Here is a 53268-nt window from a genome sequence, read left to right as displayed (position 1 = left end):
TTGGTATTTTGAGCAAAACACTTCATAGACATGTTTTTTATATGTTTGTATATATCTGAGACCTATGTTATTGCCTAAAAATAGCATGATAGGTGACCTTTAAGTACATTTCGAAGCGCATACTTCTTTACTTCTACTTGAGTAAAGAAGTTTAGCCAGTACTTCTACTTTAACCATAGCATTTTCAAACATCTGTACTTCTGCTTGAGTAAAGGAGGTGTGTACTTTTGCCAGACACAGGTGGTTTGAGGGCCGACCATGACGTGTTTAAGAATTTTGCATTCATTCTTTTTAATATGGCTACACTCTCTGTGTTCCCAGAAAATAAATCATGTGATTAATTAGAAACAGGTTGTTTTCATATTTTTAAACACGAGTATCTGTACTCCTACTTGAGTAAAGGATGTGTGTACTTTTGCCTATTTCCATTTTTAGGTCCTGGGAATTGTCTTCTTCCTATTCCTCATCATGTGGTGTCCCTTCTTCATCACCAACGTCACCTTCGTGCTGTGCCGGGGGTCCTGCAACGAGTCGCTGCTCAACGACCTCCTCAACGTCTTCGTGTGGGTGGGCTACATCTCCTCGGGGGTGAACCCTCTGGTCTACACCCTCTTCAATAAGACCTACAGGAGGGCCTTCTCCAGCTACATCAGGTGTCGCTACAAAGCGGGGGCCAACGCAGCGGGACAGAGCTGTAAAACCTTCCTGGTCGCCCCTCAGTGCCCCTCGCACTCTGTGACCCCCCTCCTGATGGGGAGGGACGGTAAAAAAAGCATAGACCGCAATAGTAACTGTCGAAACGGTCGGGGGGACAACGGGAGGCTGACGGTGGACCCGGAGGACTTTACAGACGACGAGACACAAATCGGAATAGTGTCGCAGAGCCTCTCCGAATGCCAGAACATCGGGATGCTCTCGGAAACTGAGGTGGAGCCGGAAACCGAAACAGAGGTGGAGCAGGAGCTGTCAGTCATCAGCTATAGTCCCGCCTCCAGAGAAGACACCAGCAGCGTGTGAATGCGTGTTTTCTTTTGTCGTTTTTAAAGTATTCTTTTGTAAACCTGCCGAGCAACGTTTCAGACGAAGCGGACATCGTTGTGATTGGCTGTAAACCTGAGGACTTTTATTGTGAAAGGACTAGATTAATAGAGCCTTATCCTCAAACTGAAGTGCAATACATTCAACAAAGTCAGATTACGAGAGAAACTTTAAGATGAAAGCCAACATTTTCGACGTGTTTCTTTTTCTATCAAGTGACAAAATGTTGGTTTTCATAGCATAAAGGGGAGGATTGAAGCAGTCACTTCTGGTGGAGACTAAGGTAGCCATTGGAGAGAAGTTTGACAAGAAAGCAGTCAGTGAAGAGCTTTTTCTCACAGTTAACCTGGCATGAAGTCAAGAGGCCCTCGATGGAGTCCCACTGACAGAGGTTACAGAGTCAAACCACGACCCAAAGCCTTCACACAGTCCTGATGCAGTCCAAGCAAACTAAACCAAAATCTATTTTTGTGCCGGTCAAGCTTTGACTACAACAGTCATAAAATAAAATATATCTGAATGAACCTTTCAAGCATGTATAATCAAACTGTTCAGCCGACAGAAACGCTGATTTCTCTCCGAAGAAGGAACCAATCTCCAGGCTGCCGGTCGGAGTCAGTGACAGAGGACGGAGAAGAAGGAATGTAGTGGAGTCACAGCGCCATCTGGTGGTCAAACCTTGGATTGAACAAGGGGTCTTAAAGAGCTATAAAAAAAAACATGGCGCAGGCCTTCGGTCCAACACAGCTGTTGGGCTCTTTGCTTCTGTTTACCACGGAGAATAAATTAGAGTCCCAACATCTAAAAGTTTCTACTGACAACAATCAATACAATAAAAGGGAGCAATCTAAAATGGAAAATGTGATCGTTTGAAATGTAAGGGTGCAAAAACGCTCCTCAGATGTCATTCTTAAAAGGAATAAAATATATATAGATTTAGATTTTCAGCCACTTGTCATTGCTTTCATTCATTAGCAACCATCATAAGTCACTTTCCAAGATCTTCCTTACTTTCATTTCCCCCAAAACTATGACATTTAATGATGCAAATTCAGCATATTGAGATTATCCTGCAATTCTATCCAACAATTGGCCACTTATAAATGTCCTACTAATCAGATCACCTAGCCAAAGAACAAGAACAAGCAGTTACGGGCTATTTACTTTTTTTTTGAAAATTAGGGTTTTCTATTGAAGGTCAAGCAGTAGACTTGCACTTTTCTCACCAATAAAAACAGGCAGGCAGAATTTTCTCGAACAGTCGAAGTCAAAGAGGATAAACAGAAGCTTTGGGCAATGAGCTCTGGTGTATGATGATGGGTTTTAAGGATAAAAAGCTTGCCAATATCTCCAAGAATTGCAGCTTTGACCAGGGGCGGACTGGGACTAAAAATCAGCCCGGGACTCTAGACCGACCCACTTCGGTACCGCTAGTAAATTGTCAATTGGGGGGGGGGGGGGGGGGGTTGCTAGGGTTGCTAGATTATGGCAAAAATCATAATCTCGATTATTTGGGCCATTTACATTGAAAATATCAATTTAATTTTTTTTGAACAGTATGTTTTTAACAGTTGATTACCCTGAACTTTAAGTATAATTCAACTGAAAAACCAATACAAAAAAAAGTTAATAAAAAAAAAAAGTTATAGGCTATTAATACAAAAATAATCGTTTTATTTTGATTATGTTGTTTTCGTAATCGTTGCAAGCCATAATCGTAATTGCGATTAAAATACGATTAATTGAGCAGCCCTAGTTGCTAGTGACTGATCCGACCGGCCCACATCGTCCGACCGGCCCACTTCAGTACCGGCCCATCGGGTCCGCCACTGGCTTTGACCCCTGATTCAATAGTCGCCAACCTCTCTGATCTCTGTCCACTTTACAGTCCGTTCAGAGTGACTCAAAGACCAAATAGCTTTAGATTTCATCTGTGGCATGAAACGGACAGAAAGTCAATACGCTAAGAACAGACCCTGACTCCATAAAGACGCTCTTCAACCGATTTTCTCGCCCTCCCTCCTCTCCCACATTTTATTGGCATCTGACACGCCGAGTGATTTCTCCGCATCTCCGTCGGCTGAAATATCTGCGAATACACTGCCTTTAGAAGAGGATTTCATATCGTGTGGATTTAGCATCAAAACAGATAATAAAGAAGATATAACTTGTGTAAAGTGATTGGCTTTGTAGGTTTAGTTTTATAGAGCTAACTGGTTCGTGTTGTAAAGGACATCCATTCAGAAAAGTAACGTCTTAAAGGGCCACTCCACCAATTTTACACTGCATTTTAATGTAAAGCGTTTTGAGATACAAATAAATGACCCAGATGATGTCATAGTGATGTCAACTAGGTTACCTCGTGTTACAATAATTTATCATTTCAAATTAGAAGATGTTGGGAGCAGCAGAGGGGTTAAATTAAAGATTCTGATGAGTTGCATTGTGGGAATTGTAGTGTTTTTTTACAGATTGACACTAACAATCTTGATTTCTCCGCCTCTGCTGCTTCGATTTTGTCCAATCTTTTCCTAATGTGTTTCTTTTTAGTCTCTTAACATTATGGAAGAGAAGTGCTACATTGCTGGAGTTCTCCTTTAAATGAAAAAACAAATAAAAAAAGTGAGTTTTCCTTCAAGTCTAGCTGTCATTTTACCAAAGTAGATTTCTCACAGTGATCAATATTTCATTTTGGTCAATCTCCCTTCAGCCATAGGACAGCCAAAAGTACAAACATCTGAATGTAAACCCCCCCCCCCCCCCTTTTTTTTACTCTTTCAAGGTCAAAAAGCAAAGCCGGCAGTGGACCAATCACATCCAGCGCCTGAGGTCTGCATACAGTCAGAATGAGTCTCAATTCATTCTGATTCTGTGCATCTCTGTGTCATTCCTCCACCATTTGTATTACTCAGTGGTCCTTGGCACCACTTTTCTCTCCACAGGGGGAGGTCTACATGAGCTAAAGCCGCCATGGTTTGCCTACAAATATTCTGCATGTTTGAAGTAATGTTCAAAAGGTCCTCTCTGCCTCATTCGTTTTATATTTTTGGTTCTCTTTTTTAATACTTGTACGGAAGGAAACTGAGCAAAAAGAGAAACCAACAAAATGCACATTGCAAAGCAGGCATCTTTGTCAAAATACCAACAACAAGAAGAGAAGAAGAGCGGACTATCCGAACCACGGGTCGTCGTGGTTACATCCAGGTGTGAGCAAACGTCAGTATGTCGCTTTGTAATAACTGTGTGTTTCCCGTGTACCCATGTTTGTGCCAGGCCTGGCTCAGACGGCTACCTGAAAATCATGCAGTAAATGTGTTTATCGATTGTGTCTGGCAGGATGGATTGGATCCGTGTGTCCCTGCGGACGCCAACCTGTCCGGCTCACGTCCAACAGATGAAAGCAATCAATGGGACAAAGTGTCTGGAGGGATTTCAACGTGTGATTTGATCCAGGACTGGTGTGTATGGAGGCGATTATTGACAGAGTTCCACTTTGATACATTTCAGGAGGGCTGATTTTTGGGTCTTGTTCCCTCTCTCTAACTATTTCTTGTTTTTCAGGCAGCAATGTGTTGTGCAAGAACTGCTTCAGTGTGATGATACCGCTCAAACGAGCAGAGCATATGCACACGCTTCAGAGAAAGAAAATCCACAGAGAAAATTTTTTTTATTGAAAAAGGTTGAGGAAAGTTAGTCTAGCTTAGCATAATCACTTGAAGCAGAGGGGACAGTTAGCATGGTTCTGTCCAAAGTTAAACTAAAAGATACAATAAAATATATTAGATAATTAATATATATATATATATATACTGTGTATGTTGTTTCCTATTTGACTAGTCCGCATACATTTTTTTAAAGTTATGGTTGTATTGAGAGTCTTTCACTGGAAACATGTTTATGTTCTATAAAACTGCATTTTGTTAGTTTTTAAACAAATAAGATGTTTATTATGGCGCATTTCCACTGCAGCGGGTAGCCCCGTTTAAGCGTCCTTAATCGTCCTCAAGCGGCCAGGCCAGTTTTTGGTGGACTTTCCGTATAGCGTAGCACCGGCTAGCGGGTACTTTTTCCCCTCTTTTTCCGGCCCCATAAAATCGTGGTTCTATCAGGCCAAGGCTGAACTAGTGACGTCAACACTCTCGACTGCTGATTGGTCAGAGAGAATCGTCAACAGATCAGCTTCTTCTGCATCTCGTCTTGCTATACGCAGCCTACTTTGAAACATCACTTTCCTGCTTGCTGCGATCACTTTCCTTCGTGCTACGATAACAAGCCACACACCAAGAAACAAGTAAACGATCGCTTCCACATCCTCCATTGTTGTGTGTGTTTTGTGAGTTGTGTCGCATTGAAGATGGCGCTACTGCAGTTTTACCCAGCGTCGCCCAAAAATCCCGCCAAAAAGCCGATTGCCCCGCCTACACTGAGTTGCTACCCCAGGTCCTAAACTGTAATGGAAATGCGCCACGGCCTCGGACGGCCAGCAAGGCAGCCCGAGGCCTGAGCGAGGACGCTTATGGCGCATTTACACTGCAGGCCTCGCTCGCTTTGGTTAGGCCTTATTAGGCCCGGCTCACTTTAATGCTGCGCTCACATTACAGTTTAGGAACTGGGGTAGTATCTATAGTAATGCAGTGTAGGCAGAGCCGTGACGTCATCTTCAATGAGCGCCCCAGAAAAACAACATCAGCCGTTAGCTCTTAGCACTCAGAGCTCACAGCTCTTCATATCAGTTCAGAAACTAGACAAAAGTTAAACAAGTACAAACCACATACTCTCTGTGTCATGGAGAATACAGTCGCTGGTTTATTTATGTCTGTGTAGGCCGTTGTTGTGAGTGTGGACGGTGGGAGCATATATAACGTTAGCCTAGCCAAGCTCCATTTAGAAAACACGCACTTTAAAAGGTGTTTCGCCTGCCGTCTGTCTGCAGACTTGTCAAAGCCTTAATTCATGATTTTTACTATCCGGTATCAGTATGTTGTTACTTCGGCATCATTTTGAAACGTGTATTACAATTAAATCACGGTCAAATATGTTCATCTGGTTGTAGTTGTAGCCCCCTTGACAGCGATTCTCTCTCTAGTTTAGCAAGCTCAGCCCGACTCAGCCCTGTTTGTTGGCCTCGATAGAACCACGATTTAGTCGGGCCAGAAAAAAGGTGAAAAAGTAGCCCCGGGCCGGAACCAGGCCAAGTGTAAGCGCAACCAAAAACAGGCCCCGCACGGCTCGGCACGCTTAAAGCGAGCTCCGCGCTGTAGCGTGAATGCGCCATTAGGGACGCTTAAACGGGGCTACCCCGCTGCAGTGGAAATGTGCCATTAGTGGGCTGTGGAGGAGCTTGGGGGAATATCTCTTTTTTGTTGGACAGAACCAAGCTAACTGATTACCCTTGTTCCCTTGCTTAATGCTAAGCTAGGCTAATTAACTGCTCTTGTTTACTGTACAGACATGAGAGTGGTATCAATCTGTTCATCAAACTCAGTCAATTTGGAAGGTAATACAATTGGAAGTAGCAGCAAATTGCGAAACTCAACCACAACATATGCCTCCTGGCAATGTCAAAGAATGTAAGAGAATCAAATGAGGAACTTTTGATGAGGCCAACTTTTTCTACCAATTGTGAGAAATGTTCAGATACTACCGTCCAAACCATCTGTTCTCCCAGCAGCTGTCTCTCCAATCCTCCCGAGCACGAAACTCTGTCAGTAACCGTCTCCGAGAAAAGCCAGAGCTGCAGGTTGTTCAAGAGTTTGGCAAACCCAACATCTCTAAAGCACCGTTCTGCATCAAGCACACAAGCACACACACACACACACACACACACACACACACACACACACACACACACACACACACACACACACACACACACACACACACACACACACACACACACACACACACACACACACACACACACACACACACACACACACACACACACACACACACACACACGCACGCACACACACACACCCCCCGGTTCTCTGGTTTGTCTCGCTCTTGTTTGAACGGCCGCTCGTGGGTTATGTGGGTACATGTTGAACCTTCTTCTGTTATGCAGTGGCTGTTTTTTTTATACCATTTTAATTGTGAATGTTTGTCCACGACACGTTTTGAGTTTATACGATGCCATCATACACACAATGTATATTTCCTTTTTTCTGTGTGATGCTGCTATTTATTTATTAAAATATTATTCTAATGTGTGGACAATTGTCTTATTTGCACACTAACCACATGGCTAATGTTTTAAATGTTGCTTTAAGCCGCGTCTTGAAGTCTCCAGTCGACTAGACTCTCCTTAATATATCTAAAATAAATTAATAATATAAGTTTGGAGCTTAGATTTTTTTTTAAAAGCCAGCACAGAGAACACCAAATGGTGTTTGAAATGTTAGAAGTTGTTGAGCTGTAGTTAAAAAAACAGCATTTATATTCAGTTGAAGCTCCTGCCTGACTTTCCTTCTACCTCTGATCAATCAATCAATCAATCAATAGGATACGGCTGTAGTAGGGCCTTTTAGTCGCTCATAAATAAGTAGATCCCTGTTCTTTTATACACTATGGATGCTGGCAACAGTCAGATGATCCAAAGTGAAGGTGATGTTTGACCAGTGATAGTGGAGGCGGGACTTGAGACAATTAACAGTCTGGGATGTGACAACGCTTTCTGGCATATCATTCCACAAGTCAACCACAGTCTTGAGTAATGTTTCTTCAACTTGAGGCAGTGTCCACGAGTCCTGGTGTTATAATCCCGTTGCAGTGGGCGTGAGGTTTTGTAGACGTTGTGGAGATATTTGAAAACTTCGACCATATCTCCCCTCGCCCTTCTATAAAACATGCTCCTCGGGATCTTAAGACTTCGCAGTCGTTCTTGATAGTAGGTCCTTTAGTTCTGGAACCAGCTTCGTCTCTGTGTTTTTTCTCGATGAGCTCAGAATCCTTTTTGTACATGGGGGACCAGGCGACATTCCCATACTCGAGGAGTGGCCGTGCACGAGAGATGTATAAACTACGGACTGCGTCAGAGTCCAAATAAGTGTATGATCTGCGGGTCGTTGCTAGGATACCATTCGCTTTGATGGCTGTCCGATGGATATGATCACTAAATAATGTATTATCAACATTCACACCAAGGTCCTTTTCATTCTGAGTCTCAGATTTGATGACAAAGCTCCGAAACTGGCTGTGAAATGTGAGGGATTTAATAATAACAGTATGTTGGCGCTGTCATTCCATATTATCATGTATTATATTCAGCCAATCAGTGAGAGCTTTTACAAAGTGCTTCACAATGCAGCCGAAAGAGATGCCTTGGCTGTGTTTCAGAGCTCCACTGAGCAGAAACCCTCCTGATATATTCGCTCTCCACACGCTGGAAGAATTAGGCACCGTTTCCTGTTTCCTACGTATGAGACGCTCAGTTGGATGCAGGTCGCTGGTGTTTAATTGCACAAAATGACCATAAAATCGATCGGTGCCGAGCTGTAAATGAGCAGTGATTACTTCAGCAGGTGCTGCGAAGAAGAAATTACACCTCATTCATTGCATTTTAAAGAGGCTACAAACCCACATGCATTTCCATCTGTTCAACACTGACTGGTGGTGCTGTAAACAAGGTAAGAAGTTACATTTGTGAAACTTGTCTGCAGCTCAAAGCCTATACCATGCACACTCTAGTTTGTTTGGAATACTTGACTTGCTTCCTCAACAGGACATAGTTAACTGTAGCACAATTCGTCTGTGTTGCTGCTGTTCCAACAGGTTTCAAATGGAGGTTGATAAAGCTCATAAATCACTATTTGCACCTTTCACAAACAGAGTTCTTGTGCTGTGCAACTCACACTGCTTAAACATGAGTGCTAACCACATAGAGTGATTGTGCCACATGTTAGAAACTCACTTCGACTGTTTTTTTAATATTAAAGTTTTTTTTAGCAACCTAGATTTCAATATCAGGGCGTTTTCTTTCCATACGTCAGCTTGCAGTGGTGTCTAAATGGATTCAGCACCAGGGACAGCGATCGAGGAGCCAAACACCTGCAGGAGATCCTGTCTCAAACTCAAGGCAACAGCGACACCCAGTGGTGGAGATGGGGAATAGCAGGTTACGTCTTGAGTCTGCAACGCACTTTACACTGGTTTTAATAACTAAATGAATGTAGTTATATCTTTTCACAAACTGTTATTAGACCAACGAGGTGTCTGTTATCTAACTGGTCAGGGTTGGGTTAATAGGCGTTAAGAGGAGCCTAGATCCAAGTCCACAACAATTAATTTACTGTAAATAATAGACTAATAAATGCAACCTTAAGATGCTGTTGTGGTGATTGACATTATTCACCCACGGAACTATGGGTTGGGGTATTGTTCCGCACGGACATTAGTGAGTTGACCGGACTTCCTGTTTCCCCCGGTCTTATCTTCCCGGGCTGAAAGCTGTTTACATGTTGTTCTGATGTTTAATAAAAGTCTAGCTTGTACCTTCGATACCCCGCCTCCGACTCCCGTCTCTCGGCACTACATTGGTGACCCCGACATAAGTCTCGTAGAAGGATCCGAGACTGAACCGAGCATGGCAAATAACGCCGTTTTTTTCAAACTGCCGGAGTTTTGGGATACATCTGCATGGTTCGCACAGGCGGAGGCTCAGTTCGCCCTCCGCGGAGTAACTGATGACGCATCACGCTATTTCCACGTCGTTTCGGCACTGGGAAGCTCCACTGCGACCCGGACGGTGGGCTTTATTACATCTCCCCCTGCCCAGGATAAATATGCAGCGTTCAAGGCTTTCCTGCTAAAGACTTTCGAGCTGTCTCGGTCGGAACGGGCCCAACGCCTGCTCGCTATTCATAGCCTGGGAGACAGCAAGCCTTCTGACCACATGGAAATGATGCTCAACCTGCTAGGTACGGAAGAACCCAATTTTTTGTTCATAGAACTGTTTCTTCGGCACATGCCGCCGCATGTTCAGACAGCGCTCGCTAACACGGCTATTACTGAGCCACGCGCTTTAGCCGAAGAAGCTGACCGGTTCTTCCTGGCCACCCAGCGTTTTACCCCTGAGGTGCTGGCCCCGACACGCAGCGGCTCCTTCCCTGGTAGAGGCATGCCACCTAGCAGAAGCTCCAGGGCCGACGTCAGCGACTCCAGCCCTGGCCTGTGTCAGTACCATGCACGCTATGGGGCGAAAGCGAGGATGTGCCGTCCCCCCTGCACCTACAAGGAAACGGGAAACGCCAAGGCCTGCGCTCGGTAGTGGCCGCGAGCGTGGGCACATCCAACCGGCTCCTGTTCATCAGGGACACCCTCTCTGGTCGCAGACTCCTTTGTGACACAGGAGCCCAGCGGAGCGTCCTGCCGGCTACGGTGGAGGACACCGCCGGTGGGGGCCACGGCCCACCTTTGACGTCCGCTAACGACACCCCTATCCGCACCTATGGCACAAAGACAGTGGACCTGTGTTTCGAGGGTCAGCGGTTTAAGTGGGATTTCATCACGGCTGACATCTCCTTCGCCCTCCTTGGCGCAGACTTCCTGTGCGCTCACGGACTGCTGGTGGACGTCAAGAACAGCCGCCTGGTGGACGCACTGACGTTTGCCTCGTTCGCATGTACCCGCGGCGAGGCGTCATTCAGCGGGCTCTCCAGCTCACTCTCACAGGGTGACAAGTTCCAGCACCTTCTCAGTGAGTTTCCCGACTTGACGCAGCCCACCTTTTCCGCTGCCACTACCAAACACAGGGTAGAGCACCACATTGACACTGAAGGCCCCCCAGTCTATGCTAGGGCCCGGCGGCTCAACCCTGACATGCTGTCGGTCGCCAAGTCGGAGTTCGACAGCATGGAGCGTCTGGGCATCATCCGCCGCTCGGACAGCCCTTGGGCTTCGCCGCTCCACATGGTCCCTAAATCAGCCGGTGGCTGGCGACCGTGTGGTGACTACCGCCGCCTTAACGACGCCACTACGCCAGACCGCTACCCGGTCCCTCACATCCTGGACTTCTCTTCACACCTGGCGGGCAAGCTGGTTTTCTCCAAGGTGGATCTGGTGCGGGGCTACCATCAGGTTCCGGTGCACCCCTCAGACGTCCCCAAAACTGCGGTGATTACGCCGTTCGGGCTTTTCGAGTTCCTGCGTATGCCGTTTGGACTTAAGAACGCAGCTCAGTCCTTTCAGCGGCTGATGGATTCGGCGCTCAGAGACATGCCATTCATTTTCGTCTATTTAGACGACATCCTTGTCGCCAGCTCCTCCTCTGAAGAGCACCAGGCACATCTCCGTGTCCTTTTTGCGAGGCTCAGCCAACACGGCCTGATTATCAACCCGGCAAAGTGTCAGTTCGGGTTGTCCTCCATCCACTTCCTCGGGCATCTCATCAGCAAAGATGGAGCCGCCCCCCTCCCATCGAAAGTGGAGGCCGTGTCCGCCTTTCCACGACCGTCTACAGCTCGGGCGCTCCGAGAGTTCCTCGGGATGGTGACGTTTTATCACCGGTTCATCCGCCGGGCGGCCCACACCATGCGCCCGCTGTACGAGGCCCTCAAAGACAAGTCCCCCGGCCAGGCCATAGACTGGACGGCTGAAAGGGAAGCCGCTTTCGATGCCACCAAAGCCGCCCTGAGCGAAGCCGCCATGTTGGCTCACCCGTCACACAGGGCCCCCATCGCTATCACCACCGACGCGTCTGACTACGCTGTGGGCGCGGTGCATGAACAATGGGTCGACGGCGCCTGGCAACCGCTTGCCTTTTTCAGCCGCCAGTTGACTCCCAGGGAGCGCAAGTACAGCGCTTTCGACAGGGAACTCCTTGGTCTCTATTTGGCTGTTCGCCACTTCCGTTTCCTGCTGGAAGGCCGGGAGTTTGCGGCGTTCGTGGATCACAAGCCACTTACTTTCTGCATGTCCAAGGTGGCCGAGCCGTGGTCCGCCCGACAGCAACGCCAGCTTTCGTATATCTCCGAGTACACAACGGACATACGACACATCGCTGGCAAGGCTAACGTGGTCGCGGACTGCCTCTCCAGAGTGGTCATCGGAGCTGTGTAGCTGGGCCTTGATTACCTCCGCATGGGCGCTGACCAGGCCTCTGACCACGGGGTCCAGACCCTCAAGGCCTCGGTCACGGGATTGCGACTGGAGGAGGTCACGGTCGGTGACTCGGGCGCGAAGCTGTGGTGTGACATCTCCACGGGCCAGCCTCGACCGCTAGTCCCTACGGACTGGCGCCGACCCGTTTTTGAGGCGGTTCACAATCTTTCCCACCCCGGTAGGAAACCGTCCGTGAAGTTGGTGTCGCAGAAGTTCGTGTGGCAGGGGCTTAAGAAGGACGTGAAGTCCTGGGTCGACGCATGCGTGGCTTGTCAACGGGCTAAAGTCCACCGCCATACTAGGGCCCCTTTTGAACTGTTTGCGGTTCCTGAGAGGAGGTTTGACCATGTCAATGTCGACCTCGTAGGTCCGCTTCCCCCCTCTCACGGTTTCACCTACCTGTTTACGATGGTGGACAGGACGACCCGCTGGCCCGAGGCCGTTCCCCTCACCTCGACGTCAGCTTCCGACGTCGCCCGCGCTTTCATCGGCACGTGGGTGGCGCGCTTCGGGACCCCGTCTGACCTCTCCTCTGACCGCGGTTCTCAGTTCACCTCGGAGCTGTGGAACGCTGTTGCTGTGGGTTTGGGGGTCAAGCTGCACCGCACCACCGCATATCACCCCCAGGCTAACGGATTGTGTGAGCAGTTTCACCGATCCATGAAGGCGTCACTGCGTGCCGGATTGACAGACGGCAACTGGGTGGATAAGCTCCCGTGGGTTATGCTCGGCCTCAGGTGTGCCCCCAAGGAAGACCTGCAGTCCTCGTCGGCGGAGCTCGTCTATGGCCAGACGCTACGGGTCCCCGGGGAATTCATTCCCACCGCCACTGTGCCCTGGTCTGCAGCCGGGCAGCGCTCCTCCCTGCTGGAGACCGCCGGGACATTCACGCCCGTCCCCACGTCGCAGCACAGCAACCCAGCTTTCCGGGTGTCCCCCGGATTACGGTCGGCGGATTTCGTTTTTATTCGCCACGACGCTCACCGCGGTCCCCTGCGCCCCCCTTACGACGGTCCGTTCAGGGTCATACGTCACGGGGACAAGAGCCTGGTGGTGGACGTTGGTGGCAGGCCTGAGACTGTGTCCGTTGATCGGATTAAGCCTGCTCACGTGGACGTTTCCAGGCCGTTGGAGTTGGCTCTGCCCCCACGTCGGGGCCGCCCTCCCATGTCCCGCCCCCCACCCCCTGTGGGGATGCCCTCGCCCTCGTTGGCGCCCCTGCCCCTGCCCTCGCCTGCGGCCCCGCCCTCCTCAGCCCCTGTGGTCCGTACGCGCCGGGGTCGGGCGGTACTTCCTCCCAGGCGCGAGGGTTTTGACTATGGGTGAATTCTGGGGGGGCTTGTGTGGTGATTGACATTATTCACCCACGGAACTATGGGTTGGGGTATTGTTCCGCACGGACATTAGTGAGTTGACCGGACTTCCTGTTTCCCCCGGTCTTATCTTCCCGGGCTGAAAGCTGTTTACATGTTGTTCTGATGTTTAATAAAAGTCTAGCTTGTACCTTCGATACCCCGCCTCCGACTCCCGTCTCTCGGCACTACACTGTTTAAATTACGTGTCAAATAGATTAATATGACATTGGAGAAATCGGTCTGTTATCTACATCCATGTCAACAACTACTTAATACTGTACATTTGAGTAACAGTAGTCTACACTTAAAATGTGCCTTGAATGTTGGTAATGTAGGGTTATACGCAATAGTGACAGGTGAGAATACAAGTGAGTATTGCATACTGTATGACAATCGACCAATTGCTTTTCGACCAAGAGTGCAATATAATGTTTTTAATAATGTTCCATTACAGTTCCACACATTTTAAAATGCATACTTTTGAAAATGGATGTGTTTAATTGAAAGATTATACATCTACAGTTGAGAAAATAATGTTCTTATTCCTGTATCTTTGCATGTGCGCATACAGGTGGAATGACGCCAGTGAATAAGCTGGTGTGTATCTATGTGTGGCATTACGTCATTTTTTAAAAGAGAAACGACGCTATGGCCCCCACGTGTTTACATGGAGAGTGGTGTGTGTATTCTGTAGTCTCGCAGCAGCCTCCACAGAGTGGGCGGTGTCCTCGTGAATCTCCGGAAACACTCGCGATGCTTCGGATACGCACGCGCCTACACACCGATTTGCTGCATCTCCCAAATCCGTTAGAGCTGCGTCAAGCTAGCGCGAAGAACCACTTGAAATACGAGCAGTTAAACCTTTAAATATTCAACATAAAGTCACTCTTGAGTATTGTTGCACTAATGTACAAGTCTGCCTATGTATTAAGGTACAGAATTACTGTTATTTGCAGAGACGAAACTTGTAGTCTTAGCATTTGTTTTAGCTACCATGTGGTGGTTAGGCTAATTAGCTTCACCTGTTTACCTTCAATTCAACAACACTGCTGCGAACATACAAACATTTGCAAGCTGTAAATTACTCTTTACAAAAGCATTAATCTCTGACGTTCATGGGTTAGAATTGGCCTCAAAATACAATAAAGTGTTGTCATAGTGACCTTTTGCATATGTCAACGTTTATCCACTGCTATCAAATGTTTTCTTGTTTTTTTTGTATTAGACATCGTAGAAAAACTCAGTAATTCTATTGAATAATTCATTAAAGACCACCTAAACTGTATAGCTTAGGCATTCATATTTGTGCAACATTTAGCAGCTAGATCTTTCTTTAAAAATGTTTAATTTAATTTGAATACCCATGCTCCTGTATATGCACAAACAGTGCTGTGTAGAAATTGAGACATGCACGTCTTTTGCATTAGCCTCTGTTAACAATATTGATATGTTCTATAGTCTTGTGTTATCTTTTATTACATGTGTTAATGAACCAATACAATATACGCATTTAACGTGTAATGTATTGGCATCCAGCTGAATATAATTAACTTATTAACTCAAGCATTTTGAATTCAAGTTCAAATTATTAAATAGCTGATTTCTAAAAAGATTCAGGAATAAATTACAGGTTCCTCTTTCTTAGTATATTTTCCCCTTGTTTGGTAACTTTAATTGCGACTTTTAATTTGAAATGTAAAACCGGAAGTGGTCTGTTCTCCACTACAGGCTGCAGCTTGACGCTCGTCAGGTCGACGGACGCTGCCTTGGAAACGACATAAATCCTGTGCACGCAGCTGGGTCGCCAACAGGGACCCAGATTTACTCACTTCACAGGCTCCTCTTCTTCCTCCTCCTCCTCCTCTTCCTCCACTTCCATCCATCGAGTTGCAAACATGGGCGTACCGGAATGAGATGCAGAGCAGGAGAGAAGAATCGGATTGAACCATTTTAATAGACAAGAAGAAGAAGAAGAGACTGCAGCCAGGTAAGACTGATTGAATAAAAAAAATCCGCTTTGCATGTGACAGCTATGGTGTGGCCACATGCCTTCTTTCATGGAGGGACGTTTGTTATTGTTGTTGCGTCGCGCACACATGCAGAATTGTCCAATGCATCCTCACTAATAGAGAGCTTCATGATTACTAATTAGCGCCCATGTCTCTGCAGCTCCAATGCTCCTTCTCCATTTTTATCGTGACCGTGCTTTTCCAACGCACTGGTCAGGTGTGTCTCTGGTAATAAAATGTCACCAGCTGGTTGTATGTGTCATCGGGAACGAGCTTTTTTGGATGCATGTCGACTAGAAAAGAGAGCAGTGGGGTTTATAAGGGAGGTGTGTGGAGGATTAGTGTGTGATCCATTCTGTCTGCCGGTCAGTGCACTGCTAACATAGCATGGGGTTGGTTTAGAGATATGAGATGTGTGGACCTTATTCTATGTTAACAACACTACTGGTATCCAAATGCATCCAATCTTATGAAATCTATGTATTCTTTTTTATCTTGGATAAGTGATAGTAGGCCGTCTTTCTATCATGGCTAATTCTGCTGTTGCTGCTCTCGGTGTAGCTCCTGTTGCTCACCTCTGCTAGTTGAATCTCTGTCCTCTGCTCTAATCTGAATTCAGCTAGTGTTTGGTTTATGCTCCAATCATTATACCTACATATAGTTGATGTTTTATGCTAAAACGGCCACGTTCAAATGGTACAGAGGCCTAACATGTAGGGGGGGAAATCGAGATATCAAGCACTTGTCAGATTGAGTTTCTAATCCAATATTTCAAGACATCCTGGTATTTAATGCAGCTGTGTATTAGCAATGTAATCATTATCATTGGGGGAATTTGTCATATTTAATCAGTACATTTTGAAGTCTTTTCAAGCCTTATTTAGTTGTTTCATTTGTGAGCATTTGCCTACATTCTCTGTGTTAATAGTAACGTTAACTCAATATCTTTGGGGTTTTGACCACTGATCAGACAAAACAGGCACATTTTAGTTTGCCTAAGACTATGGGAGATTGTGGAAACCAAATAATCCATCAATTACCCCAAATGATCAGCAAAAGGGGGGTTAAATAAATTCAAAGCTGTATTAGCACAATGTATGTTGTTTCCCACTAATGATTTCCTACACATTTCTCAGTTTCCAAGCTATTTAAAGAACCGTTCCATTATTTCCGTATGTTTAAGAAATATGATATTGTCACACGTAGGACAGCTTTGAGGTTTGAAGAGTTTAGTGACGATTGGGTTCTTTCTAGATGGGTAAAATAGATTTCACAGGGTAGTCATTGTATGTATAACTTCTCAAATGTTACCACTCCACTTGGGCGTACAAGCCACTAAGTCAACACTAATATTATAACGGCATACACTGAGTAGTAAATGTGTTTTTAAACACTGAGAATGACCTTTCTGCCAATAACAAGTACTCGTGAGTCCATTTCTGCAAACAGTCCTTTCAAGTCTAGACTCAAGCTTTGGTTAGCAGTGATTAGATAATTGTGTGTGTGTGTGTGTGTGTGTGTGTGTGTGTGTGTGTGTCGTATTCATAAGAGACAGTGCTGCTCAGACAAGCTTGCGCTGATATCTTACATAAGCAACTCATCGAGGAAGGAGGGCAAAGGAGGCTGAAATAAATAAGCATAAACGTTCAAACAGAAGCAGCTCAACACACATAACAATACACACTCATATTCACACACACAGTAACTTAATGTCAGCAAGAGAAGTGAAGGCAAAACGGTACACAAAGGCACTCTGCTGAGGGCACAAAGTGGTATTTTCATTTTTTTTTTAAAGCGACTCTAAATGCACACTTCTCATTTATTCCCAAAGGAGTTTCTAGTTTTTTTTCTACCCTGCAAAGAAACTTCTACGGCTTAGCATTGATGCATTTTTAATGGCTTAAAGCCACTGAAACAGGGACGTTTTGAAAGTTGTAACAACATGGAGTTCAACGTAGCTACTTTTGCATACATCCCACTGTAGACAATTAATTTGGGAAACTTTTCTAAGGAGAAGAACGTTCATCGTGAATCTATCAGGTGGCTAAACTCTTTCCTGCCGAAAACACAGCTGAGGATTCCAGAGGTTTACGGTGTGTTTTCACAGTGATCTGTATTTCAGGAGTCATCCACACTCTGTCCCTGGGTGGAAGGCACATTATGCGTATGGGTTTTCCAGATGCATGGACGCTATTCCCATTCATCCCCCCCCCCCCCTCCCTCCCAGGAACTTGTGCTGTTACTGAGCCTCTGGTTTGTTCCTCTTTGAACCAGATCGACTGCATTCATAATGGGTTCCAGGTGAAAGGAAGTGGGATCTGATTGGAGTATGCAGACAGATCTCTGCCTCGGACACATGTTCAGCACGCCTCATGGTGGGCTAATGCTTTGAATTAACTCTGAAGACACTCGGCAGCCTCTTCACAGTGATGTGTGCACTTTAAGATCCACTCCGGGGCTGCTTTGAATAACCATCCAACAAATTGAATAGGATATCCTCATGAGTCTTTCATACAATATACTCCTCTCTGTTCCCATTACAAGTAAGTATAGCTATATATATATATATATATATATATATATATATATATATATATATATATATATATATATATATATATATATATATATATAGAAGATGGTTACAATGAAAGCTGCTAAATATAGAAAATGGCCTACTCTGCTGTGATGAATGGGCTGAAAACACACTTCCTTAGCTTCATCATGCTAGCCAGGATCCTCTTTAATCCATGTAATGCTGCAGCAAAGGATTATTTTCTCTATGAATTAATCCACCAATGCTTTCCTCGATGAATCAATTAATTGCTTGAATCATAAAAGGTCAGAAAATTACAAATGTTTTTGAAAGTGACTCCTTTGTTTACTTCCATTACATAAGGACATCACTATGTAACACTTACGCTTCTATTGGCTAGCGCTCCAACACATTCTAGCTGATAGGCTAAGGGGCGGGACATCTCTAAGCGGTTGACCAATCACAACAGAACCGGACAGCTAACCAATCAGAGCAGACTGGGCTCTGGTTTCAGACAGAGGGTGGAAAGAGGTGCCATGTCACAGTAGAGACACTACATACTGATATGAACCTGAACATCAGCAGGAGAGGACTCTTTAAAGTAGAGACACTACATACTGATATACACCTGAACATCAGCAGGAGAGGACTCTTTAAAGTAGAGACACTACATACTGATATACACCTGAACATCAGCAGGAGAGGACTCTTTAATGTAGAGACACTACATACTGATATACACCTGAACATCAGCAGGAGAGGACTCTTTAAAGTAGAGACACTACATACTGATATACACCTGAACATCAGCAGGAGAGGACTCGTTAAAGTAGAGACACTACATTCTGATATACACCTGAACATCAGCAGGAGAGGACTCTTTAAAGTAGAGACACTACATACTGATATACACCTGAACATCAGCAGGAGAGGACTCTTTAAAGTAGAGACACTACATACTGATATACACCTGAACATCAGCAGGAGAGGACTCTTCAAAGTAGAGACACTACATACTGATATACACCCGAACATCAGCAGGAGAGGACTCTTTAAAGTAGAGACACTACATACTGATATACACCTGAACATCAGCAGGAGAGGACTCTTTAAAGTAGAGACACTACATACTGATATACACCTGAACATCAGCAGGAGAGGACTCTTTAAAGTAGAGACACTACATACTGATATACACCTGAACATCAGCAGGAGAGGACTCTTTAAAGTAGAGACACTACATACTGATATACACCGGAACATCAGCTGGAGAGGACTCTTTAAAGCAGGAATGTAAGAGGAAGCATTCAATGGGCCCCCTAAACTTTTCTAAATACTTTAAGTAATTTAGAAACCGTCTCCAAAGCATATTGGATTGCATGCTTTTAACCGTTAAAGACACGGCTTTAAACGAAGCTTTCTGTGATTTGCTTCCTTATCTTTCTGTATATTCCAAGTGTTTGAACTCGATCACCATTTCCTATTCCTTCCTTGATATCTGCGTCTACCCGAGTCCATTTATCATAAAGTTACTTCCGCCTCACAGCCCTTCAGGTGCAGACAGCAAAGGGAAACGGTTCTGCATTACTGCTGTCAAGAAATATATATGTTCTGAAGCCCCGCTGGGATCGCAGCCCGGCTGAGTTCAGTATCAACGTCCTTCCTTCCGGCCGCTCGAACTGGCTTTTGTTGTTTTATTCTCACTGTGGGATGATGCAAAGTGCAAGCCAGGCCAGTCTATTGATGACACATCTGTGTGGGGGGGTCACATCGTACAATGACACTGATCAGCTGGTACCTCAATCTGCTGCTGCTGCTGTGTCTGTGTCCTTTTGTGTCTGTCTGTGTGTTGTCTAAAAGGTATTATTTATTTCTGCTGTGTGGGAGTGTTTTTTTTCTAAAAGACACAAGCATACTAAATCCTGTCGCTCAACATCCTTCATTCTTCTGTTATTTAACCGAGGAAGACAGCCTCAAGCTCCAAAAGATTGGTGGAGTGATGAAGTATTTTTTAAGGCTAACCTGAAAGATATTATTGCAAGGGCTTCCTCGACAGAAAGATTTCAGATTTAAGAAAATAAGATCTTTTGAAAACAAACTTTTGTGTTACTTAGACGTTTTTGTTCTGCAGGATAAATAGCTAACGTTAGGCCTCAAACAACTACAGCACGGTCACATGACTTCACGTCACCACCGCTAAGCTAAAGGCGGCTAATGTTGGCGTGATGACGTTTAGCCATCTTGTTTAGTCTCTTGTTAGCCACCTAGCCTTTAGGTGAGCATCAAACATCCACACATTTAGAGAAATTCTGGTCAAATGTTATCTGTTTATCATTGAGTTTGAAAAGAGTATTTTACACGGATGATGGGCACAAAAAGATAACATCATAATAAAAAAACATGCCGGTAAACATGTCAATTTACCAGAAGAATTGTAGAAATTCGAGTCCAAAATGATCTTTGTTTGTTATTGAAACTTGGAAATAATTATATTTTAACCCTGGATCATTGCAGACTTGGTCGATAATGCTGCCTCTCGGGATAAGTTGCTTTGGACAGTGATTGGCTGTTGACATGCAGGTTAGAGATGTCCCGATCCGATCACGTGATCGGGGATCGGAGCCGATCACGTGATTTTCAAAAGATCGGAATCGGGACAAAAAAAATTGGGGATCGGATTTGTTTTTATTTTTTTTATTTTTTTTATTCAATGTTACAAAACTAAAATGACCATGTTCAAGTCTTAAAGTCATCCTGAGGCCTTAGTTTTGGTTTCAAATTAAACAACATCTTATGTGTTGCTTCTTTGGGGCTTGTTTTCATAGACCTGGTTGCTTATTTCTCTCAAATCTGGCAAAAGAGTGGGCAGGGCGCAGTGTCTAATTGTATCAGTAAGCTAACGAGTACTGATAAGCTTTATTTTGTTTTGATCCAATGCTGCACAACTGAACTGATCCAATGCTGCTGTGAAAAAAATAAGCTATATCCATGTTGGATAGAATATCAAATTTAAATAAAAAAATAACCTTAAGGGACAACTTGAATGCTTTTTTTTCTCTTAATGCATTGCATAAAGATCGGATCGGGAAAAATCGGTATCGGCAAATTGTCAAAATCAAATGATCGGAATCGGATCGGGAGCAAAAAAAGGTGATCGGGACATCCCTAGTGCAGGTGTTCCCAGTGGTTTTGCGTGGAGGAAGCTATTGAGTGCTGAGTGTGTGTATGTGCTGAGTGTGTGTATGTGCTGAGTGTGTGTATGTGCTGAGTGTGTATGTGATGAGTGTGTGTGAGCTGTGTTAACCACTTTGATTAAAACAAGGGAAACGTAACGACCGCATCTTCAACACATTACCGTTATTGATTCCTGTGGTGAAAGTGTGATCTCTCTTTCCACACGGAGGTCAGAGGTAAGGGCTAGCGTCAGGGCTAATTTGCACTTCAATGGAGTGGAAGCTTGCAGACCCTCAAACCCACAGGATTCTTAAATCTTTTGGCAGAAAGATTATCCGTCCTCTGGTCAGAGCCTCCCTCGCTGCTGCTCAGCTTGGATTTCACTCAAGTCTCAATCCTCACTTCCTGTGAGCGGAGAACGGCTCCAACTCCGCAGCAGGATTTCATTCGGACAAAACGAGCAAATGTGTGGTTTCTGTTATTGGCCTTTTTTTGAGGCAGCAGTTTTTGTAACACTTCTTTGCTTCAAATTGTTTACTTGGATGTAGTTTGTCTCTAAGTCACAAGGGATTAAGCTTGTTGGACAGTTGGACGATATATACTTCAATATGTCTCATTGACATACCATTAATACAGTGGCAGCTCTCCTTCAACATCTCTAGGGGTTTGGTATTAGGCCATATTGGCTTCTTATTTGATTTCTGTGCCACTGCCATCAACAACTTTTTTTTAGTCATTGCCTTAAGCAAAAACAGACATTCCTTTTTAATTAAAAGACTGATTTAATATTGTGCTATAAAATAACAAACTATGTGAATCTCATAAGTGTTGATTGATAAATTCACCGGAGAAATTGTGGAGCATTTCACATCTCCTATTGCTATTCAAGGTTTTTTTTTTGTAATGGCATGTTAGCCTTGGTTCAAACAGTCGGTGGTCTGAAACATTCAGTGTTTTTGAAACATTTTACATTTTTTGGTGAAACAGGCAAATTATATAAGATTATTTATTTGCAGTCTTGGACAAGAACCAGTCCAACACTCTTTGCTTCTTACTGGTTTCTTTGTCAACTGGGAGCAGGGAAACTGGGACACATCAGATCACAGCTTTAATGTGAGCCGTCTCTGCATCCCATTGCCCCACCGTCGTGTGTGTGTGTGTGTGTGTGTGTGTGTGTGTGTGTGTGTGTGTGTGTGTGTGTGTGTGTGTGTGTGTGTGTGTGTGTGTGTGTGTGTGTGTGTGTGTGTGTGTGTGTGTGTGTGTGTGTGTGTGGTCACATCGTTCTGCCGGATGACTTGTTGCAATTGTGCTGAGGTCGACACATTTAATTGTGAGGGACGGGGTCGCAGAGGGGCACGGGGAGAGTTCTCATAACACACACGGACTCACACACACAGAATAGGGGCTGAAACATTGCATTCATTCTGTGCCTGACCTGTTTACTAACCACATTAGCAGAGTGGAATAAAAAAAAAAGCGATTTAGTGCGGATAATATTCAATATCTCTTGATCCGACCCATTTATGTCTCGCTTTCTGTTCAACGATACATTCCACTTGTAGACTTAGCTTCTTATCTGGCGTGACATGTGAAGGGCATCTGTCACAGCACGGTTTGTTTATTTTAGAGTTTGTGGAATGTCTTCCCCCGAACATATCAGCTCAGAAATCAGACCGTCCTTGAACGCATCAATCAAGAGGAGATTTAAAAGTGTTGCCTGCATACCAATGCTTTACTGCTGGACCATAAGAGTCAAAAAGAGATAAGCAGACGAGAGATAGTAAATGCTCTTTGATGGATAACCTAATGATTTTGTTTTGTACTCGTTTAGTCTAACCAAATGGCTCGTAAAAAAGGTGCACACTAATATGAAGTATAGTTAATGAGCTGCAAAGGAGGGCGAGGCGGGTTCAAATGGAGATTTTATTCATCGACACCTCACTAAAAGATAATCTCCTCACTATTGTAACAGCTGGGTAACATTGACTGATTGTTATTTAACATAAGACTAATACAGAAGCACACAGATGTTAAAATCACTTGAATTGGTTGAATTCCCTAATGTATTGAGGCCTAAGCTGGATAATTGGATCGTAGCTAGGGCTGCTCGATTATGACAAAAATCATAATCTCGATTATTTGGGTCAATAATTGATATCACGATTATTAAAAACGATTATCCATTTACTTTGAAAACATCCATTTATTGGAGAAAAACAAATGTGAACAGTATGTTTTTAACAGTTGATTACCCTGAACTTTAAGTATAGTTAAACTGAAAAACCAATAAAAAAAATAAAAAATAAATAAAAAGTAATACAAAAATAATCGTTTTATTTCGATTACGTTGTTTTCGTAATCGCTGCAAGCCATAATCGTAATTGCGATTAAACTACGATTAATTCGGCAGGCCTAATCGTAGGCACTTTATTTGTGGTAAACCCCACCCGTCTAACACGTAAAGTAGATCAAAACAAACGTCACTAATGAATATCCAATACCTTTTGACTATCAGGACGATGACGGAGTTACTGTGTGTTTGTCACCGTGCCTCGGGCTCTTTTTGCGTCACATGTTTTATTCACCGTTCATTAAAGTGGCTGTTTCATAACACTTAATCTGCATTCACCCTCAGTGAAGAGGTACTGTGTACACACACACACACACACACACTGGGGACAATGAAGACACTGAGACTTCCTCGCCTCAATGTAAACTCTCTTTTGTCTCTCTGTCCTCCTCCGATCGCTTAATTATCCAGCCAAAAATGAAAAATACTTCCAAAGAAACCATGACAACAACACAGCTCACTGCCGCTTCTTCCAACAACAAAAAATAAGGAGAGGAAGCGAGAGTAAAAAAGGTCTCTCGTCTCCGTTTTGCATAATGTGCTTTTAGGGTCGATTAGTGCTAAAAAAGGGGGAAGTGCCATCGTAATGGTGATCATTTTGTACAATGGCTCCTCACCCAAGAGCATCAACAAATACAGACATCAAAGAGAGAAGCTGCAGAAGGGCAAGGGGGGGGGGGGGGATATTTAGGCTTTTTTTTTTTTTAGGAGAAAGGAGGCCAGCGTGTTGGGGGTGAAGATGAAACTGAATTTGTGGCGCTTTAAATTGCAATAATGGGTCTGGTTCTCTGACATCAAACACAACAAGGCAGCTTTGTAAAATAAGAAAAAAGGGGGATTTTCATACCATTTCTTTTATATCAGCTTTGTTCATTCGCTGATGTCTTTTGTTATTCTACATTTGGCATGAGACCAAGCATAGCAAAAGAGGAGATTAATCCTGAGTCGGAATAAAACATCAGCTCTGTTTCCCCGAGTCGTCTCACTCGCATTTTCATAGCTGTTCGGTCACCGGCTGTCACTCAATGTTATATAGAGAGAGGCGAAGTCCCGCCCATCTACTTCCGCCCCATGGGACCTTATTTCTGAAAAAATATGCATTGAAGTCAATGGAGAGAGAAAACGTATCCTTCAATCCCGTTTGAATTGTTCCACAAATTACACATATGATGTTTGTCAATTAAAAAAATAATGTCCATGTAAAAAAAGTCACAGTTTGTCGTAAAACTGTTGAAATATAAGACTATGAAAAATACGCAACGAGAAAGACTACAAATCCCAGAGTCCCGGTCCCGCATGCTGGCTCTTAGGAACCGACTAACTCCCCTTGTACAGCTCTCAACATGCCCAGACTTCATTCTTCATTCTGAAAGAAAGAAGTGAAATGTGCCAACGTGACGGCCGTCTTGGTGTGTGGTGCGAGATGGGAGTTGTAGTTCCTTGAGCGGTTTCACACACAAAAATGTGTTACTTCACGGTTTTACGACACGTTTAAAAAACATTTGAGTTGCAAAATTATCTTTTTAAATTGACAAACATCATATGTGTAATTTGTGGCACAATTCAAACGGGATCAAAAGACAATCTTTCTCCATTGACTTCAATACATACTTTTTCCGAAATAATGTCCCATGGAGGTCCCCCGGAAAGGGAGGGACTTCGCCTCTCTATTACATGCATTTCAAACTGCTTGTTCTTTCATCCATAGGGTGCCAGAGCAGTGAGGTTTACTTGACCCTGAAAAGCAGCGAGTGATAGATGAGTTGAGACCTTTAAAATATTGATACTGTGGGTTTTGAAATATTCTATAGTTTTCTGGCAAATGTGAATCTAAGCGGATGAAAACAATCGTATATCTCCAAATGCTTCCAAATGTAAGGGAATGTTCAGATTTGTTTATATATGTGGAGTTGAATGAGGTATTTATCCATGGTCAGCAGCAATGGAAAAAATGCAATAAATGCAAACAAAGAAGTTTTTAACAACTACTATTGTTATATGCATATAAACCTCTGTTTTCAGTGCATTGTATCCAAGTATGTTGTCTTTTAAAACTAGCACAAATGAAAAACTGAATCCAATTTTCCTTTATGGAAAACAATAGGCCAATCTTCAGTAGGTGTTTCCTCGCACATCAGTAGGGAGCCTCCATTGTGCTGCTGCCTTTCATTCATTTACATTAACCAGTGACCCAATAACCCTCTTAATTATACGTTCTCCTTCCAGTGTTATTCTTAGCATCCATACGTGTCATTTCCTTATTCACACATGAGCTACGCTGCTTCGTCTAATTAGTATTTACACATTGCTGTACTATCAGAGAGCTGAAGAAAGAACACATTCAAGCACTTTATTATTTTATAAAGGCATATCATTCACTATGAATGAATACAGATGTGAAGAAAAAAGACAATGTTTTAAAGGTCACCTATCATGCTATTTTTAGGCAATAGCATAGGTCTCAGATATATAAAAAACATGTCTATGAAGTGTTTTGCTCAAAATACCAAACAGATCACCCATTCTAGCCATGCCTCATATCCCTCTATTTCACTTCCTGTTTCTAAAGTGCTGATTTGGGGTTTAAAGCTTTAAAATAAAAAAGGAGGGGGCTGAGCTCATGCGGGACCCGGCAGCTACTGTCTAAACTAAATACTGCCGTGATGAAACGCCATATCATGGATTATCAAGGATTATTTCTGAAACAGTATGGAGCTCAAAGGCTTTCTCTCTTGCCGGTTATACCACAAGGTGAGTTCCTTTTTATTTCCTGCTTCTTCACACACATGCTCTCCTGTACAGGTTAGCTCTGAGTGTTAGCGATGCTAATGTAAACACCGACCATATTACATCCAAAACAGTCGGGCATTGTTTCTGATAGCAACGTTTCTGATTGGGCCGTGGGTCCACATTTCAGATATTACGTCACAGTGTTTCCCCTAGGTTTACTGCCTTGGCAGGGTGCTGAAAAAATTGTTTTGGGGCACCCACATTTCTTTAATCCTCTGGAGCAGAGAGAGGAGCTGTGGATTATTCTTATCGTACAGTAACAAAGTATTTGTACATTAAAAAGTAATAAAGTACAGTGTTACACTGTATTGTATTACTTTTATTCAAACTGTATTCCCTTCTTATCATGTAGCCTACACTTCTTCCTTTCATTGATACATTTAAATCACCTGACTACAGCATATAACATACCTGCTGCAACCCTTTGCTGCTGCTGCTTCTCTCTGCCTCATCCTCTATTGCTGGAGGCAGCTCCACCTCATCTGATCTCTGATATGAAAGCAATCGTGTTATGATCATATTGAGCTATTGGTGTGAGTCTAACATTAAACAAGCAGTCTGCTTGTCATATATTGCTGACGAAACATTTGAAGTGGCAATTTGTTGAGTCACTGCCGCTAAATGCCGGTAGCATCAAGCTAGCAAATCCTGCATTAGCCTCACATCAACAGGTGTAGAAAGAACATCCAATTATCCTGAGCTAATTTACTGAATAAACCAACTCACATCTCCTGTCTTTTTTTTCACCCAACTCATTAGACTATTCTTCTGCTGGCGTTTCATTGTTGTTTTCTGTCAAATTCAATACTGTAGTTCAAAACCGCGGTACCTGCTCACCATCTGTGAGCTATCTTTAGAATGCGCACGCTACGTTCGTTGTCGCGTTCGCGCGCGTCCACCTGGGCAGAAACAGAGCGGAGGGAGAATGTGAATACGCAAAGCAGTGGACACTGAAACATGCACATACATAAATAACATAGGCGTTTAGTTTATTTAATAAAAGAGCACATGTTCAATGTGAAAAGTGACCGTAGATAGATTACTTCAGTTGCAATTTGGTGCTATATATATATTTTTTTTTAAATAAAAAATAAAAAAACACCTTGAATTTCAGGTGGGGCGCGAGGCTCCGTTGGCAGGGCGCAGCGCCCCGCCAAGACAATGGTAGGGGAAACACTGCGTCATATCGGACGCAAATCTGGATCAGCTCCGTTGTAGCCCCGTTTTTAGAGATTTGGGTACAGAGGGAAAGAGAGAGGGTTTTATTTTCTGACGCTGCGTGAGTTCCCTAACAAACATTTATGTATAGAAGACATCAAAAAGTGTATTTTGCATGATAGGTCCCCTTTAAAGGTAACTCATGTTGTACCTTCATTTTGAGCATGTGGAAGTCTTTCTTTGTTAGCCTGCTGGTGCTTCACATTGAGTTCTTTATTGAAAATTATGTTTGTAAATTATCGTTATTTGCAACCGTGGAGTCGTCTACAAAAGACCAAGACATGAATCGGATGTATTTATCTTATTTCTGACTAGGAATCTTTGTATTACATTTTTTTTAATGTGTAAATCACAGTCAGAAAGTGCAAGGTGATCATTCACATCAAAGCATCTTATTCCTTTTTCTGTAAAAACTTGAGATATCGTCAACATGATCTCTGAGTTAGGCTTTTATTCCACAAACCTCCATTCAAACCAGCTAATGTTTTCCTATAAGCTGCACATATGCATACGCTTCCTCACATTAGCTTTCATGCTAATCTACTGTATGCTGCTAGCTGTCTCATAAGCAGGAATATAAATTGGTCCTTAGTGCAGTTTCATCATCTCGTTATATCAGTGCTTGTCATTTCCATTAGTTACTGTAAGGCTAATTAGCTGTGATTATACCGGTGGGGGGGGGGGTTCTAACCTGTCTCACACTGAGGGACATTTTACTCAGCGTGGCACAGTACGAGGTGTGTGTGTGTGTGTGTGTGTGTGTGTGTGTGTGTGTGTGTGTGTGTGTGTGTGTGTGTGTGTGTGTGTGTGTGTGTGTGTGTGTGTGTGTGTGTGTGTGTGTGTGTGTGTGTGTGTGTGTGTGTGTGTGTGTGTGTGTGTGTGTGTGTGTGTGTGTGTGTGTGTGTGTGTGTGTGTGTGTGTGTGTGTGTGTGTGTGTGTGTGTGTGTGTGTGTGTGTGTGTGTGTGTGTGTGTGTGTGTACTTAAGTCTATGGCCATCAGACGGAGCAGTAATAGCATTAGCATTGGCCTGCAGCAATAATGCGTTTGGTCAGGTCTGTAGGTAAGACTGTCTCTTGTATCCATCTGTCAATCACTAACACGCAGTCCTGTATTTTTTTTTAAGTGGTGATTTTACATGACTCATTGTGGAGAAACACAGTTCTACAGGTCTGTTGATGATTTAACTATTAAGTGGACATAATGGTGTGAGAACATAGTTAATGGCTGCATGTGTTCACAGTTTCAGACCAGACTAAGTCTAGCAACATGCCCTCCCGGGGAGATGGCTGTAAATCCCAATCTGTTGGACGTTTGGCCCGACATCTTCCTTTGCTCGTCCCAGGAAGACTGCTTTGGATCAGAAGCACAGAGTCTGATCTGATTACTGTCGTTAGATACCGTCAGCCATCAAAACAGTGAGATTCAGAGGAGTGTAACACACAGCCGTGACCAAGAGCTGAACTGTGGACGGTTTCCCAGACGATGAGTGATGTCATGGCCATCTATGTGTTGTGAAGGCATCCTGCGCTCAGGAAGTGGATCCTGTAATAATCTCTAAAATGATCTCTGATGTAATGGTTGTGTCAATTTATATCTCAGCCACTGGAAGTCTTCAGCAGAACATAACCAATGTATTCAAAGGTCCTCTATTATACTGTTTTTCATCAATATATTACAGCTCTCAGATATATACAAACATGTCTCTGATTGGCTGAAACACCAAACAGATCATTGTAGCATTACCCATAATCCCCTCTGTTTCAGCCCTGTTTCCAAAGTGCTGATTCTCTGTCTGTTACTTTAGATGAAAAATAAGGAGCCCCTCCCCACGCCCCTCTGAGAGAGATTTGGTTAAAAATAAATCAATGGTGCTCTAGGAGGAGATTCAGGTGATAAGGGGGGGGGGGGTACCTTGGTTGCTGATTGGCTAATGGTTTCACAAGCCAACACATCGTTATGACATCATAAAGTGGCCAAAATCTGATCAGCTCATTTTCAGACAGGTTTTTATAGAAATGGATCAGGACAAAAAGAGAGAGAATCTTTGTTCCTGAAACTTTCAGAGTCTCTTTCCACAGAGGGGACACATGTTGATGTAGAAGAGACATGGAGAAGAGGGGACACATGTTGATGTAGAAGAGACATGAAGAAGAGGGGACACATGTTGATGTAGAAGAGACATGAAGAAGTGGATTTGCATAATAGGTGACCTTTAAGCTGACTTTACTGCAGGACTGCGTATTATGATGTCACTTCCTGGATAGTTATCTCACTCAAAGTTGTGTTTAGGCTCTACTAGTATCTCATACATGTAGCATGTTCCTGTGTATCTGATTATGACTTTAATACTTGAATTAGTGCTAAAACCAGGAAATGAATTAGCATGTTATCACTTGTCTTGTCAACGTTTTTGTTTCAACATGCTTTTGGTTAGATATCTGAAATCTACATAACACCTAATCGCTAGGCCTGAATTTGTATATATGAGAATAATATTGATCTCTTTGTCTTACTGTCTGCACATTTTTAAACTTAGAAAGGGCTTCTAACTTGTAAAATAACTGTTTACATGTCAAGGCTGTTAGAAAATGAAATCGTTTTGTTAACTTTAGCTTATAGTATGTGACGTAATGCAATGCGACAAACTGCAGAATGCTTCCTTCTCTTCTCAACATGCGACAGATGATTTGTGCACTTCTCTCTGCAGTGTCCTTAAAGTTTCCTCTGGTTATAAATCTTTGATCTGAACTTTACTTTCTGGGTTCCTGAAAAGATCCTGTGTTGCTGTCTCTGTTCCCTAAACGCTGCGGTGTTGTCTAAGGTGTCAGACAGCACTAAACCCTCCTGAGACCCGCTTCACTTTTACAGTTGGTAGTTGTAGTTTCTCACGGGGGTGTCCTGCCTCCCCCCCCCCCCCCCCCCCCCCCCTCCTCCCTTTTTTACCTCTCTCCCATCTCCTCTCGTTCCCTCTCTCTGCGCCTCTCTATTTTCAGAGTGTAGCGCCTGAGTGCCACTTTCAACAAGCGGAGCGGATTCCTCAGCGTTGCCATGACAGCGTTGCCATGACAGCGTTGCCATGGCTCCACGACACACTTTTTGGCTTCCCTCCTCGCTCTCGTTAATCTTCCTCTTCCCCCCCCCCTAAAAATACCAAAATTGCTTCATCCAAAAATGTGATTTCAGGACTTACAGTGGTTCCTCTGTTACCTTTAGCTTCTGGAGAGGGTCTGTTTTCATTCTCACAGGTCTGCAGGTCTTTGCTTTTCATTTCCTGTGGGAAGGATTTCACATTTATTGCAAAGTAATTGAAGTTAGTGACATTTCTTATCGTCCTAATCTCATCATTTCCCAGGAGGTTATAATATAGATTTTAAAGATGGGTACTGGTTACTACAGTAAAGATCACATCTAAATCGAGTGCAGGAACTAACTGAGTGTGTATGGAAAATAAAAGCACCAGAGTTCATTTGATTGCTAGCTGTTGAATTCTAGGAAACATTAAAGCATTACAGGTATTTATTTGGACTTCATGTACAATCCTTTGTCTCTAGCATCCTTATATCAGGCTGATGTCACTGTGCCCTGCAGCTGACCTGTGTGTGTGTGTGTGTGTGTGTGTGTGTGTGTGTGTGTGTGTCACAAACCCAGACTCATGCAGGCATCTAGCTCACACACACAGACACACACACTTACCGACTTTAGATGGGGAATACCCACCGAGGAGTTGAGATACCCACCCTCACTGATTTATTAATGAAAGCCGGTGGAGATGGAGCGAGAACACACCGGAAAGAATGAAAAAGTGGGGAGGGGTCGCACAAAGGAGATGAAGGGCAGCGATGAGGAGGAGCGTGCATGTTTTATTAACAGTCGGGGTGTTGGATTATTTACTGCAGCAGGAGGAGGGGTCGATTTTGGCTCATATATTCACTCACACACACTCTCAGGCAACATGCTTAAGACAAGGCACTACTGTATTTGACATTTTTGTGTAATCGAATGTCAGGAGACATTAGAGGAAGAGAAAGGAGAGACGTGAAGAGGACACACTTGCCACTTTCTATCACGTGTTGTTCAGTCTGGACAAACACACTAAGGAGCATGTGAACACACACACACACACACACACACACACACACACACACACACACACTTGTTTGAGCAATTACTGAGTTTGCCTTTGTTTACCTCCATTTTCTTGGCTTGGTTTTCCTCTCATTCTGGAAGTATTCATTGTGCCAGAGATTATGTTGGAAGCGTGGGAGAGAGCGTGAGGACGGCTCATTTCCAGATGACTGACCCGTAAACACATACCTTCCACACGCACGTATGCAAACAGTGAGCGCACACACACACTCTCAAATCAATGAGTGTGTCCCACTTAGAGTTAGCTGTGTCCTGTCCGTCAGCAGCTCTCCCTCACTTGTATCAAATTCCTCTTCCTCAATTACTCTCTCCGTGTCGGTCATGATGATAACTTCAAAAAGCATGTTCAAATGTAACTCTACGTTACATTTAATGCAAAATCGATTTAATTGGATTTCATTTGAAGGTTTTTTGATAATAGTATATTGTGCAATATTATTCATATAATGCAGTGTTTCTCAAACTTTTTCATACCAAGGACACTTAACCAATAAAAAAAACACTCGCGGACCACCTAACTCCACAAATATCCAAAAATACATCGTTTTTTTAGAACAGATTACAAATCGCCTGAAAATGGTACAAACAAGTGGCAACATCTGTGACGAAGGTGTTGCGCTGGGCTATATCATGCAATCGAAAGTGAAACTTAACCTCGCTCCATTGCGGAGATATTCCCGCGAGAGTGCGGAAAACTTACATTTATTTATTTATTCCAAATGTGAAATGTTACCAATATACTCACAGACCACTAGGGGGCGCTCACGGACCCCCGGTGGTCCGCGGACCACACTTTGAGAAGCACTGCATTATAATGTATAATGCATTATAGTAAATAAGCTGTAATCTCTTATTAATACTAAAAAAACACTGAATATTGTAACATATTTTAATATGATGTGCACATTTTTCTTTATATAAATAGTTTTATATAATTGTTTTTATTGCACATTTTTCTTAAGTTTTTATCTTGTCTATTTTATTATTTTACATGAACTCTTGATGTTTATATAAATATTTCTATTTGATCTTTTATTGCACATTGTTATTTTATATATTTAAATATTTTTTTATTACATTCTACAATAGAGCCAAAGTCAATAGTTTAATAGATAATTACAGTATCCATGTGATGTTACCAAATTATTTAATTCAAATACAGGTTTTAGGACTGGGCTTCTATTGAGTATCTTTACATTTATCATCCATTTCTCTAATAATTGGAGCTTCTCTCTGTCACTTTGCACACGTCTCTAAGCAGCTCTTCCCTTGTGGCCCCTCAGACACTAACAGTCTCTCTTATGAAGCTCGTTCTCTTTCTCCCTCTCCTCTCTCTCTCCCCCTCGTGGTTCCTCCGGCTCGTTAGCAACGTTTAAAAAGGTTTCCGGCTCATTTGGCTCTTGGCTCTTGCGTTGACATTAAGCGGTGTGATGAGCGGCTGAAACCCCGCGGCGGACATGACACCTCCGTCTCTGTCGGGTCAGGACTCTCAGCTCAGCCACCTGTTCTCTTCTTCTTCATCTCTCATGTCAGTGGGGAGCGATAATGGTGGTTTTCCTACAGGGGGTTTAAATGTTGACAAAACGTCAGAGTGCAATTTAGACGGACAGCAAGTGATACAGTTTTGAATATTTAAAGGTCCCCTATGATACTGTTTTTCATCAATATATCACAGGTCTCAGATATATACAGAACCTGTCTCTGATTGGCTGAAACACCAAACAGATCATTGCAGCATTACCCATAATCCCCTCTGTTTCAGCCCTGTTTCCAAAGTGCTGATTCTCTGTCTGTTACTTTAGATGAAAATAAGGAGCCCCTCCCCACGCCCCTCTGTGAGACATTTGGTTACAAAGAACTCAACGGTGCTCTAGGAGGAGATTCAGGTGATAAGGTGTGTGGGGGGGGGAGGGGGGTTACCTTGGTTGGTGATTGGCTAATGGTTACACAAGACAAAACATCGTTATGACATCATAAAGTGGCCAAAATCTGACTTTCAGATGTTTTTTATAGAAACGGATCAGGACAAAAAGAGAGAATCTGTTCCTGAAACTTTCAGAGTCTCTTCCCACAGAGGGGACATATGTTGATGTAGAAGAGACATGGAGAAGAGGGGACACGTGTTGATGTCGAAGAGACATGAAGAAGAGGGGGCAAATGTTGATGTAGAGGAGACATGAAGAAGAGGGGACACATGTTGATGTAGAAGAGACATGAAGAAGAGGGGACACATGTTGATGTAGAAGAGACATGAAGAAGAGGGGACACATGTTGATGTAGAAGAGACATGAAGAAGAGGGGATACATGTTGATGTAGAAGAGACATGGAGAAGAGGGGACACATGTTGATGTAGAAGAGACATGAAGAAGAGGGGACACATGTTGATGTAGAAGAGACATGAAGAAGAGGGGACACATGTTGATGTAGAAGAGACATGAAGAAGAGGGGACACATGTTGATGTAGAAGAGACATGAAGAACAGGGGACACATGTTGATGTAGAAGAGACATGAAGAAGAGGGGACACATGGTGATGTAGAAGAGACATGAAGAAGAGGGGACACATGGTGATGTAGAAGAGACATGAAGAAGAGGGGACACATGTTGATGTAGAAGAGACATGGAGAAGAGGGGACACATGTTGATGTAGAAGAGACATGAAGAAGAGGGGACACATGTTGATGTAGAAGAGACATGAAGAAGAGGGGACACACGTTGATGTAGAAGAGACATGAAGAAGAGGGGACACACGTTGATGTAGAAGAGACATGAAGTAGAGGGGACACACGTTGATGTAGAAGAGACATGGAGAAGAGGGGACACATGTTGATGTAGAAGAGACATGAAGAAGAGGGGACACAGAAGAGACATGAAGAAGAGGGGACACATGTTGATGTAGAAGAGACATGAAGAAGTGGATTTTTCACAATAGGTGACCTTTAACTAATCATCTCTCTCTCTCTCTCTCTCTCTCTCTCTCTCTCTCTCTCTCTCTCTCTCTCTCTCTCTCTCTCTCCTCAGACGTAGACCAGCATGCCGTTGGTGAAGAGGAACATCGAGCCCCGGCACCTCTGCCGCGGGGCGTTGCCTGACGGGGTGACCAGTGAGCTGGAGTGTGTGACCAACAGCACTCTGGCAGCCATCATCAAACAGCTGGGCAGCCTCAGTGAGTATCAGGAGTCAAGTGTAACTCACACAGGGGGCTCGGTCAAATGTCTGAGATCACAATATGGACGAAGCTATATTGATATCGCAGGAAGCCCAATATTTTTTAAAGGCTTAATATGTGTTCAAATTCAATTTTAATGAAGTATCGTAGAGTCATCATTTTAATATATCTTTTAATGAGAATAACAACGCAAAATGAATGCTATTCGTGTTCAGCCCTAAACTTACGAATTCATTTGTATTTCCTTTATCGTGAATGACTAGATTTTGTAACATTGTCTACTAACCTGAATTCATCTTGCTACCTATGCTTAAATACGAAAGCCTCCTGTCCACACTAGCATTTGTAACTCATCTCAGTCCACCTCCAAGTTGAGATGCAGAGCACACACTTGTGCCAGACGAGCGATTATTCAGTGAAACACAGGTCCTGTTTAAATTAGATTAAAAGTCAGCGCCGTCTAAATGACATTCAGCGACAGCTCTGTGAGAAATGCTCTGCCTCGACTCCATCGGTCATCTCATTGGTTTAGAGGCAGAGAGATGTGTGCATGTTTATATGTGTGTGCATTTCATTAGGCTCGGAGGTGGCTGTGTTATTGGGGATGGCTTCTCAGTACATACATTAAAATATTTGTAATTCTGTCACACACACACAGAACAGACATCCATCTCGGTGAATTCCAATCATCTCGTGTTTAATCTGAATGTGTTTGGACAGTTTTCTAACTTTGATTTGGGCTATAACTCACTGAAAAGGGATGTTATAGTCATTTCTGTTAGTCCCATTAAACTGTAATGCCTGCTGCATAAATCAAGAAATTCCCAGTGACTGAACCCCCAGAATGCAATATTGTATACTATTTTAAATGTAATTGTATATGTCTGTGTTTCCGTCCAGGTCGCCATGCAGAAGACATTTTCGGAGAGCTGTTCAACGAGGCCAACAGCTTCTACCTGAGGATGAGCAGCCTGCAGGAGAGGGTGGACCAGCTGGCCGTGAAGGTGACGCAGCTCGACTCCACCGTGGAGGAGGGTGAGGACCAAGACTTTTAATTAGTTATGTTACGTTCGCCAACCATCCGATTATTTTGAGTCTCTTTTTGGTACGAACCAAGGGAACCGAGTCGTACTTGGTGAGCGCCGTTCTTTTTATCGTTGGTTCACTGCCTGCCATAAATCCACTCGCCTTCACAGGAACTTGCTTTCCTGAATGCACATTAGCCATATATGATGACGGCGTAACGCGTGCTGCTTGAGTAGTTGTTTGGCTGGCTGAGAGATGTGGCAAGTTATACTTTTTTCTGTGAGCAAAAGTAGCCATAATTCCCATCACTAGTTTTAAATTAGTAATAAACAAAGTGTGTGTGTGTGTGTGTGTGTGTGTGTGTGTGTGTGTGTGTGTGTGTGTGTGTGTGTGTGTGTGTGTGTGTGTGTGTGTGTGTGTGTGTGTGTGTGTGTGTGTGTGTGTGTGTGTGTGTGTGTGTGTGTGTGTGTGTGTGTGTGTGTGTGTGTGTGTGTGTGTGTGTGTGTGTGTGTGTGTGTGTGTGTGTGTGTACTACTGAGTGTTTAGTGAACAGAAAAAACACTCACTCACATGTCGCTCAGTGTGTGTGTGTGATTATCGCTGTCTCCATCATTAAGCATCTCTGAAAGTCAATTCTGTTAATGCAGCAATTGACACACACACACACACACACACACACACACACACACAGTGATGATCCACTCAGCACTTACAGAAGGACTTCAGAGCAGAGTACGGTGGCCCTAGAGGCTCAAAATCAACTTAAAAGGGAGATATGAGAAACCTCAAAGCTTAGTGCTTTTCCCTCTTTCTCTTTTACATATTATTTCTTCCTTATCCATCTCCCCATGTGTCTCCTAATTGTCCTCCGTCTTTTTGTATAATGATTCCTTCTCTCCTATATCAATTTTTCTCCCGAACCATCTCCTAATCTTTCTCTTCTTCCTTTCCCTGCCTCCTTCCAGTACTTCTTTAAATCTCGTTCCCTTTTTGCTTTCTTTAAATCTCTCCTTTTTTTTTTTACTTCCAATCTCTCTCCCCCACTTCTAATCTCCTCTTGCTTCCATGTCTTTCCTCCCTCTCTCTCCCCCCTCCTTATTAATATTGCCGAGTCATTCTGCAGCGCGGCGCCTCAGACAGAGCTTCAGAGAAAGCTGCACAGACGGCGATGAAAAGGAAAAGCTCAGCAGTCCTCAGCCCTATCCTCCTCTTCCTCTCCCACTCCTCATCTCCTCAGTTCATTACCACGCTTCTTCTTCCTCCTACGCACAAGCAATTTGTCCGTCCCCCACACATTCACTACCACTTCTTTCTCTGCCTTCTCCTTCCTCCCTTCTTTCTGTGATTCTTTAAGCTAGCAGACAAATTAAACCGTGAATGAGTCAGGGAAGGATGGAAGAAATAAATTAAGGCAGGCAGGAAGGAATGGTAAATGAAAAAGAGACGGTGAAAGGATATAGGAAGAAGGAAAGGGTTGGAAAGTAACACCTGAAAGAGGGAAGGAAAGGATGGAAGGAAGAGAGGAAGGAAAGAAAATGACAAAGGAAGGAGGAGAGAAAGGAAGGAAAGGTCATGAAGAAAAGTAACAAGGAAAGGGAAGGACAATAAATATCAAGTCTTTCCTGACTTAGATTTGCGCTTAAAAATAATATTTTCGTTTTTTTTGCATTTCGAATGTGAAAGAAATGCCATTTTAAAAAAATAATAATAATAAATAAAAATATGAATGACTGTTTATGCACGAAATGTGAAATCGTTATTGAACAAGTAGTAAAAAGGTCCCTTTAAAATGGCATCACATATAGTGTAGGGAAGTCAGAACATATTAGCTTCAGAGATCCACTCTTATCTCTTTGGTTGTTGATTTGAATCGCTTCTGTTCAAAAACACACCTTCACGTGAACTTCCCTCGTGTAAAATGGCATTATCGCCCTCTGGTCACGGGAAAGCAATGAGGCGTCACACACAACGACATCCCCACTAACAGAGCATCTCTTTGAAACTGATATTCATTCATCCAACACGCTGCCTTCTACTTCCTGTATTGTGCTGCACCTCCTCCCAGACGTTGAAATGATTATTAAAGCAACCACGTACATGTTAAAGTCAGACGTCGTGACTCGTGATACATTAATCTGGTTATTAGCAGTAACACAACATGTTTGAATGAGATGGAAGAGAGACGGAGGACACGAGGTGTGTGTGTGTGTGTGTGTGTGTGTGTGTGTGTGTGTGTGTGTGTGTGTGTGTGTGTGTGTGTGTGTGTGTGTGTGTGTGTGTGTGTGTGTGTGTGTGTGTGTGTGTGTGTGTGTGTGTGTGTGTGTGTGTGTGTGTGTGTGTGTGTGTGTGTGTGTGTGTGTGTGTGTGTGTGTGTGTGTGGTTATCCATCTGTTTGATCCTGGATAGCATTCCACTACATGTAGCGTTAAATCTCCTGTCGGGAGTTAAGGGATTGACACACACACACACACACACATCTTCTCTGTCTAACGCACACATGCTATCTCGGTTCTATGTAGACAAATCCAATCCAATGTGTGTGTGCCTTGTTCCCCTTTGTTTCACGTCCGTCTCCTTTATCACTATCTCCATTTCAATGTGTGGGTTTGAGTACTAGTGTGTGTTTAGTGAACAGAAAAACACACACTCACATGTCGCTCAGTGTGTGTGTGTGTGTGATGATCGCTATCTCCATCATTAAGCATCTCACTATCTCTGAAGGTCAATTCTGTTAATGCAGCAATTGACACACACACACACACACACACACACACACACACACACACACACACACACACACACACCACTTGGATTTACAGGCACATACAGGGGGTTTTATCCTGTTTCCTCCTATTATTGTGGTAGAAACCTTCCAACCTGAACCATCCTTTATATAATTATGATTAGAGCATACAATTCATTCAATACCTGTATTAAAAGAGACATCCATTGATGTTAAGTGGGCCCAAGGAGTAATTTCTGTCTTGAAATGTCCTCATTTTCTGTCAGAACTCGTAGTTGTGTATCGCCTGTTCTTCTGCTCCTGTAAGCAATTTCCCACATTCCCAGAATGCCTTGCAAAAAATCCATAAACACATAAATCTCCAGGTCCAAGGCTCGACAGTGTGATATTCCTAGACTGCTCTTTTGCATCCAAGCTGGCACCCAAGAGTGTGTGACTAAATTGTTCAAATCTAATTTCCTGTTTTTGCTTTTTCGCAAAGAATGATGTGCTCAAATAAACAATAGGTAGATTACAACAAGATGTGATTTTATTTTTCTGCATCAAAAAATAAAATCATGAAAATGCGTTTTCTTGCATTTTTCATTTAATAAATCTACCGGTAATTACATTTCCCTACCACATGCTGAATGTCCAGGATGTTAGTAAATATCAACATTACAGCCACTAAACATAACGTAAATCATTATTTGACATCTGTTCTACCCTGCATAGAAGTTTTAATTGTATTTAATCTCAAACTGTCTATGCGGTGGGATAACACAAGTAGCCCTGGATGATATGTGCACCAACAACAGATTGTTCATTCCCATAAATCCTGATTTGATCGCTGCACATCCAGGATTAAGCTGCTAATCCGACGAGTTATAAAAAACAGCTGTTTTCAGGGATTATTTCACAAATGCTGCGTAAATGATACGCAGAAAACAAATCTGCCTTTTGTTCGACCTCACTGTCTCTTTGTTTACTTGATCTTAAAGGTCCCCTATTACACTGTTTTTCATCAATATATCACAGGTCTCAGATATACAAAAAACATGTCTCTGGAGTGTTTGGCTCCAAACACCAAACAGATCATTGCAGCATTACCCATAATCCCCTCTGTTTCAGCCCTGTTTCCAAAGTGCTGATTCTCTGTCTGTTACTTTAGATGAAAATAAGGAGCCCCTCCTCACGCCCCTCTGAGAGAGATTTGGTTAAAAAGAACTCAATGGTGCTCTAGGAGGAGATTCAGGTGATAAGGGGGGGGGGGGTTACCTTGGTTGCTGATTGGCTAATGGTTACACAAGCCAAAACATCGTTATGACATCATAAAGTGGCCAAAATCTGATCAGCTCATTTTCAGACAGGTTTTTATAGAAATGGATCAGGACAAAAAGAGAGAGAATCTTTGTTCCTGAAACTTTCAGAGTCTCTTTCCACAGAGGGGACACATGTTGATATAGAAAAGACATGAAGAAGAGGGGACACGTGTTGATGTAGAAGAGACATGAAGAAGAGGGGACACATGTTGATGTAGAAGAGACATGAAGAAGAGGGGACACATGTTGATGTAGAAAGACATGAAGAAGAGGGGACACATGGTGATGTGGAAGAGACATGAAGAAGAGGGGACACATGGTGATGTGGAAGAGACATGGAGAAGAGGGGACACATGTTGATGTAGAAGAGACATGGAGAAGAGGGGACACATGGTGATGTAGAAGAGACATGAAGAAGAGGGGACACATGGTGATGTAGAAGAGACATGAAGAAGAGGGGACACATGGTGATGTGGAAGAGACATGAAGAAAAGGGGACACCTGTTGATGTAGAAGAGACATGAAGAAGAGGGGACACATGTTGATGTAGAAGAGACATGTAGAAGATAGATGAAGAAGAGGGGACACATGTTGATGTAGAAGAGACATGAAGAAGAGGGGACACATGTTGATGTAGAAGAGACATGAAGAAGAGGGGACACATGTTGATGTAGAAGAGACATGAAGAAGAGGGCACACATGTTGATGTAGAAGAGACATGAAGAAGAGGGGACACATGTTGATGTAAAAGAGACGTGAAGAAGAGGGGACACATGTTGATGTAGAAGAGACATGAAGAAGAGGGGACACATGGTGATGTAGAAGAGACATGACGAAGAGGGGACACATGGTGATGTAGAAGAGACATGAAGAAGAGGGGACACATGTTGATATAGAAGAGACATGAAGAAGAAGGGACACATGTTGATGTAGAAGAGACGTGAAGAAGAGGGGACACATGTTGATGTAGAAAAGACATGAAGAAGTGCATAAGAGGTGACCTTTAAATCTCTCTCTTTCCGCTCCTCCCAGTCTCCCTGCAGGACATCAACATGAGGAAGGCCTTTAAGAGCAGCACCATCCAGGACCAGCAGGTGGTCTCCAGGTCCTCCGTCTCCAACCCCGTGGTGGAGATGTACCATCGCTGCGACAAACCCCCCCCACTCAACATCCTCAGCTCCTACAGGTAATAATACTACTAATAATAATACATGGGCTCAATGACGCTTTAACGCAGTCAGTGAGCCGAACACATGATCTGCCTTGAGGCTGAACACACATCATCCTAATGTTATGGAATACGTAAGATAATTAATATATCAAACATGTTTGATATTCATGTTCTTTATTAGTTTAAGAAATATTGAGGTGTGAACGATGAAATACTCTGTCAATGAGAACAAGCTAATCAGGAAGCGTCAACTTGTACCTCGCTAAAGCTAACATGCTAGTTATCCATGCTAACGAGCCGAGCTAATGTTAACTATGACGAACATTGTAAGACCTACATTGCTCCCGCTTCATTTTAGGTTATGTTTAATTGCGATTGATGCTCCATCTTCATACATGACTACATTAATCAAAATGTAAGTTACTTAGTTGTCTGGTTTCATCATAATCTATGATGTGAATTAGCTACTGTAGTAACCATGCTAATGTAGCACTTAGCCTATCGAATGCCTTGACTATAATTCAAAATTGGAAAACTCTTTTAAAACTTGCCCCACGTTTTGAAAATCGTAAAAGTAGTACATGTAGGATTTTATCTCAAAAAAAATTTTATCTGCTCCTTAAAGGAGAGGTGTCATGGCCATTTCCACTGATCATAATTCCATTGTTGAGGTCTACTAAAATAGAAAAATACTGTGCAATTTTCCAAACTCACATTGGTTTCGCATACAGCATCTCTGTAAAGCAGGGGTCGGCAACCTTTTTGATATGAAGTGCCATTTAAAAAAAAAATTGTTATCAGCGTGCCAACCATAGGTGTCAACGATCGAGAATTATCAACGGGAGGGTGGGGGGGGGGGGTTGAGGTGTTGGACGCTCGTGAACTATCAGCAGGAGGGCGGGGAAGCAGTGTGTGGACCTGTCAGCGCAACTTACATGATGCCGAATTTAACAAACACCTTTAAATAATTGGTTTAAACGGCATAATAATAAGGACGATCGTCCGTTCTGTGATTCTCCAGAGCACACATGTTAGGATATTAGGCTCATGGAAGTGAAACGAGGAAGCGGAAAAACAGAGGTCTGATGTATTTTGTGAAACAGAAGAACAGCTAAATAAATGCAACGGCCTCCCAAGAAGAGCTCGCCTCTCTCCAGTCATTTAAGTTAAAGTGGGTTATTGAACCTGAAGCTTGTTGATTCTGCCCTCCTCGACTACGGTCTGGGAGCCGACAAGAAAGTTCAACACACAGATGGCCAGTCCGCCCCTTTGTAGCATATTATTTCGATAACAGATGAGCAGATCGCCACTGGGCTTTCAACTAAATACACAGCCACGCAAAAACTGCGGCATTTGTACAGCTCCTTATGGGTACTGCAATTAGTGAAGTGCTTTATTCCTCTGTGGTGAAACGATCAGCACTGCACCACGAAGGAAAGCGGCAGAAAGTCACCTGGAGATAAAGAGAGCGGCGCTGCGTTGCATGCATGGCTTCCTTCTGCAGGTAACGGGGAGACGCGCTCTGGCGGCGGTCTCGTTCAGGATCGGAAAATACAATTTCAATATTTTGCACACTTATTCCACTTATTCCTAGTGTGCCACTGGTTACGGTGCCGCGTGCCAATGTTGGCACGCGTGCCAGGGGTTGCCGACCCCTGCTGTAAAGTATGTGTATTCAGCAGTATTCGCTTTCTCCACTAAACGGCTCGCTGCAGTTCCCCCCCCCCCCCCCCTCCCTCCGTGATTTCCTTGTTTAGCGATACACAGCCAAACTCAACCTGAACACACACAAAGTCACAGCTGAAATAAAAACAATAAGTGTGGCTTGATATTGAGTAAGAAAAAGGTTTATAGGTTGATAAACGCTGTGAGAATGGGTCTGCAGAGAGAATTTCGCGCGATCCCAACTGTCTGTTATCAGCCTGCAGCCAGGGAGGAGAGATCAGCAGGGCTGCCTGCACTAAGTGTGTGTGTGGATTGGTCAATTTGGACCAATCAGCGGGGGCTTAACGTAACGGCTCCACGGATTGGCCCATTTATTTCCGGGTACGTGCTTTCGTAAGCACGTACCCGGAAGAATCAAATGACGATGACGTCATGATGACGTTTCACCAACGAGGCGTTTTGGGGAGGTATTTTCTGTGTTAGAGTTTTACTCGCTACAGGGTGGACTTTGAGGGTTTTGACTCTGCACACCGTTTACATGTAAACCTTTATAACACACAAGGGGACGGGTAATAACCGGAAAAGCATGACATGTGGCCTTTAACCTCACACACATCCTGCTCCATTTTCTTTCCATTTTACGTCATGCCTCTTCTTTTTTTCAACCCCCTTTCTCTCCAGGGACGACAAGAAGGACGCCTTGAAGTTCTACACCGACCCCTCGTACTTCTTCATCCTGTGGAAGGAGAAGATGCTGCAGGCCACCGAGGACAAGCGCAAGGAGAAGAGGCGGCAGAAGGTGTGTGTGCGGCTGTGTGTACGACTGTGTGTACACATCAGTGTGTGGAGGTCATGTGTGTCATGCATGTTGGAGAAACGTTGTCCCAAATGTGTGTGTCATTAAACACATGCTGCAGGCTGGATTTGTGAGGGTGTGACAAAATGTTAAATACATCCATCTTCTGCTTAATTGTGAATTGGTTTTTATGCTGCTCTTTCATTTGATTCATTCCTGTGTTACATCAATAGCTTTGCTCCGTTTTGTAATTGGTGATTGGTCAGCAGGTGGACAGGGACTCCTAAATGACCTAAGGGGAATACAACTGTTTTTAAATGAAACCATATTGACATTCATACAGAGACATAGCTCCCAAATAATGATCCTGAACCTAAATACGTATTGTCTTCTATTTCAAATTAGATTTTAAGATCCAGAAACTATTATCGATCTAAGTTTATTCTACTTTTATCGAAATGTAGTCCAATTTCAGTCATGGATAGCACACATCGTTTTTATTGGATACAAAGAAATACAGGGATAATTTGCTGAGTGATTCTTGTATATCTCTTCTAAACAGTCACTAATGGTGCATTTCCACTACATCCGTTTTTGGTTGCGTTTCCACTTGGCGTAGTTCCGGCTAACGGGTACTTTTTCACAGTTTTCTGGCTCTCCAAAATCGAGTTTCTTTCCGGGCCAACAACCGGGCTGAGTATGCTAAACTAGTGAGAGAATCGCTGGCAACTACAACATAATGAACATATTTGACCGTCATTTATTTGTAATACACGTTTCTAAATGATGCCGAAGTAACAACATACTGATACCGGTTAGTAAAAACCATGAATTAATGCTTTGACAAGTGTGCAGACAGACGGCAGGCGAAACACCTTTTAAAGTGCGTGCTTTCTGAATGGAGATCGGCTAAGCTAACGTTGTATATGTTCCGACCGTCCACACTCACAACAACGGCCTATACAGACATAAATAAACCAGCGACTGTATTCGCCATGACACAGACAGTATGTGGTTTGTACTTGTTTAACTTTTGTCTAGTTTCTGAACAGATATGAGGGCTAACAGCTAACGGCTAACGGCTGATGTTGGTTTTCTGTGGTTCGCATTGAAGATGACGTCACGGCTCCCCCTACACTGCGTTACTATAGTTACTGCCCCAGTTCCTAAACTGTAATGGAAAACGCAGCATAAAGTGAGCCTGGCCTACCAAGGCCTAACTATACCGTACTAAGCCGTGCGAGGCCCTGCAGTGGAAAAGCGCCATAAGTGTCCATTAGGACCAACATAATTGGCATAAAAATGTTATATTTATAACATTTTTAATATTTCTAGCTAAATTGTATTCATTTATTTATTCCCCTTTAATTCACTTTATAGTTCTTCACTTCTCTGGACATGTTTCGACCCCCTGAACATCTGCTGCTGTACGTGTTAGCGCTGTGCTATGTCAATATGTCTGTTTAATGTAATGCTGCTCACGTGTTTAGGTTCCTCCTTATCAACCTGGAAACTGAATAAAAAGTCCCACAAAGATGGAGGATCTCCTCCTCCCTCCTTCTTCTTTTTCTTCTTCTTTCTCTAATGTATAGAGTTATCTAGCCTCAAAGACCCCCCCCCCCCTCTCTCCCTCTCCCTCCTCAGTCTAAGCTTCTTTCTCTCCCATGTTTCCATAGGGCTGTCCGGCCCACCCTGACAGGCCCCACTCCAGACAGGCCCCACCCAGGAGCCCCCTGTCCATCTCTGTAAGACAACCCAGACCCTTAACCCCTAAACCCCCCACTCCCCCCCATGCCCCCCTGCACCCTCACACACATCACACACTCAATTTTATAGAGGAATTTGGGTAAGAAACGGGCAGGAAAATACAAATACAAGCTCAAAACTAGCCATTGTTTGCATTTCAGTACTAAGAAATACACACACACCTTCCCCTCTGTGTGTGTGTGTGTGTGTGTGTGTGTGTGTGTGTGTGTGCATGCATGCGCGTCACGTTGCTTGCCACTTCATCCTCTCTCTAACCCCCTGTGATTGCTTTGCCTCCTGGTGTGTGTGTGTGTGTGTGTGTGTGTGTGTGTGTGTGTGTGTGTGTGTGTGTGTGTGTGTGTGTGTGTGTGTGTGTGTGTGTGTGTGTGTGTGTGTGTGTGTGTGTGTGTGTGTGTGTGTGTGTGTGTGTGTGTGTGTGTGTGTGTGTGTGTGTGTGTGTGTGTGTGTGTGTGTGTGTGTGTGTGTGTGTGTGTGTGTGTGTGTGTGTGTGTGTGTGTGTGTGTGTGTGTGTGTGTGTGTGTGTGTGTGTCTCTGACCCACACTGATCAATAATCAATAACTGTGTCTGTCTGTCTCGTCTCTCCTGCAGGAGCAGCAGAAGCAGGTGGAGGACCCCAGCAGAGAGGTGAAGAAGGTCAGTGATGACACACACACACACACACACACACTAAAACAAGTAAAAAAAACACTTTTCAACCTCTTATTGCATATTACCTTAGTTTCGTGTTTGAAAAACTCATGACTGCAGCAACTACAGGTTACAATAATATGTGCTCAGGCACTAAAGAAATAGCTTCTTGAAATCGGTGTAATAGAATAGAAGACAGGAGACCTTTGCCAGCATGGAGATCACTCTTAAACCATCCTTAATAAAAGTATATTAAATCAATGTATTCAATTAAATACGATGAGACACTCGGTGCCTGTAAGTGGAGACCACAGTTAAAAGGATACAGCAGCACACTTAACAACAAGATGTCATCATCACTTACATTATTCTTCCCCGTCTTCTTCTTCCAGTGATGAAATATTTACCTTTCCCGCCTTTTTTTGGTAACTCTCTTCAGGTGCGTAAGGCTCGTAACCGCCGTCAGGAGTGGAACGTCCTGGCCTACGACAAAGAGTTCAGACCAGACGCCCGCCTCACCCCCTCCCCCTACCACGGCATGTCCTCAGAGGGGTCCCTGTCCCCTGATAGCAGGTACACACACACACTGAAACAGACACACACAAACAGAAGATTGTGGACTGGGAATACATAAACACTCATGGGACAGACATATTATTGGTTTAACGCTGACGTTTTCTGCATTGGAATTGTAACCAATCTTCATTCATTTAGTCTCATAATGACACTTTTTAAAGGTAGGGTAGGTAATTCACTTCCGAAAAACTTTTTGTTATATTCCATTGAATGCTCTTAACATCCTGATAGCAATGAATACATGACGTGCTTTGACAATAAATACATTAAAAAAATATCATCTGTGGAAGCCGTGGCGCTGTAAAAAGCACGACCAATCATCTGAGCCGGCCCTCATTGGTCATGTGCGCGTCCGTGTGTTGGAGGAGGGGCTCTGTAAGGAAGTCTGAAGGAAGGGCAGCATTTTTTCCGGTTGTGTTATTTCAAATTCTAGCGCACTCGAGCTGGTTTCTCCGTTCTTACCTACCCTACCTTTAAAGCACCTCCCTGTGATGGAGGTGAAATCAGACGTGCTGTACTCTGGAATGCTCTGCTGCCCCCTGCTGGAGATGGTTATTAAGAGCATGTGGGTTTATTGAATTGGTTGGATCACTGCAGTGGCTAAATGGGGAATAAACTGGGAGTAAAGTAACAGTGTAAAAACGAATTGTAATAAATGATCAAAGAAAGACAGTAAATAAGCCCCTCTTCTCTCCCCAGGTCGATGACCTCTGACTCCTTCCCAGCGTCCCCCTCCCACCCCTCGACCCAGGTCCCGAGCACCGTGCACCCCCCCGACCACGGCCGGGAGCACCTCAGCGCCGCGGCCCAGACTCAGTCTCTGGACCGGATCCTGCGGCCCCCCAGCGGGCCCCCCGGGGCCGGAGGAGCGGCCGCACCGGGGCGCCACGCCGCCTCTCTGGGCCGAACGCCTTCAGGAGCTCAGCCCGGAGGAGAACCGGCTGTTAACGGGCCGAGGCAGCCGTCCGTTAAAGAGTACCGGGCCGGGCACGGGTACGTTTCATTGATGCTAATACCCACTGTACATTTTACATTTATATTCAATTTAATATTGAATAATCCATTTATTGCTCAATAATATCCTGCATTGTATTTGTTACTGGACATTTGTATTTCCACATGTATATGTTCCACATGTACATATCGTTTTTTACTTTTTAATGCTATTTTATTATGCTGTTAATCTTTTTTTCTTTGTATTTCGTATTTAGGGAACGTTAGATACTAAACTTATTATTTACAGATCTGTAGATAGACACTCCTTATTTAGGAAGCATAAATATGTCTTAAAAGATGTTTGCTAAGGGGACCCAGATATCATATTTTTATATTTATATATACATATTAATACTACATATTTTATCCACCCTTTAACGAGCGAGGAACCTTAATTGGTAACTTCCGCGCACAACACACATGGCGTCTCCCCCGCGACTCAGTGAGGTCGAGAAGCATGTGGTTTTCTCCCAGCCAATCAGCGAAGATCACTCTACGCCACAGAGCGCGCTATTGGGGAATTTGACCAATCAGCAGAGGCCTGAAACGGGGTTAGGGTTAAGTGCTCTATAAAGGGTTAAACACCTCATACCTGTTTCTTCTTCTTCTCCCCCCCCCCCCCCCCCCAGTGGTCAGCCCTCCACCATCCCAGAGTACTACATCCCCCCGGCCCCTCCCCCTCCCCCCCCCACCATCCCCTCGGCTCAAACGGCCTTCGACTCTGCTGCGGCGGCTGTTCCTCCCTCCGCCGTCCCCCCCTCCTCCTCCACCCTGTCCCGCCCTTACTCCCCCTCCCCTCCTCCTCCCCCGGCCAACTACGTGCCCTCCCCCTCCCACCCCCCCTCGGGCGCCCCCCCGGCCGCCCCCCCTCCCCCCCCACCAGGGGTACCGACCGGGTACCACGCTCACCCGTCATCGGGGGACGCGGCCAGGAAGGCCACCGCCTTGCTGGGGATGATCCCGATGAGCGACGCCCGCTCAGACCTGCTGGCTGCCATCCGTAGAGGTGAGAGGGGGGTTCAAGAGGGGGTTCAAGGTCAAAGAGTGAGGGTGTTCAAGAGGGTGTTCAAGGTCAAAGAGTGAGGGTGTTCAAGAGGGTGTTCAAGGTCAAAGAGTGAGGGTGTTCAAGAGGGTGTTCAAGGTCAAAGAGTGAGGGTGTTCAAGAGGGTGTTCAAGGTCAAAGAGTGAGGGTGTTCAAGAGGGTGTTCAAGGTCAAAGAGTGAGGGTGTTCAAGAGGGTGTTCAAGGTCAAAGAGTGAGGGTGTTCAAGAGGGTGTTCAAGGTCAAAGAGTGAGGGTGTTCAAGAGGGTGGTCAAGGTCAAAGAGTGAGGGTGTTCAAAAGGGTGTTCAAGGTCAAAGAGTGAGGGTGTTCAAGAGGGTGTTCAAGGTCAAAGAGTGAGGGTGTTCAAGAGGGTGTTCAAGGTCAAAGAGTGAGGGTGTGCAAGAGGGTGTTCAAGGTCAAAGAGTGAGGGTGTGCAAGAGGGTGTTCAAGGTCAAAGAGTGAGGGTGTGCAAGAGGGTGTTCAAGGTCAAAGAGTGAGGGTGTTCAAGAGGTCTCCACAGCCAAGTACTCAAACTGAAGAGAGAGCTTTTATGCACTTACAATATATACATGCTTAGTCATGAGATAACTGACCCATGACCCTATCAGAGTACAGTAGACCCATGGTCAGACCAATGATCAGATCACTGTGTGGTCACATGACACCTTGTGACTGATCACCTTCCTGAGTGCTGAGACCTACTGTCTCTCGACATGTGAGGCTTACAAAACGGTATTATTTATATGTTAAATATAAAATCATAGCATTCGATTTTCTGATAGTCACCATTTCCATTACAAGGTCAAGGAGAAGTTCAGATTTAATACTTAATTGACATGTTGCTACTAGACCTTTTTAAGTATTAAACATGTTAAATCATTGTTTTTAAACTAGAACTATTTTTATATTTGAATTACCTATTTTATGAGTGTTCAAGAGATTAATGTATTTGGTTGCATGAACCTTGTTGAAATAAATACATAATAATGAAGGTCAAAGGTCAAGAAGAAGTTCAGATTTAACACTTCATCCCCCCCCCCCCTCCCCCAGGCATTCAGCTGAGGAAGGTGCAGGAGCAGCGAGAGCAGGAGGCCAAGAGGGAGCCGGTTGGAAACGACGTGGCGACCATCTTGTCGCGCCGCATCGCCGTGGAGTACAGCGAGTCCGACGACGACTCCGAGCTCGACGAGAACGAGTGGTCTGACTAATAAAGTTTTAAATAAAGGGAGACGGAGGGGGGGGGGGGGAGACGGAGATCACTGGGAGTAAAAAGGGGGGTGAAACATTGAGACACTGAGGTGGTAATGACGGAGGTTTGGTGATTGTTCATCATTAACATTTCAACATTCAATCATACATTCTTACAGCAACAGGTTGAAGACGTATATTCTGCCTCCCCCCCCCACCCCACCCCCCCCCCCCCCCCACCCCACTCATTTCTAACCACTAACACTCAGCCGTGACAAACAATCCTCTCCCTCGCTACGTATTCGAGTGTTAATTATTAAAAGTATTCCAGGTTGTGATCCTGTATTATGTGAAGGAGGGCCCCCCAGTGAGGAGGGGGGGGCGATGTGTTTACAAAGCACATGGTATAGCACAAGCAAAACGAATTTTAGTGCAATCTTATCTGCCAAATGCTGAGAAGAAGGAATTTGTGGCGGGAAAATCAGGGAAAGAATAGAGGAGGGGTACGAAACATACGCACTCTTTAAGAGGGAGCAATGACGTTTTGATCGTTTGGCTTTTTGATCGTTTTAACCAACTTGAGATGAGAGAATCAGCGCCTAAATCTTCTTTTTGTAATAAACGCTGCTATGTTTTTATTATTTATTGTTAAAAAATACAGGTTAGCCATCAGCCAAACACTGTTAGCTCTTGATTTGACTCGAAATTGTTCATAATATGTTCATATAAATGAATTTACAGTAAGAAAGACAAGGAGTTAATATAAAGAGAGAAAAATAATAAAATAAATAAAAATAATTCAGAATCAGGTTTATTGCCGTGTACGTTTACACTCTCGTTAATCGCTGAAATGTAATCAAATTTGGAGTTCCTTAAACATTTAAAACACAGACTTGTTTATTTACATAAACCTCAAACTGCATCGGAAAACATTAATAATTTAGGTGCAATCTCCAGATCTTGCGTATTCAATTTTGGTTGCCGGGCAACGAGTCTGCTTACAATATAGTTTGTTTTTTATGGCTTGTTTATTGTGTGTTTACGTCCTAATGTATACATTTTAAACAGGCAGTCCACAAGGACCAAGATGTCTTTTTCAAGACTTGTACACAGGAAATCAAATAATATATAATATTAAAGAAAAAGTCGAATTAAAAATCTTGAGAAAATGTACTTTTTTGTAACTCATTCCCATTGTGATCAGCATTGTATTGAACACCCAGTGATCTAATTGTATAATAACATGACATGCACAATATAGAAATATCCACAAAGAGAAATATGGGATAACGTTTATTTTGTTTTATTTCTGGTAAAGCGATTAAAAAGCCAATCTCTCATAAAGTCAATGTGACCCCTAAAACCTAAAACCCCTAAATCATTGTGACATACAGTACAGTAGTTCCCTTATAGCTGAAAAGTTCAGAATGTTTTTGGGGAAACCAGCGCCACCAGCTTTTGTTGAATCTCATTCATCTTCCATATCACAGCATTGAACAACAAAGCGAGCGAGTTTACGCCATTCTTATTATTTTTTTACCACTCATGACATTTCAGGCAGTGACAGTGTGCTGTAGGTATTGGTCTTTATATATAAACGCTTCCACACGTTAACCACACGCCGGAGTCGCCCTCACAAAGCTTTGTCATCCTGAGCCGGGGTCAAAGGTCACGCCTTCATACGACCCCCGCTCACTTTGTGAACGCAGACTATAAATACTAAGTGTAAGAGACTTGCAACAGTAATATATTATCTATTCTCTTTTCAGTATAGGTTTGGCAATCCTCCGTATGAGCTGATTGGACTGTAGTGTTTTTATATAACGTGGTTTTTCGTTTGACAATGTGCTGCAGTGAGTTGTTCACTTTGGTTTCTTTTTTTGGGGGTTTTTCTACTCCAGGCTGTAGTCGAGGTACACGAAAAAACTATTAAACGCAAATCAGAAAAGCATTTCCTACCGGATACTGCTTTTAATCTATTCTCGAGCCTTAAAATCCCTAAAAAAAAAACAGGATTAAAAAATAATGTTATGCTAGATTTGTGCACTTCTTAAAACTACATTATTTTTAAATGTTCCTATCCAGAAGTGATAGATTTGTTAATGTATTGTTTGGCAATGAAGCATTTGGAGTTTTCTTGAACCATGAGACACAATTGCCTCTTTTTAAATATCCTACTGTTTCTATTTATATAATTTCAGATATAGTTTCTATTTGTCCTTTTATGATAATCTGGGCAATTGTGAGAAGCAATTCCTTCTAAAAAGCTTAATTATACATAAATATAAGCACTTAAACTCAAAAACAGCTAAATAAGTACAGTAAAATGTGTAGTTACTTCCTGCCTCACATTGAAAGATATTGGCAGGGAAATTGCTGTTAAAAGTTTGGTACAATTTTAACCTGAAACGATGGATATCTTTTGACCTTTAAGGCACCAAATAGAAAAGTAGCTAAACCAATCAGAGGTGTCCAACATGAATCCAGACACTGTTATGGCAGCATATGGTCGATGGGATCAAGGCTTTTTTCCGGGTTTGGTTTAGTAAAGAAGTTAATATTTGTTGTTGTGTATATAAATACATGCTCGTTACAGAACGGCTCGCTGTCGAACAACTCAAACTGGCTTAAAAACTGGACATTTGATGGACGTGTTGTTGATGGTTGTTCTCCCTGATTGTTTGGTCAAGTATTTATGGGTATTATTATTCAAGCATAAAAGCACATGGGCCAAATTGACCCAAGATGTGAAGCAAGAGTCATGGATACAACTTCCTCTCCCGAGCAATGAAGCACTTATTGGTCTCTTTATATCCTTAAAATAAAAAGCTATGACTGAAAAACCTCTCTACGCCACAGAGCGTATTTAATTGGAAATACCTGCCAACCAAATCAGTCTAAACTTTGCCCGAGTTTTTAAATCAACCTCTCGTATCTATGGCTACTGGCTTGTGGGAATACTTCATTATGTGTTGAAAATGTGAGAAATGAAATCATGTTGAATAGACCTTTTGGCGAAGCAGCCTGGAAAGTAAAAAAAAAATCCATTTGGGGTAATATAACATAGACAATGGAACTAAATAAAACTGTGTATTGCACACTAAAACCAACTTCAAGCAAGTATGCATGTAACTATAGACAATAAATGGTGAACACAACTGTTATCCTGTCTTTTTTCAACAATTAATGACATTTCTTTGTTTTGATTTTGTATTTTAGGGTTGATTTGCCATACAAATGAATTATGTATTTTCTCGCTAGTGTTGAACAATCATCGTTGTAATCCACACAAACTGTGATGGCAATAATATACAACAAAGGTTTTGAAACTACGCACAAATGTGGACATAGTTGAGATGACTTTCTTTCAAATGTATTGCGATACTGAGCATTTGAATGAGAAGCAAAATGACCGTTTTGGTGACTATCAGTCGCAGTTATTAAAAGAAAATACTAGGGATTATATATTTGTCACAACTTGAAT

At 43.5% G+C, this 53268-nt stretch overlaps 2 protein-coding genes across 3 annotated transcripts in view; both read left to right on the top strand.

Moving 5' to 3' along the window:
• htr2cl1 (5-hydroxytryptamine (serotonin) receptor 2C, G protein-coupled-like 1) overlaps window positions 1-1985 on the top strand; it is a 181408-nt gene extending 179423 nt beyond the window's left edge. For both annotated transcript variants that reach the window (XM_079668476.1, XM_079668475.1), the window contains one exon: window positions 436-1985. In XM_079668476.1, coding sequence (XP_079524602.1) covers window positions 436-1017 — 582 coding nt within the window. In that variant the 3' untranslated portion in view covers window positions 1018-1985. The remainder of the gene's footprint in view (window positions 1-435) is intronic.
• A 13249-nt stretch (window positions 1986-15234) lies between these two features.
• On the top strand, window positions 15235-52942 carry LOC307032783 (actin-binding protein WASF3). The gene is made up of 11 exons (XM_079671034.1): window positions 15235-15480; window positions 34739-34883; window positions 35787-35921; window positions 40989-41142; window positions 43474-43591; window positions 45265-45333; window positions 45945-45989; window positions 46423-46556; window positions 47259-47552; window positions 48185-48561; window positions 49647-52942. The coding sequence occupies exons 2-11, from the start codon at window positions 34751-34753 to the stop codon at window positions 49802-49804; spliced, it is 1617 nt and encodes a 538-aa protein (XP_079527160.1). The 5' UTR covers window positions 15235-15480; window positions 34739-34750; the 3' UTR covers window positions 49805-52942.
• Window positions 52943-53268: the final 326 nt, after the last annotated feature.

Source organism: Notothenia rossii (genome assembly GCF_949606895.1).
Source record: "Notothenia rossii genome assembly, chromosome: 3".
Taxonomy (NCBI): Eukaryota; Metazoa; Chordata; class Actinopteri; order Perciformes; family Nototheniidae; genus Notothenia; species Notothenia rossii.
The sequence above is the reverse complement of the archived record's forward strand: the minus strand, read 5'-3'. Positions and strand labels throughout refer to the sequence as shown.

Coding starts and splice junctions, on each gene's coding strand:
- LOC307032783 (XM_079671034.1), top strand. CDS start 34,751: ATGCCGTTGGTGAAGAGGAACATCGAGCCCCGGCACCTCTGCCGCGGG. Junction 45,990..46,422: donor CCAGCAGAGAGGTGAAGAAG/GTCAGTGATGAC, acceptor AACTCTCTTCAG/GTGCGTAAGGCTCGTAACCG. Junction 46,557..47,258: donor TCCCTGTCCCCTGATAGCAG/GTACACACACAC, acceptor TTCTCTCCCCAG/GTCGATGACCTCTGACTCCT.